Source organism: Phaseolus vulgaris, chromosome 6, assembly GCF_051622355.1.
Source record: "Phaseolus vulgaris cultivar YP4 chromosome 6, ASM5162235v1, whole genome shotgun sequence".
NCBI lineage: Eukaryota > Viridiplantae > Streptophyta > Magnoliopsida > Fabales > Fabaceae > Phaseolus > Phaseolus vulgaris.
The window spans coordinates 27484952-27554612 of record NC_143503.1 but is presented as its reverse complement, the minus strand read 5'-3'; the positions used below and the strand labels follow the sequence as shown (position 1 = coordinate 27554612).

The 69661-nt window shown below is 32.5% G+C and overlaps 12 protein-coding genes across 15 annotated transcripts in view; 8 read left to right on the top strand and 4 right to left on the bottom strand.

The window, feature by feature from the left end:
* Positions 1-3813, bottom strand: part of LOC137831779 (Pseudouridine synthase family protein) — a 15308-nt gene extending 11495 nt beyond the window's left edge. The window contains exons 1-10 of one of the 2 annotated variants that reach the window (XM_068639588.2): positions 3570-3813; positions 3358-3445; positions 3086-3280; positions 2488-2702; positions 2104-2176; positions 1569-1625; positions 1359-1438; positions 1216-1278; positions 999-1086; positions 1-49 (exon numbers count right to left, since the gene is read on the bottom strand). The exon at positions 1-49 is cut by the window's left edge and continues 54 nt beyond it. In XM_068639588.2, the coding sequence (XP_068495689.1) occupies positions 1-49; positions 999-1086; positions 1216-1278; positions 1359-1438; positions 1569-1625; positions 2104-2176; positions 2488-2702; positions 3086-3280; positions 3358-3445; positions 3570-3658 (997 nt within the window). In that variant the 5' untranslated portion in view covers positions 3659-3813. The remainder of the gene's footprint in view (positions 50-998; positions 1087-1215; positions 1279-1358; positions 1439-1568; positions 1626-2103; positions 2177-2487; positions 2703-3085; positions 3281-3357; positions 3446-3569) is intronic. The other variant, XM_090303693.1, reaches the window with a different exon arrangement.
* An 863-nt stretch (positions 3814-4676) lies between these two features.
* On the top strand, positions 4677-9145 carry LOC137831778 (Protein prenylyltransferase superfamily protein). Its single transcript, XM_068639587.2, has 9 exons — positions 4677-5081; positions 5285-5349; positions 6030-6078; positions 6433-6527; positions 6754-6839; positions 6950-7009; positions 7116-7197; positions 8354-8467; positions 8730-9145. The coding sequence occupies exons 1-9, from the start codon at positions 4895-4897 to the stop codon at positions 8898-8900; spliced, it is 909 nt and encodes a 302-aa protein (XP_068495688.1). The 5' UTR covers positions 4677-4894; the 3' UTR covers positions 8901-9145.
* Positions 9146-11590: 2445 nt separating this feature from the next.
* On the bottom strand, positions 11591-13426 carry LOC137831768 (uncharacterized). The gene is made up of 2 exons (XM_068639576.1): positions 12901-13426; positions 11591-12795 (listed from the first exon to the last, which is right to left on the bottom strand). Exon 2 carries the CDS (start codon positions 12747-12749, stop codon positions 11856-11858), a length of 894 nt encoding a protein of 297 aa, XP_068495677.1. The 5' UTR covers positions 12750-12795; positions 12901-13426; the 3' UTR covers positions 11591-11855.
* A 4107-nt stretch (positions 13427-17533) lies between these two features.
* On the top strand, positions 17534-19037 carry LOC137831766 (uncharacterized). Its single transcript, XM_068639574.2, has one exon. It carries the CDS (start codon positions 17908-17910, stop codon positions 18868-18870), a length of 963 nt encoding a protein of 320 aa, XP_068495675.1. The 5' UTR covers positions 17534-17907; the 3' UTR covers positions 18871-19037.
* Positions 19038-19672: 635 nt separating this feature from the next.
* Positions 19673-20979, top strand: DRT102 (DNA-damage-repair/toleration protein DRT102). The gene has a single exon (XM_068639575.1). It carries the CDS (start codon positions 19986-19988, stop codon positions 20892-20894), a length of 909 nt encoding a protein of 302 aa, XP_068495676.1. The 5' UTR covers positions 19673-19985; the 3' UTR covers positions 20895-20979.
* A 7590-nt stretch (positions 20980-28569) lies between these two features.
* On the top strand, positions 28570-32170 carry LOC137831765 (putative serine/threonine-protein kinase WNK9). 2 transcript variants are annotated; one of them, XM_068639573.2, is made up of 7 exons: positions 28570-29038; positions 29124-29161; positions 29320-29547; positions 29663-29883; positions 30091-30248; positions 30333-30762; positions 30861-32170. In XM_068639573.2, the coding sequence occupies exons 1-7, from the start codon at positions 28964-28966 to the stop codon at positions 31919-31921; spliced, it is 2211 nt and encodes a 736-aa protein (XP_068495674.1). In that variant the 5' UTR covers positions 28570-28963; the 3' UTR covers positions 31922-32170. The 2 variants fall into 2 exon arrangements, with proteins under 2 accessions (XP_068495674.1, XP_090159535.1); XM_090303409.1 differs by lacking the exons at positions 29663-29883; positions 30091-30248 and having other exon boundaries at positions 28856-29038.
* A 2638-nt stretch (positions 32171-34808) lies between these two features.
* LOC137831777 (myelin-associated oligodendrocyte basic protein) lies at positions 34809-41762 on the bottom strand. Its single transcript, XM_068639586.2, has 6 exons — positions 40973-41762; positions 39197-39299; positions 38187-38242; positions 37060-37224; positions 35353-35466; positions 34809-35272 (listed from the first exon to the last, which is right to left on the bottom strand). The coding sequence occupies exons 1-6, from the start codon at positions 41585-41587 to the stop codon at positions 35180-35182; spliced, it is 1146 nt and encodes a 381-aa protein (XP_068495687.1). The 5' UTR covers positions 41588-41762; the 3' UTR covers positions 34809-35179.
* A 1172-nt stretch (positions 41763-42934) lies between these two features.
* On the top strand, positions 42935-44777 carry LOC137831776 (small ribosomal subunit protein eS24z). The gene is made up of 5 exons (XM_068639585.2): positions 42935-43025; positions 43460-43501; positions 43657-43827; positions 44343-44429; positions 44512-44777. Exons 1-5 carry the CDS (start codon positions 42954-42956, stop codon positions 44551-44553), a joined length of 414 nt encoding a protein of 137 aa, XP_068495686.1. The 5' UTR covers positions 42935-42953; the 3' UTR covers positions 44554-44777.
* A 478-nt stretch (positions 44778-45255) lies between these two features.
* On the top strand, positions 45256-48759 carry LOC137831774 (putative transcription factor At5g28040). The gene has a single exon (XM_068639583.2). The coding sequence runs from the start codon at positions 47170-47172 to the stop codon at positions 48397-48399; it is 1230 nt and encodes a 409-aa protein (XP_068495684.1). The 5' UTR covers positions 45256-47169; the 3' UTR covers positions 48400-48759.
* A 2673-nt stretch (positions 48760-51432) lies between these two features.
* LOC137831775 (Rubredoxin-like superfamily protein) lies at positions 51433-52359 on the top strand. Its single transcript, XM_068639584.2, has one exon. The coding sequence runs from the start codon at positions 51553-51555 to the stop codon at positions 52102-52104; it is 552 nt and encodes a 183-aa protein (XP_068495685.1). The 5' UTR covers positions 51433-51552; the 3' UTR covers positions 52105-52359.
* Positions 52360-53478: 1119 nt separating this feature from the next.
* On the bottom strand, positions 53479-64297 carry LOC137831773 (5'-3' exoribonuclease 4). The gene is made up of 22 exons (XM_068639581.1): positions 63819-64297; positions 63223-63325; positions 62906-62982; positions 62632-62823; positions 62342-62461; positions 62192-62254; positions 61957-62103; positions 61702-61866; positions 61452-61529; positions 61175-61261; positions 60073-60153; positions 58650-58745; positions 57827-57897; positions 56539-56667; positions 56386-56462; positions 56264-56304; positions 56092-56166; positions 55635-55786; positions 55449-55553; positions 55298-55373; positions 54922-55001; positions 53479-54570 (listed from the first exon to the last, which is right to left on the bottom strand). Exons 1-22 carry the CDS (start codon positions 64002-64004, stop codon positions 53913-53915), a joined length of 2859 nt encoding a protein of 952 aa, XP_068495682.1. The 5' UTR covers positions 64005-64297; the 3' UTR covers positions 53479-53912.
* A 5168-nt stretch (positions 64298-69465) lies between these two features.
* The window catches only part of LOC137831764 (cysteine synthase), a 3907-nt gene continuing 3711 nt past the window's right edge, over positions 69466-69661 (top strand). The window contains exon 1 of one of the 2 annotated variants that reach the window (XM_068639572.2): positions 69466-69630. The gene's annotated coding sequence lies outside the window, so the exon portion shown is untranslated. The other variant, XM_068639571.2, reaches the window with a different exon arrangement.

The window sequence follows — 69661 nt, the reverse complement described above, 5'->3', positions numbered from 1 at the left end:
GTAATGCAGCTCCAATAAGGTGAGTTGGCAAAGAACCGCTTCCAAAACGCTGACAATGAACACATTCATAGACAAACAAGTTACTTGTAAAACAAAAATGAAAAATAAAACAAGCCTTACAATAGACAGTCTATTAGGCATGAACTAAGCCTAATTCACTCTCAAAAAGTTAGCGCAAGGGATAAGGATTTCCAAGTCTCATAAATAATATTTTAACCAAATACTTACCCAATATTGAAAATCTCAACACACGCCTCTAACACTCAGATTAAATAGAAACAAATAAGGACTAACTCATAAAAGCTAGCTCAACAGAAGGATTGCCAAGTCTAATAAGGAATATTATAGCCATATTTCTAGTCCAATTTGGGACATCTTAATGGAGCTAAATCACCATGTTGTGACTTTATGAAAATGCTGCAACACTGACCAAAACCAAAGAGACAAAACAAAATGTAAAAGAAGATTTTACGTTTTAATTCAAGTTTTGGACTTACAACAAATTTTAATAGAAAATTTTCTCTTCAAGAAACAGGGAATATGAAGCTGGGTAACTTTTCCAACATGTTTAAGCTTCTTATATCTTTAAATTATGCATAGTAATAACAATCTTTAAGAGAATGCATGTATGTCATCCCAAAATAAAAACATAAGTTTGTATTACAAATACACAGAGCTGGCATACGTTGGACACAATGAAACTTCAAGAGGTTACCTTTGAAAAGGAATATGCTCCAAGAGCAATTTTTTCCTGACTCTTTTAAATATAGGAAAATGGGAAAAATGATAAATAGCAGTAACTGATTAATGAGGATTTAATTTAATAGATTAACACATGTCACTTCTGAATAGTATACAGGGAAGGCCACATGCTATCAGAGGTCATTCCCCCCAGGCTTGCTCAGGAAGTTTACCTCTAAGGCAGGTATCCAATTGTATGGCCCTCTCAACAAAATTGAGAGAACTAATCAGAGAGGAAAAATTGACTTATAAAGTACCTGTAGACCAAAGTAGTTAATGAAGCCAAGCCTTCCCAAGGCATCTGCAGATGCTTTTATGATATCTTCAGAATCTGAAACAATACCTCTGAGAAAATATGTCAATGCTATGATACAAATATAAAGCTTCAATTACATCAATATAAATAACCCAAACCTCAAGGGATACTTATTTAACATAGGAAAAATGAATTTCATGCATAAGCAACACCCTCACCGTAATGTAATTGTAAATCGATTCCCCATGAGCTGGCCAAGACAAAGTCCTTCCTTAACATAGCTGGACAATAGTACATTTATAGCCATCATTCCACAAAAACCAGATAAGAATGTCAACCATTCAAAATTCAATCATCTTACCAGAAATCACCCAATTTAATACCAAACAGGCGCTTGTTAAGTGACGCAAGTCGACTTGCTCGCTGCTTGTAAACAGTAACCTAGAAACAAAACAAATAATAAACCCGTTTTAGTATTTATCAATAAATGAATACTGATACTAATTCTGGAAAGTAAAGTAAAGGATTGAATGCTTGATGTAAAATAAAAAAGAATGTAACAATTTATCACCCTTTGTGTTGTGACAGCTCGCTTATCCTTTGTACCAGCAAATCCAAATGATTTTGGCTGTAAATTAATTATGAATCAGTTAAAACAGAAAAGTTATACATAAATCAATAGACTGCATTTATTTATTTTTCTACTTTCCAAATGGTCAGTGCATAAACTTGGATAGTTGAGTATAAAATAGTACATATAACTAAAATCATAACATTTTCCATCAATCAAATTTTATGAGCAGAAAAAATCATGGAGATATAAACAATAATAAAACAGAGTTCCTAAATCTCCAGGTTGAAAACACAAAAGGTTGTACAGAGGCATAATACATTTATACACAATCATAAATATATCAAGCAAATAATTCAAAACTAAAATATGGCAAACAGATTCATCTTTCAGTTCTAGAATATATGATAATTAGTTAAAAGGGAATCAATGTCATCACATACAAGAATTGAATGAACCAGCAGCAAAAAAACCTTCACTTTCACACTCAATCAAAAAAGCCTGCATAATGTATCCAACAATGAACCATACAGACCTGGATGCCGAGCATATTTCCAATAACCCCCAGGGCTTCATGGGTATCTTTGTTCTCTTTGTAAATATGGAACCTATAATTTGCATGGGTAGAAACATTCAGTTGACAAACAAATACAACATAAAAACAGAAAAATGGCACAAACAAATAAAACATGCAACAATGAGTGGCTATCACTTTCTGACAATTTATGAATAACATATAATTTAATACAGCCGAGAGTCTTCATTAAGTTGAATGGTTTTGGATATTCAATAAGTAGTCAGTCAAAGTACTATAGCTAATTAACAAAACGCTATTGCAGACTGCACTAGAAATGGAAGACAGCAAGCATGGTTTAATTTAATTTGTATTTTATTAAACAAAATCGCTGAGCAATCTTACCTGAGGAACTTGCCAACATTTTCAGGCCAATTTTCTGAACCTCGGCTGTCAAAGGGTTTATCACCCCTTTCTTTCCGTTTCTTGGAGTTTTTGCCTTTGTTGTTGGGTTCAGCAGAATTCAGTCTCACACGGATACATTTCAAGGAAGCGTCAGGTCCGTCAACCACATCAGTAACAAGGAACTTAAAGTTTTCCTTAAAGAAGTTATGCACTGCCTGATACATTTGAGAAGCATCAAATTTATGATGTTTTGAAATGGCAAAGAAACTACAAAATGATTTTGTTTTGCATGCCACAAAAGCAGAATCAGATCAGTCTCCTCTTTCTAAATTCAATTAAATGTAAAATAAAATTACAGTGGCTGGGCGCAGTGTACTAAAAAAAGGCTAAGTAAATTAATGAAATGCAATTCAAAATCATTCAATTTGATACTTGGTTTGTTAATCCAAAAGTCATATAAATTCATCAAAAATTTCAGCCCGTTGTAATGAGATGAGACACCCGCTTGGAGTAAATATCCAAGTGCTCCCCATTATGGAAATCTTGACATGTCTTCAGAATCCAACAGAGCAAAATAAGCCACAAAACTCATACTAACCTTCCGATGAGACTTATCAGAATCCGGAGAAAGAACAATGGGAGAAACACTAACTTCTCCACCAGCATTAATTTTATTAACAAATTCTTCCAAAAGAATTGCATCAGGCTCCCCAGCAAGAATCTTAAAAGCTTCAATTCGTGAGGCATAACTTACAACAGTGTCAGATGTGTTGGTTCCATTTTCTTGAACACTCTGAAATTAGCATAAAAAAGTCAGATACCAAAATCAAAGAAAAAATTATTTTATCAAAGATTCACGGATATTTGGACCTCGAGCTCCTCTTCAGGGGCATCGAGTGAGGACAATTGAACTACTGCTCCATCTCTGTCCACTTCATTCACAATAAAATCAGAATACCTGAATAAAATTCAATTGAAACAGCATTAACAAGACACTGTTGAATAATGCACTTCAGCACACGTACACTATCAAGAAGGTGCAATGATGAAGGTAGTAATGAATTGTGAAGAAAATGAAGAACCTTTGTTTTAAAATTCCGCGGAAGCCAGGAAGGTCGGAAATGAAGCAGGAGATACCCACTTCGTCTTCTTCAACGGTTTTCATTGCCATGAGGGTTTTACAGAAATGGTGATCAACTACCCCTGATAGAGTTTTAGTTTAGATTAGGGTTTAGAGAAAACAGAGCGGGAAGTTGCACTGCAACCGCTACTACTGCATATCTAACATCCCTTGAAACGCAACGTTTAAGTTTCTTGGACATTTCCAGCTTAAAATTAAAAAATCATATTATAAAGACGGTAATTATATCAAAGAGTGCATAAAATAAAATAAAAATATGTATTTTATAATTAAATAAAAATCAAAAAATTATTAAAAAATATTTATATATAATTAAATAAAATCAAAATAGTATTAATAAATATTCAATAATTTTAATGACGGCAGAAATTGTAACTGCACTAATTGTCCACTGTTGAGACCAACTTTAGTATAATTTATTAGATGAAATTTGTATGATAACAAATACTAGATAAATTAATCTTTATATATATATATAAATTGAGTTATGCAGAATCTTTAAATTACCTCAAATGATGAGATATTTCCATCTCAAAGACTACGGAAAGAGTCTAATGTAACGTTTGCTATTGTCCCATAAACATCTTATATTCAACACTGGTGAAAAAGTTTGAAATCTTTATCTTTGTTTTAACTTCAAATAAAAGTGTTATTATAAATTAAAACAATAGACTAAATAAAGTATTTTCATTGCATATTGAATTATATAATATAGATTATATATTGTCATTAATATAATAAATAAAGTCATATACCATAAAAAAATTATTTAATATATCTAAAATTAATATTAATATAAACATTAAATTTAACCTACTAAAATAAGATTAAAAAATAAGAACTTACCCATGTCGCGGTTCATGCGTTTTTTCAAGTAAATTGTTTTTTTATTATACTAATAAAAAGTAAGAGTCCATGTCTCTATATTTTTTTTAAATAAACAAAAAAATAGTAATTAAATAAAGTAATGAGTAAAACATTGGTTAGATAAAATAAAATAATTTCGTGATTATTATTTTAAAAATGAATTTTTGTAGAAGTGTACATATTTGTTAATTAAATTCTGATAATATCTTGTTTTGATTTGTTTAAGTATTTAATTTTGATATATTTGTGAGGCGGAACCTGGAGTGGAAGTGCGATCCCACTGTAGTTCCTCTGGTCTCACTCCGGGTGTGTGTTTTCGGCGATCGATATTTTCAGCAACAGATCGAAATTCCGTTCATCGATCTGTTGGATCTTCGTTTGTGAATTGTGGGAAAGAAGATGGTTACCAAAACTGAGGAGACTCAATTGAACAGGCTTGAAAATCAGGTCGACAACGGCGGTGGCGGCGCTTGGGACTACCTCTCCCTTGTCAGAAAGCTTAAGGTTCGCCGTTCTGAGAAGGTTCTGAAGCATGGCCTCTCCATCTTGAACGACCCCAAACAACGATCCTCCCTTGGCGCTGATGGTCCCTCCTCCTTTGCCACTGACCTAATTTTTATTGTTATGATTCTATTGCGTGGTTCTGTTATTTCTGATTTTATGCTGTGATTTTTGGAGCTTCGAATTTCACTGTCTTGTAAAACCTTGTTTTTCTGCTATGCTTTAGTTGCAGGTATTTCTTTCATTGAATTTGACTTTTGACTAATGTTTGGGTGTTTTTGTGTGCAGAATGGACCTTGTACGAGCAGGTTGCAGTTGCTGCTATGGATTGTCAATGTCTCGAAGTTGCCAAGGTCTCGATCTAATTTGGTTGTCTTTCTTATATTGGTCGTGCATTGTAAATTTTATTGGGTACTATGCTACATATTGTAAAATCATGGCCTCCTTTTCTTGAAACAAAACTGTTGGAATGAAATTCTTTTGTAGTGTAATGATTACTCAATCAGGAGTCTTTTGCACGGATTGAATCTTACTTATTTGAAATAGTTGAAACTTACTCTCTTGTAACTTGTGTTGTGGAGATTCTGATTATGCACCTGAGACGGGTTCTTGTGAGTTTTACAAGGAATTATAATCTTGCTTGATGTTTTTTTGTTTTGGTGCTGTACAATGGTTGATTTTCATTACGCCTTGTAAGTTTATAGTCCTCTGCATTTGATTGCTGTTCAAATTTTGGGTAGTTTTTGTTTTAAGTTCCCATTTGGCCCTTTTTTCTCTGTTGATGGTGGATGGAGGAAATAATCATTTTCTGATCTTGCTATGCTATTATTCTTTCACTATGAATTGTATCATTCTTTTTAAAGTTTTTGGCAAGATGTGTGATGTTGTTTGCTTTTGTAAGTTCTGAGCCTGGAAATGAATATGCTGCTGAACTTCTATGTTGTTCATTATGTTGTACGCTTTATATGATAAGGGAAACCATCTAATTTGAGATTTTATGTCTTGAAGTTGATAATATTTTCTCCTTTATCAGGACTGTACAAAGGTTCTTCGGAAGAGATTCCCAGATAGTAAAAGAGTTGGTACGTGATATTACCTATACCTTTTAACCATGTTTTGATTTTGAGTTAGTTATAGCACTATCTACACAACTGTTGACATAAGACTGGCTCTTTATATCCTACCACTTGAACTCAGAGCTCATTTGTACAGTTCTCCCTAGATGCATATGTCACAGTTGTGTAGGCAGCATTACTCTGGCTAAATGTTGGTGACATATGCCTTATAATTGGCCACTGTTCCTACATTTGGTCACTGCTAGGCTAAGAAACTATTTATTTTGACATTGCAATGATTGAGCTGGCTAATTTATTTTTGTGTTGCATATATTATTCCCTCTTAATAAAGAATTGATTTAAGCGTCGAAATTGTTACAGGTAGGCTGGAGGCAATGTTGTTTGAAGCAAAAGGATCCTGGGAATTGGCAGAAAAGGCTTACGCAAGTCTTTTAGAGGACAATCCTCTTGACCAGGTAAACTCACATAACCTTATGGAGATACCAAAAAAGGGAACTGTTGGTTGTTCAGTTATTCTATGTGATGAAACAAAAATCATATAATTGTGGCTTCTTCTTTTGTGTTTTGTTTTTTCCACTTGATTTTAATCTTTCGGCTTTGCATTAAATAGTCTATGCCACCTAAGTAAAGAAGGTCAAAAGCTAAAGTGTTTATCTTTTTGGTTGTTTTGATTTTGTGCAGGCCATCCATAAGAGGAGGGTGGCAATGGCAAAGGCACAAGGCAACATTTCTGTGGCTATTGACTGGCTTAATAAATATCTAGAAACGTGAGACTAATGTTAAGAGTTTTATTTTCTTCCTTAACTTAAAATAAATAGTTTCTGATTTATATAAGAAAATATTGCATGTATCTGAATTATTCTTCTTGTTTTAACAGATTCATGGCAGATCATGATGCATGGAGAGAATTGGCTGAAATATACGTCTCTCTGCAAATGTTAGATTTTATTCTGCCATTTATTTTCCCCGCTGCAAGGGTTACATTTATATTTCTAATTATTTATCTGCCTTTTGTTTCCTTTGGCTTTCTGTCTTCCTATTAGGTATAAACAAGCAGCATTTTGTTACGAGGAGTTGATATTATCTCAACCTACTGTTCCTCTCTACCACTTAGCCTATGCTGATGTGAGTAACTTATGAAATGTTTATTTTGGTCAAATAAATTCTTCTCCTCTCATTTCTTTTCTCCAGTAGTAACAAACAAGGCACAGAAAACACTGCATGCTAGAGGTGTAGTAACTAAGGGTGGGCAAAAAATCTGGTTGGACCAAACCGCTCTATTTTTTGCATTGTTTTGCTCCATTAAAAATCCATTTATCTAAAATCTGGTTTTTATTTTAATCCACATTTTATAGCATTCCAGATCAGATTTCCATTTTAGTTATACAGATTCTAAAAAATGGAAAATCCAAATTCCCAATTCAAATTTTATTTGTTTGAATTAATCACGTTCTGATTTACTCTTCGTCTCTCGGCACGGATTACTTTTTACTCAAATTCTATAACAAAGCAATGCACGTCATTTATTTTCTTTTTGCACGTATATACCTGCTTTTCCTTTGAACATCACAGTGCCATTTCTATTTATTTTTTATTTTTAGTACAGTACATGTTTTTATATAAGTTTAATATTCATATATATATATATATATATATATATATATATATATATATATATATATATATATATATATATATATATATATAAAAGGCAATTACAACCATTTTCAAAAGTCAAAATTTCAAGTCAACTAAAGAAAGTAATTCAACTGAAAATTTTTGTTAAAATTAATCAAATTGAAATGAACATTTAAAGGTTCTAATTTTTTAAAAATAAATCCAAAATTAATTAAAGTATTATAGGTAGATATACTTTGAATGTTAAGAATTTATGTAATATGTTATCTTTAAATTTTGGTATTATTAAATTATAATTTTATTATATTTATTTAATGTTTTTATAATATTAAACTTTTTTACATATAACTATATTAATATTATGTTAATTTTTTTTTTAAATATGAATTTGAAATTAAAATCTAATTTAATTTTTTTTATATAAAAATATGGATTTGGATTTTAAATCCATTCCAAATATTTGGATTTGGATTTATAAAAATCCAAATTGGTTTTATAAAAAGATATGGGTTTGGATTTAAAATCTGATCCAAATATTTGGATTTGGATTGGATTTGATTTCCATGACCACCCTTAGTAGTAACATAGCAAGAGTCTTACATTTATTGCATATGGACGTTTTCTTGATTTGTGACATTGTCAGGTACTTTATACACTTGGTGGATTAGAAAACCTCCAAACTGCCAAGAAATACTATGCATCTACTATTGACTTGACTGGAGGAAAAAATACCAGAGCACTCTTTGGTATATGCTTGGTAAGATCTTCCATATGAGTATTAATTTTGTTTGGAACTGCAAGTTATTGTGTTTGAACTGAGTATAGTTAATTTGGAAGTTGGTTGAACCTAGGTTTGTTGGTTGCAATGAAAGTCATCATTTATTTTTGCTTTGGAAGATTTCAGTTTTCCTTCATTGATTCTTGATTTTCTCCTTAATAACTCAGGATCTCTGGATTATTCTTTCTGAAACGATTAATTTATGTATGCCTGAAATTTTAGTTTTGCTCCTGTTCTACAGTGCACTTCTGCTATTACACAGCTTACAAAAGGGAAAAGCAAGGAGGAGAAAGAAGGGTCACAGTTACAATCTCTAGCGGCCAAAGTATTGGAGAAAGATTACAAACAGAGAGCTCCGGACAAGCTTCCTCAACTTACAACTGCCTTGAAGAGTCTAACATTGTCATCATGATGCAGCTTCTCTATTTAATCACTTATTGAAATTTTCTAAGATTGTTGCCAGCTTGAATTAACGCATTTAGATTTTCTCAGTCATTTTCTTCTCAATATTAAAATGAAAAATTTTCTGCATTTTAACATTTTTAACATTGGTAATGAATATTTATTGGAAGACATGTAAAGTTTCAGATGGCCTGGATCCAAAGGAATTGTCATAGCTTTCATAATGTATAAGATGGGGCCATAATTTGTTTTTGACATCCGTTTCCCACTTGTTATTTTCGGCGGCTGTACAAATCAAGTTAAAACATTAATCCCCCTCCTTGATTAATCATTTTCGTGAATGTTCCATTCATAACATAAATAGTAACATGATGATTTGATGATGTGGCACATTTTACTGTGCAGGGTAGCAGAATTTGCACCACTCTGCCATAGCAGAAAGTGGCAACTCAATCCTATTTTTGGTATAAAATATTTGTTCCTTCGAGGCTTGGTAGCTTGTATTAACGTATTTTGAAGATTTATTTTCGTAATTTTTTTATTTAGATCTTGAAAATAAGTATTCTTAAACATGGTTTGCTATTTATACATGTTTAAGATATCTGAGTAAATAACTCGAGTAAGTGTTTCTATGATGCTTAAGCAAAAAGAAAAGAAAAAAGAAATTGGTAATGGTCTCTTTTAAGTGATCTATGAATCATTTGCAATGGTCTCTTTTATCAACTGAGAAATGAAAAAAGAAAAAAAAGATTTCATATATGCTGATTTTGAAAGAAAAGAACGATTAATTGAATTTAACCAGTTTTTTATATGATATCATCCCTCCATTTGTTAAAACACAAATTGGTATGTATGGAGCTAGTTATGTTTTACTGTTTTACGGGGAATGATTCTCTAAAATTGAATTGAAAGAAAAAACTTAATTATAATATTATAGGCAAGTTTAGTTTTTTTTATCGATAGATATCGAATAAAATAGTTTGAAAAGTCTACGAAATAGTTTTCATTGAGTTAAAAGTTTGAACAATATTAGTTTTGGTTCATCCTGTGTAGTTTATAGCATAAGTATACTGAGGTCAATTGAATTTATTTTATAAAATAATATTTATAATTAAGAGAAATAAAAATAATATTATTTTATTATTATATATATGTGTGTGTGTGTGTGTGTGTGTGAATTTATATATTGAATTAATATATCTAAAATTAAAATTAATTTTATTATTATGACTTAGATCTTAAAAATATGTATTTTATTTGCTATTTTTTATATGAAAATAGTTTATTTAATTTTAAAACAGACTAAAGTTATCTATTTGCCCGATATAGATAAAGTCTAGAGATCATAACCCACTAAAAATAGGTTGGACAGAACCATCTGTTTGATACCTAGAGATATTTATATCCATCTATACATTCTATGATTGAGTTAGGTCTTAACATTTTAGAATTACTTTTTTCTTTTATTAGAACTAAACTTTATTTTAGTAGTCTAAATCTATCTAATAATATAACTAATTTTTAGAATTTAATCAATATAAAGTAAATTTGTTGAGTTTAAATAACCATGTTAAAATAAAATCATAAAATATAATTTTCATAGCACTAAGTGTGCGTGATAATTAAACTCTTTTATTTTATGAATTATTAATGAAACCTTTTAATTATAATTATAAAAGATAAAAGAAACATCCATAAAATGTTTGCCTTTGGATTTATTGAAACTTTACGCACACTTCAAACTTCAATCGCGCATTACATCCATAATAATAATATATATGCTTATATAAAGTGTCTTCTTTTAGTTTGAAAGTTATTAGAAGGTTGAAGGTTTAAAAATAAAATTTCAGAAATTTTTATGTAATTTAAGTAAAGAGAACAAAATCTATATATTTTTCGTCATGAACAATACTCATGCACAGATAAAAACAGAAACAAGATGACATTATCACATTTCCCTCAAATCCACATGACTTTCTACTTGTTTCATATCTAATGAACAAGAATGCAAAAATGATCTATCCCTTCAAATTAGAGTTTATTTGCAAATGAATGGGATTCAAACAGAAGCTAAAATAGAACTCATTCGGATTCAAAGAGTAGCTAAAGAATAATGCAGTAGACTAAATGGCCATAAAATATATTTATTTAACACTTGAGGTCTTAATGAGCTGGCAAGATAGGTTCGGCAGTGGAAATATTTAAAATATGCAAATAATGATTCACTAGCCAGCACATACACATATTTGGCCACACTAGTGTATCAAATTTGCTAATTATTATCAGACATCAAAGTGTGCAATCCTACTAAGGCAAAAATATATTCATATTAATGCCCCATCACACCGCATAAAACAAACTATAAAATCATCCAGCCTGATAACAGCTTCACCATCTCAGTTCCATAGAGAACATAAACAAGTTTCAAATGGTTGCTAAAAAGAGTTTTGACATTCATTGTAATTTGGTGATCTTCCACTCAGGCACTACCTTCCTCTTCAACCTCAGCTCCGCTGAGTTTTATCAGTTATTTAATGTTATGGCAGCCTTCTTAGTACTTGGGAGTTAGCAATTTGAAGCAAAAGCCTTACGTACTTAGTAGAATGAATCATCAATGCTAATTAAAATACTGAAGTAAAAACATATGAGAACAGGGAAAAGTAGGTAATACTTACTGATTTAGAGAGAATAGAGATGTAATTGAATAAGCATACTGTAAAGTTTGTATTTTAGTAATATGAACCATAAAGTTGCCAATTGAAGACAAATTGTACAGCCAAAAAAGAGTCTCTGATCTGTTAAAATAGCTCAGCTCAGCTCAACAGGATATGAATTTAACAAGGGAATGAGAGAAACAAAACAAAAGTACTCATTTTTACTCAACTATGATTCAATCACATGGTTGATAAACCAAATCTCACTGAGAGGTCTGTTAGTACTCAATCTGTGATGGATTTCATCATATCTACTGGCTCTTCCAAGCGTACAAATTAAGCGAGAAACCAAGACCCTGAAATTTGGTCTCAGGAAATCTCTCAGAGAAAGACCAAGGCAAATCAGAAGACGGTTGGCTAGCCCACAACTTGTCCAAGGCGGACAGGCTTGTCCTGAACATAAAGACAGCATTTCCAAGGGATGTGCCAAAGAGCCAATTATGAACATCCCAGAAAACTTCCACTGCAAGGCCATCTACCAGAATAGTATGATTCCCCCTGAACTTCCATCTCAACCGCTTCACTTGCATCACAGTTTTGCTGTCTATGCGAATTACAAGGCTCGGATCACTAACAGTTGCAGTGTCACACTCAATCACAATATCATGAATTTGGCCATTGTCACAAAATACAGCTTTGGTACCATACAACTTCTTACCAAAAACATGCTCTTTCTTGGCAATCAAAAATCCATTGTGGGGTAATGGGCTGGCATTGGTCTTCTTAAAAGCTTCTTTCTTCAAATCCCCAAGAAGAAGAATCATTTGTCCATCCACCACAGCTCCAACATAAAATCCCCCCAAAGGTTCCGGACTGGAACCAAATTTAGCCGAAGAAAGATCCCAATACACATCAACTTTACAAGAATGAACTTCTAGACTCTTACATCCTCTCCTCTTGGAAAATCCCCACGGTTTGATATCCACCTTACAGAGACTCTGGCTTGAGGAATCGTCGATCGCTACACCAAGACCTTGCCCCATCAAATTCTTACTCCATGTGACAGTAATCAGGCAGGAACTACCGCCAACCCTGCATTGATAAACACAAGTAACCACGTTCTGGGTACTTTTATTAGCGCTTGAAGACGAAGAATCCGCAACTTGAACCCCATTCTCACCAAAACAGGATGGAAAATCCTTCATTTTTTTTTTTTGCTTCAATTCAATTCAACTACGAAGCCTTTTCCCTCTGGGGTTTTTCAACAAACAGATGGAACCCAGATTTGAAATGGACAAAAATACCCACTCAGCAACACGGTGAAAAATCTAAAAAAAAGTTGTAACAGACCCTTACCTTAACATGATCAGAAAAACCCATAAAGGAATGGCTTTTTGAATATGGGGTTAGAACCCATGAATCCCACTTGAGAGAAGAGAGTGTGTTACTTCAAGACAAATAAAGAGAATGTGGGGAGTAAACAGCTCAAACCGCATACAGAAGCAGACAAAAAAGCATACTTCTTTCACTTTCAATGTCCATGCGTTACTACGATTAAAATTTCTTCAGGGAAAAAAAAACACAACCCAAAACGAAGAATGAAAAAAAAAGCACAACAGAATATAACATAAAATGAAAAGAACCTTAAGATGGCGACTCTAAGAAGCAAAATAACGGTTGTGAAGAGAATGAAGAAAACCGAAAGTGGGTATTGCAGTGACCGGCGAATGAAGGTGAAAACAGAAAAAAGGTTGTATTTTTATACTGTGGTGTGTATTTTTCTTTTTTTCCTTTTGCGGTGAAACCAAGCTTTTACCTGACACGAACAAGAGAGGAAAATAACGTGAAACTTGAAATCAGACACTGTTCATGTCTTCTAAACAATCTATTCCCTTGTCCTTCTATCTCGCATATATGTATGTTATCTCTATATATAACAGTTTTTTACAGTTTAATTTTCATTCCACATAAACCTTCAAATAAATATTATTAATCATTAAAAATATCCTATATTTTTCTATTTCTATATATATATAACAATCTATATAATAACATTTGGGGTGTTTTCAGATTCCATTATAGTAAAATAACATTTTTGAAAAAAATTTAAAGAATTTTTTATAAAATGAATAAATTTAGTACATTTGTGGACATTATTTTGATTATTTTTTCTTTCTCACGCAATAAATTTTAATTATGTTACTATTTATGCAAAAGTAGTATTATAGAAGTAAAAGTTGATGGTGAGGAACGGTTCGTAGGACGTGGACCCTACAAGGTGGTGGAAATGCAAGCACCATCTCACCCACGCATTAGAATAAGGATTACGTGCTTAACGTGTTTTGTCTTAGGCATCAACGTATCAATTATTTTTAAGTTTTTTTAATACATTTATTAACACTTTTCAATATTACATTATTCTTTCCATTATTTTTTTATCCTAGCAAGCCATAACCCCAATAAATAAATATAGAATTAAAGTATATATTTTAAAAAATTTATATGAAGGACTACACTGAATCTTTTAATTTAGTTTCATGTCCCATCCTAAATATATAAATATGATTGTTTGTGTTTGTTATTCTTCCTTTTCAGGGATTAATGGTTAGTGATCGAAAACTATTTGTGATACAAATTATTAAAAATAATAATTTATTATTTAATAAAAATGTAAAATGCATTTATACTTTCACTTTGAATTAAATTAAAAAAAAAATTGTTAAGGAATTTTAGATGGATAACTTTTAGTTAGTTTTTCTCTTACACTCGCGTTTTTTCTTCATTATAATTATAACGTAAAACCATGCTTAAAATACCTAAGCATAATTCTGCTTAGACTAATGCCGTGTTGGTCAATTCAAATCCAAGTTTGAATTTAAAATATATATATATATATATATTTAATTGTTGATTTTAATATATTGTTTATTACTTAATTTGTTTGTAAAAAAATTATAATGTAATTGCGACATTATAATCATAAATCCTTTTAATTATAATTTAAATTGATTTAAGTCAAAATAATTGTTATTTTACGAAATTGATATTGACATTTAATAAAAAAATAATATATGAATTAATAGGAAATAAATTTTGAATGATATTGAGATTAAAGATGAGAAAATAATTAATGTATTATCATGCATTATGGTTTTCTTAATTATTATAATAATGATCTTAAAAGTCATATAAAATATAACTTATAATATAATACTTTTACATTATCCATGCATTATCATTAAAATATAAATATAAAGATATTTTGTATTAGTAAAACAGTAATAGTATGTTAATATTACATCTATATTTTTTGCATAAAAATAGTAGTAAAAAATAACATAAATTTAATTATATTAGATAAATTTATTTAATAATTTCAAATACATTTAATTATATTATTAATAATAAAATATAATTAAAATATTAAAATTAATATGTGGCTGTAGTTTAGTGGTAAGAATTCCACGTTGTGGCCGTGGAGACCTGGGCTCGAATCCCGCAGCCACACACTATTTTTAAGTTCCGCAATTTTTAAGTTTAATAAGCGGTTGAAATTTATATTATCACAATTACTCTATTAAGAATTTATTTTTTTAATTTTCTAATGTTTTGCAACTTCTCATTTTTTAATAGGGATGATCTCCTCTCTTCTATTAAGAGTGATGGTTGTTGGAGATCCCACATCGACTAGAGATAAGGACATTTCATAATATATAAATGGGTGCAGACCTCAATCTTATGAGCCGATTTTATGGGGTTGAGTTAGGCTTAAAGTCCACTTCTTAATATGGTATCAGAGTCATTTCAAACCTATCCTAGCGAGTGTTTGTGTTGGGCCTATCGTGTCACCCGCTATCGGGTCGCTATCGGACCACCCAAAATATATAGTCCCACACACGAGCTTCTATCACTCTCGGCGTGCGTGAGGGGGTGTGTTGGAGATCCTACATCGACTAGAGATAAGGACATTTCATAATATATAAATGGGTGCAGACCTCAATCTTATGAGCTGGTTTTATGGGGTTGAGTTAGGCTTAAAGTCCACTTCGTAATAATGGTAGTTATTTGATTAAGCTTGTTGTGATAATTTTTTATATTTGGATGATATGACTTATGAAAAATTATGCTCGTTTTCAGGATAAAATTGAGGTTTTTATGGCTATTTCGGTTATTAAATATTTAACTCGTCTAGTGGATAATTTGTCTAAAACTTCAATGGAGAATGATATGTTGGATTTCAACGTGATCAAGTTTTTTGGTATTAATACTCGTACCGGTAAAGTTTTTCATCATCTTCTTGTTATATGGGAGTTTCATTCACCAAACTGAGATAAAATTAACAGTGACGGGGTTGCTAAGGGATATCTTGGTCTTCCTACTTGTGGATGAGATATTTTTCGTGGGAGTATGGGAGAATTTATTGGAGCTTGCTGAGTTTTGTGGAGTTATACATCCTATGGAGGAAGTTCAAAAGATGGGGCTTACTAATGTTTGGCTGAAATGTGATTCTGTTTTGGTTTATGTTGCGTTTACTGCTAGGACCAATGTTCCTTGAATGTGTCGTAATCGATGAAATACATTTATGTGGTAAAATCAGGTTTAGGGTTACTCATATTTTTCCATGAAGGGAATACATGTGGTGATATAAGTGGGTTAATTTAGGATTTATTCATAGAGAATTTTTTAATTGGTATAATAGGCTATCATCTAGTCTGTCCTTAGAATTCTTTATGAATAAGTATAGTTTACCTATGTATCGTTTTTTGTTAACATATGGGTTTTGATCTAATCCCCATATTTTTTTTTAATAATACATTTTTTTCAGGTGATGACAAATAATTGTTGTTACTTGAGGTGTCAGTATAACTGAGATGTCAAGTTGCATAATGATACCTAACATCAAACTTTTATTTAAAAATATAATAGAAATAATAAAATAAAATTACAATATCAACAAAACATATACAATTATATAAAATAACAAATGTATATAATAATAAATATTATTTTCATAAATTTTAAATATATTTAATAAATTTATTTGAATTTAGCACAAAATTATTTTTTATTACAAAATAGCAGCAATTATAAATATTATATATTAAAAAAAAAAAACTCAAACTTAAAAAAAAAATATCATAACTCATTATTAAAATATTCTTTAATAACAAGGATACAAAATTGTAAATTTAAGTTTTACACTTTTAAAATAATTTTTAAATTATCTCCTAACTATCACACTATTCACAAATTTTAATAAATCATCTTCACAAATTCACTCTATCATCCTTCAATCCAACATATTCTCTATAATTTTCTCTAATCTATTTTTTTTTTCTCTCCACAAATTTTCACCACAATCCAAATAATCAGGTTGTGCAAATTGAGGTTGTGCAAATTGAGGGAGGAGATGAAATCAGAGAATTGTGAGCAGTCATATCTTCATCTAAAAGATGAGATTGTCTTGCCACTGATAATTGTGTACTCTCATTTAACCGTTGTTTGATGGACCCCAATCATCCGCATTTTCTTAATTTCCCAGCACCACCAATCCAAATCTGCTCTCAACATATCAGACAACATTCAGAATTTGCATAATCACGCACAACATTAGACTACAACAAGTCCAAAACCACTTAATGCAATTTTTTAGTTTGTTTCACTCCAAACTTGGTAGACTTAGTTGTCACAGTTAACTTTAAGCAGTTGGAAACATATTGGGAGAAAACAAGGAAATGGTAGACATACTATAACATTACTTAAACTGTCCATAGTGATTAAACTGTGTGAGAATACAATGCTTAAAATAATGAGTAGCTTGTGCTTAAACAGTGCATGATTGAAAGAAAGCGTGTTGTGAGAGGAAGAAAGAGAAGTGGTTAAGGTGTGGCTTTTGTTGAGGGCCCATCCTCAACCTCAATTCTCTTTTGGGATGATTGACACAAGATACGAATTCAGAAAAGGAGAAAAGGGGAAGTTGTGATGTAAGAAAATCAGAAAGTGTTTTGTACTAGTAGTTAGTGAGTTTGATGAGTTGGAAAATGTGAGTGCAGCACAGCTCAGTTGCACATGATAAAGAATCCACTATACCTATGCCTTGCCTTGTCAAAGGCGCAAATCAAGGAAAAAAACATGACCCAATCAAAACTCCCTGCAACTGCTCTTCATCATTCTAACCCAAGAAACATTGTGTTCTCATCATTAAAACTGTGCTATGCACTACACTTTTTCCAACACCTCACCTCAAAAACACACACCCCTTCAAATTCAACTTCCATTAATACATCCTCTCCATCTTTCTCTCATTCATTCACACACACACATGGTTATGGTTATGGTTGGAGTGTAAAGAAATAGAACAACATGATCGCAGGTTGTTTCAGCCAACCCAACACCCCTTCTTCATCAAGCAGCAGTTACTGTTCCCAAGTGCCTCAGAATGTGGTAACATGCATATACCAAACTCAACTATGCAACTCCCCCACTTATCTCACTCTCAGTTGGTCCAAAGCCCTTTTCTCTCACTCCTTAACAGTTTCCGCTGCAGATATCTTTTCCATCACAATTTCTCTCAACTCCTCAACCCTCTCCTTCTTCGGAACACGCCGCGGTTCAAAATCCATTCGCCACCGCAAAATCAAGCTCCACTGGAACTTCACGCGCGCAGAGTTCGCACATAACTCCGCCGAACCCGAATCGCGGTTCTACCTCGCAATCTCCCACAATGGCAAGCTCCAATTCTTCCTCGGCGACCTTCTCCGCGATCTAATGCGGCGGCAGAAGAAGCTCGAGGCTAAGGGCAGCAGCAACAGCCTCGTCGAGCCGGTTCTGCTGTCGAGGAGAGAACATGTTTTCGGAAGCAGATGCTACGTGTCACGTGCGGTGTTCATGGGGTCCAAGCACGTGATAGAGATCGAGTGCGGCGGCGGCGGCGGCGTGATGCGTGTGAAAGTGGACGGCGAGACGCGGTTGGTGGTGAAACGGTTGGCGTGGAAGTTCCGAGGGTACGAGAAAATATTCATCGACGGAATCGAAGTGGAGTTTTACTGGGACGTGTTGAGTTGGGTGGTTAACGGCGAGGAAGAGAACAACAAGAAAAACGGTCACGGTGTTTTTGTGTTTCAAGTGGGAGACGGAACGGTGTGGCCAGAAATGGTTGGGGCAGAAAAAAAATTAATAAAGAAAAGCGTTTCGGGTTCAAGCGTGTTGCAGTGGGCAGAGGAGAGTAGTGAGTGTGGGAGGACTTCGTCTTCTTCATCCACCAAGTCTTGTGGCAGCAATGCCACTGGCTTCTCTCTCTTGCTCTATGCTTGGACTGTAAATTAATTCTCATTCTTTCAATTTCTTCTTTCTCCCTCTTCATTCTTTCAAGGGATTTCAACTATTTTGTTCATATATATCTATAATGATGCAAAACACATGTAAGGGCTTGGCTTTGTGACTTATGAGACACTTCATTAATATTCAAAACTCGTACAACAAATTGTGACTCATGTATGGCTCCCACAACATCTTCTCCATATATACTTACTTTATTTAATACTCATGATAGGGCTTTCACACACCACACATACAAAGGTAACCATTGCTTTCTTATACAGATGATCATGAGCTTCGGGAGATTCTCTGCAACATCACCTGTTCTGTTATCTTTCCGCCCACCATTTTCTATTATTAAAGCAATCTCACTTTTTTAATCTTTCAAACCATGTGTAATCAATTGCTCCAATTTTTATTTCTTCCCACCTCAAAATCTTTCGCATTTCAATTCAAAAAGTGTACTTCAAATTGTATGAAGATTGAAAAATGTTATTAGTTTAGTTTATCTCTTAATTTTTTTTTTGTAATAAATCTCGTGTTACATGTGCCATCACATGAAAAATTGAAGAAAGTTTCAACTAGTCAATAGAGATTTGCGTTTGCGGGAGAAAGCGTATGAAAGGACATTCCGACATTAACTTTGTTCTATAAAATATTGAATTTGTTTATCTCCTAGTTTCTTCTTATTTGATTAGGTTTTACTTTAATAATATATTTATCATTTTCTTTTATTATACTCTTAATATTTAGAATAAATTTTAAATAATTTTTATGTATTTGTTAGGTTAGACACGAAGAGAATGTTTTTTCTACTATGGATCATCTATTCTGGAAACCACAACACCACATTACCATCCAAAACTTTCAAGGATAATTTCGGTATTTGAAACAATACAGGGGTGCAGGAAGAAATACCCTAAAACAAATCGTGTGCTTCACAATTTTATTTTGGGCCCAAGGGCATTTACAAAAAAAACATAAGTAGGGGGCCTGGGAAAAGATAGATATTATTGAAATTGATTAATTAGAGGAAGCAGATTCATTGTACCTGGGTCTCAGGTGAGTGTGTACAAGTGAAGTGAGTGAACTCAACTGAAAATCCTTCAATCCAATAATCAGCCATGGCAGCAGAACCCACGCGCCCCGTCAAAATCATCGCCGCCGCCGACGACTTTGGAGCTCCTCTCAAAGACGCCCTCGTCGCACACCTCCGCTCCCTCACAATAGAAGTCGAAGATCTCGGAACCACTTCCTACTACTCCGCCGGAGCCGAGGTCGGTCGCCGAGTCTCCCAATCCTCCGCCGTCCGCGGCCTCGTCGCGTGCGGCACAGGCGCCGGGGTCTCCATCTTCGCCAACAAATTCCCCGGCGTCTACGCGGCCACCTGCCTCATTCCATCGGACGCCGTCAACGCCCGCTCCATCAACAACTCCAACGTACTCGCCGTCTCCGGCAAGTACACCTCGCCGGAAGCCGCAATCGAGATTCTGGACGCCTGGCTAAACACGCCGTTTAAGTCCGCGTGTCCCGCCAACGATGGCGAGCCCTGGCCGCGGGAGATCCATACTTTTCTGGAGCAGTCGCTCGTGGAGATGCCGGAGATCGGAAAAGAGGGAGCGTTCGACACGTGCGCGGTGTGCTGTCTGGTGAAGAATCGGGAACTGAATCCGATCGAGTTGATTCCGGGCGGTTCGATGAAGATCGTGAGGGAGACTCCGACGTCAGCGTTCGTAAGGTTCAAGGCCGGGAGCGTGGAGCCCGCGCACCACCACACGTTCGGGCACGACTTGGTGGTGTTGGAAGGGAAGAAGAGCGTTTGGAATCTGACTAAGGAAGAGAGATACGATCTGACGGTTGGGGATTACTTGTTCACTCCCCCAGGCGATGTTCATAGGGTTAAGTACTATGAGGATACTGAATTTTTCATCAAGTGGGATGGCCATTGGGACATGTTTTTCGATGAGGATCTCCACACTGCCCAGAATGCCATCGATAAGGACTTAGCTTTAACCAACTCTACACTTTCTTAATCTCATCTCTGTACCCTTGTTAATTACCTTCTCTCTGTACTCTGTTTTATCAATTTCATCAATCACACTCTGCAATTTTACAATACGAACAATAACAAATTGAACCAAGAAAATTTGGGTTCGGACTCGCGAGTGAACCAAGAAAGTGAAGGACAATCTAATGCAATTCAGTATTGTAAATTTGCAAGCAACAAATATATTGGGAATCAATACAGGCCAAGAATGTGCAGATTCTAAGTTCTAACCAGAACACAAGCATGATCATTCACACAGTTTTCTTGGCCTAAAACAGTAAAATATGATATTACCAGGACTGATCTGATCGTTTAAATTTATAAACATTAAACTGAATAATTGTGCTTTTGTAAGAACTGTACTGTTACTTCAACCTAATATAATTTATTTATCGAAACTATTGGAGTTTTAATTGCATAAATAAACATTGATCCTGTATAAACTAAATGCTAGTTATACTTCAATAACAGTAAAAGCGTAAAAAGATCACTGATATGCTAATTAGTGAGCTGGATCATCATCTGGATAATGGAGAATGATCGTCGATCTTGTTGTGAAATACGGAGTGAACATATGGAAAATGGAGAATGATTGCGGATCGTGTTGTGAAATACTGAGTGAACAAAATTGTTTCACTGCCGAAGTTAGTTAAAGTTACAGAAATTTTTAAAACTGTTAATATGAGTAACAAAGGAGAGAATTAAGTAACAAATGATATATTTATAACCTCAATTTTTTAGATAACTATATTACAACTCTTAATGATATTATTTTAATATGTTTTTTATATTATTTAATTATAAATGTATTTTTTATTATATATATTTATTAACTATACAACTTTAAGAGAGTGATTTATCATAAGTGTATATTTATAGGTCTTTAGCTTTATAGGTGGTTAAAACGAGTTAATTATCAAGGTTGGATTAAATGAGTTAATTATCAAGGCTTTCCATTATCAATTGCAACCAAATCTGTAACAGATATCTAATTATTCAGAGGTAACTTAGTCTACGTTTGAATATTGCGGAGTTGGGTACTACAAGGTGGAAGTTAGTTTTTCTTTTTAGATTACACAATGTTCTTATACGATGTGGTAAGTATAAGTGTATTGAATAGAGTGCGAGAGTTTGTATTTATAAACCTTTTAGAATCTGATTTGTTGATCTTGTGATAATCATTTATGACTCATGAATAGTCTTTTGTAATAAAAGTTTATTGATTAGTCATTTGATGATAATTAGAGTATCGTTATGAGATATATAAAGTTATTTTTAGTTATAAATTGTGAAGCTTGGATGCGTCCAAAATCGAGCTGTTTGTGCTTCCGACACGTCGGCAATGTGGATACGCGGTGGGTGCGTGCACGACACGGTGTCGGACGCAACTGTATGGGCCAGATACGACCTTCTTTCAGAACACGTCGGAGGATACACGATCCACTCCTTGGACACGCTGGAGGGACGCGGTTCACTCTGTAAACCTTTATTTCACATAAAATCTTAACTAAAATCTCAAATAAAACTCTCATTTCACAGAAAATCTTAACTAAAATCTCAAATAAAAATCTTATTTCAGAAAATATTAACTAGAATCTCAAATAAAACTCTCATTTCACATAAAATCTTAACTAAAATCTCAAATAAAATCATAAAATCTTAAACAAATCATTTAATAAAAAAAATATAAAAATCTTAAAAAAATCCAGAAATAAAAAAGGAAATTAAGAATAAATAATATATTTTTCCCTTAAAAAAATATAATTTGAAAAACAAATTCTATAAAATAAATTTATACATAGCCGTGTCTCGTGTCCTATAATTTTCAATTTAGCCGTATTTTCGTGTCCGTGTCGTATCCGTACCCGTATTCGTGTCTGGGCTTCATAAGCTATAAACACACAACTTAGAAACTTTTTTATGTGCAAAAAATAATTTCAAATTACATAAATTGGAAGTGAATTTTTTAAAGTGAAGATTTCATATTTAGAAAGGTGGAAAAGAAAAATATGGGGGTGCAAAACAAAATAGCCTCCTTGTAAACTTAGAAGCCCAACATCTAAGCCTTGGCCCGTATATTGATTAATTGATACACACGGATTTGCATTTCTCATTTTTATTGCTCCAATATGACAGACTCCTCGAGACGCATTGGAGAGTTTATAAATGTAAGCTTTAAAAAGTATACACTAAGACCTTTTTTTACAAGTTTCTCCCAATAAAAAGTTAAAATTAGTTCATTTGCTTGAAATAATTTTCAAATAATTTAAATTGTGCACAAATCAATTTTAATTTCTAAAACAACCCATTTCATTGTTTTATTAATTTTCTCTCATAAAGTTCTTTTAAAAAAATTGTCCTAGAATGTCTCTTTTCTCATCTATTTAAAGGCTCAAGTTATCCTATCCACACAAGTTTTTAAGTTCATCAACTTACCTGCATACGTAACTATTATCCAGTTACAAGATTGACTTTTAAAAAAAATGTTTCTTTTTATCAGCCACTATGATTTTATTTTGCAAATCCGATATTGTTTATGCGAAACCCTAAACCCTAAAAAAATTGTTTTAGAAACTAAGAAAGTTGTAAAACCTAGAAGGTTGCTACTTGCACACGTAATGGAGGAGCTGATTAAAAATACACTTAAGTTAAAATTTGGTATATGGTAATTAGAATATTGATTGTTGTTATCTGTGTCCCTTTATCTATTTTTTACGTATATTTGTAAAATATAAAGTGTAAAATACTCAACACGATTTAGCAAGTTAATAATATTGTAATTAATGAAAGATTTTGTACATATGGTGGAGTTATACATACGTATATCTCTTTCTTTGAAAGATCTTAGAATCTGAAACCATTATCGGATTAAACTTTAATCGTTTGTAGTTATAGATAATGTTTGGTCGCAAAAGTATTGCTCTAAGAGCAGGTCGCAGAATCTTTCTTTATTTTTCTTTTGCTTGTAGAGCTTTTGAAGAACTAAAAAAGCTTTTGTTGGTACACACAAGTACTGAGTACATGTACAACTTCTAACAAATTTAAATTGATGCGCTTTTCTTTAATTAGGAATAATATGCATTTATTTAGAAATCCATGAAAGAGATTGGTGGAGATGTTTGAATTGAAGAGGATTTTCTTGGGAAGCATGATGCACCACTGATTAAAAGAGGGTTCTTGAGTTGAATACTAAAAAAGGGCAAAGTTTTCTACGTGGAATAAAGAAAGGCACTATCCTAAAGATGATATCTAGAAGTGGAGGGCAAAAAAAGTTGCATCCTTATCTTTAGGCCAATAATAATGATTAAAAAGGTAGCAACTAGCCCAACACAAACTTTTCCACAAAAATTCACCAAATGTGATGCGATGCGTATTGAGCGTTCCACAATCTAAAGCACCCAATAAATGAAATGTTCCCAAAATATTAAAAGCAAGCTTAGGTGCTTTTGGGAGCCCTATTTGGCTTTTTGCATTTGGGAGAGCCAATCAGGGAATCACTATGCATGCATGGTTTTGGAGTGGATAAAACCTAACGTACCCCCAAACCCTAGAGGTGAGGTGGGCATCAAGTAATCAACGTTTTAAATGCACTTCCCCTCCCTTTAATGCTTTTGGCCAAAAAGAAGTTTCTAAACACATCTAGACAAAACCTTAAACCTTATATCCTATATTTCGTATCAACTAGATATAAACTCAATTTACAATATATATAAAGTTAATTCTCAATTTATAAAACAATTTTATGAGAATAAATTAAATTTAAATTCAGTTCTTTATGTTGTATTAGAATTTTATATCATACCATTCACGAATATTAATATTCACGTACAAATATATTCAATAGAGATTAATGTGATATTAGAGTCTCTCATACTACTAACTGACATATAACATATTGATAGTGTGTTTTGTTTTATCTCTTTGACGATATGTTTTGTTTTTTGTGTCAACCATTTGATAATTTTTGTTGTTGATTGAGTTGGTGGGTCTATTAGTAGGACCATAACACAAGTAGGGATATAATGTTATGGATAATGAGAAGTAGGAATGGACACACTCGTGTAAGATGTAAGATTAGAGAATTACTTTAATTTTATGTATATGTGTTATGTTATATTTAGTTCTGGGTAAAAGTTAAATATCCCTTAAATATTCTACTTATTATTATTTTTTATGATATAAAGGTTAATATGGTATTAGTGCTTTTAGTATCAGTTATGAAAATATAGATAAGATTATTAGGTAAAACTCAGACTCAACTTATCAATTAAGATAAGATTAGTTAAAACTCACATACAACTTATCAACTAAAATGATAGGAGTTAAGAATCTAAAATTAAACTTAGTTGATAAGATATAAAAGAGATAAGTTTGGCGGAAGTGATTTTATGAGCGAGTATGAGAGTTTTGGATAAAGATGCAGATGCATTTCACAAATGGTTTCATCGTGATTCTAATATCTCATATTGGACACTTTGGCTTACTTGTAAAGCACATCTTTTAGGTACACTTTCCGTATTTAATTTCCTTTTCATAATTCATTTTCTTCTACGTACTTTATTCCAAACAGGGTCTTATAATCTTGCACCAATTCCATTACCAAAGTTAAAAGAAAAATCATTTCCCTTAAACAAGTGTTACGTAATAATAATAATAATAATTTTATACTATTATATGAAATCAGCTACATGATTTTCTCGTATATATTCTACACATTCTTGTGAAGTGATATTTCATACAATAAACCATATTTGACTGTACTTTGAAAAGTATATTAAGACAACTCAAATTAGAATTGATTTTGTTGATCACTTTTTATAAACATTTATTGGAAAAAATATTTTTCAAGAAGTTTAAATTAATTTATTGTCGATCATTTATAAAAATTTTAAAAGTATTTTTAATTTGTACTTTTGACTAAAATAAGTATTTCTTTTTTAATTTCCTTCTCTCGTGACGTTTTTATAGATAAATTTATTCAAACAGTGTGAATGGATGGTCCATAAGGACAAAACTGGGGTTTGGATTCCAATTTTCAACGATAGCTAGCTATAAATGAACAACGTGAAAATTGATTCTTTTACGACAAAACTTACTTATCAGTTTGAGTCAAATTATGAATTTTAATTTTTGAGAACGAGAGAATAAAAAAAAGAAAACGTAATTTAAAATGAAAAAAATCTCTTTACTTTTTCATAAATACTTTTTAAGGAACTTTTATAAACTAGAGATGATAATAACTAATTATTTCACTAAAATTCTTACATTTGTCATTTAACTGAAAGTTAGATTCTATATATTAACTTAACCAAACCTAAAAGTTTAATACTAAGCCCATAAAAACTAAATATCCATACTTATTATTATTATTATACTACACAATGTCTTGAACATGAAACATCCAAGATGATATGTACAATATAGTTAAATATATTTTGGTCATTTAAGATAAATTTTTTAATTAAGTATGTTTTATGATAATTAAACTATATTTAATGTTAAATTAATAAGAATGATTAACTATGAGTAATTGAGGTTTTAAAATACAAATAAAATTGATTTTCCGATGCGTGAACAATCACTATCCGTAAGGATCAGAACTAGTAAGTTACTCTTAAAAGAGTAAATACCCAAATATAACCCAGAAATATAATTATCTTCACAACTAAATTAACTTTGATGTTGCACTTTCAAAACTGAATTTGATATTTCTTTAATAATGTTCTCCATATTTCTGTAATAACAGGACAAAACAATGTGAGTTTACAAATTATTTTTCTGTTTCTTTCGCAATATCTGCTTACGGTTTTACAAATAGGTTGGTCACAATCAATTAAACTAAAATACACACATTTATGATAACATTTATTACCTCCTGCTTTATAAAAATCTCATTTAAAACGAATAGGAGGAAGTATTTCCAGATCATACAAACAAAAAATTATTATTATTATTATTGTGTTGGGTGGTTGATGAGTAGTTTAATAATTGACAGAGTAGAAATGGAGAAAGTTGATGAAAAGGGCATAGGATAGGATCACATTTGTGTGTGCAATGTGCTGTGCCTTCAAATCAGTGCACCCTAACCTCCAAACACAACACAACTCCATTTTACACTTCTCACTTCTTCTTTCACCCAAACAAAACACAATACCTTCTCTTTTCTGATGTTTCTGTTTGATTTATACCAAATTCCCACATTCTCACACAATACCTTTTCATTCCTTACCTGTTAATGCCACTCTTTGCCTTCTCATCAACTAATCTCATCACACAACTTCTTCTTCAATGTAACATAACAATAATATCATTTATTATCACTGATAATAACAACTTAATAGTAATTATACACAATTTTTTTATGGTTTGTTTATAATACTCAAAATATAAGATACTACAACTTAGTTTTAATATATATAGTATTTTTTTAGGGAAAAACCAGGTCTATTTAATATGTTGATGACGACAAATAATATTTTGACACTTATTGAAAAAAATACTTCTACTTCGTAATCTATTTTAATAATATAATAATATATTATTAAAATATTATTATTTTGATTTTTTTTTTTTATGAGTATCAAGATATCACATCCCCGTGATGACATTTGTATAGACTTTTCCAAAAGTACTATTAATTGTACTCTGTTAGTCTTCTGTGAGAAATATATAAATACTTATTTTATTTTTCTTACTCATAGTTTTTTATTTTATTTAATAACATTTAATTTTTCTTTTCTTTTTTTTTTCATAAATTTTTCTTTGACTCAATGTGTTTATTTCCTCTTCAGCAAAAACATTAATTATTGTTTAAATGAGTTATTTAATTTACTATGAGTGAATAAATGGCTCTGGGCCGAAAGGGTGAAAATATTATCATCAATTATTATTACTTTTGTTTTGACTTTTAATACTTATAAAGAAATGTCACACTGTCAGGCACATTCTTATTTTTGGCCGTTCGATTACTTCAAATTTTGTGTGCCAAGTCTCATTTTGTAAATTGATTTTAGAGTTTAAGTTAAACCTACAATTTATTTTTAATATAATATTAAACTAAATTTTATAAGATTGAATTAAATTTTAAATTTATTTTCTAAAAAAGAAAAAACATAAATAAATTTCATTCCACCTTTCAAAAACATAACACATTGAAAACGTACACACTCTATTCAGTAAAAAAATTTAAATCTTAAATCTCTTCTGTTTTTTGGTTTTGTGTGATTAATAGAGACATGGCAAAATAGCTATAATTAACATAAATATTTCCTTTTAATTATAATCGAATAAGTAAATAAGTATATTTCAATTTATCAGCTGTTTAAAGAATATATAATTTTTCAAAATGTTATTTTGATTTTTTCTTTCTTCATATTTTAGGGAATAAATTAAATAAAATAAACTCCGTAACTGGTATATTTTGTGAGAGGAAGTCATAATTATGTATAGTCAGGAAATAAAAAAATAAAAAAGTGGAATTATACCTTAAATGATAATTAAAATCTTAAATATACAATTACGTTTAATATTTGATAAAGTAAACTTTTTGATTGGGAAAATTATGTTGGGTCAAATAACGTTAAATGTTATAGACGTGGATTTTATAGAAAAAAAAGAAAAGAAAAAGATTTTTATTTTATAAATATAAATAATGTCCCGTCGGGGTGGGTGGCTCCATAATCTAAACCGTCAAACGTATGGCAATCTAAAGTTGCTCTTCTGTCATGTCTCAATCCTCAATAATAATAATAATAATAAGTTTATTATTATTATTATTAATACAAGAAAATAAATTGGTACGTTTAGAGTTATTTTTCGTGATGGAGTAGTTTATTTTTATTATTGTTGTATGAATTGTTATGTAGTATTGTTGTTATTAATTATTAAAATAATAAAGAAAAATAATTTAAAAGTCAATAAATACGTTAGTATTATTATAGATTGGTTGAGAGATAAATGGAGGAAAATTTTGTTTTGAGGCTCTGGAGTAGAAGAAGGGAAGAAATGTAACGATAAGAGAGAAAGAAAAATAGAGAAAATCATAAAGAATAAGAAATGAATGAACTTCAAACAGATTCTTCTGCCTCTTCGGAGTTCGTCGAAGTTGATCCAACTGGCAGATACGGCAGAGTAACTATACTCTTTTTCTTCTATTCTCTCCTTTTTCTCTTATTATCCCTTCACTTTTTCATCATTTTTTTGTTTTTTGTTTCAGTACAATGAAATCCTTGGCAAAGGAGCTTCCAAGACAGTGTATGAATATTTCAGACTTCCCATTTCTTATCTTTCTCAAATTTTCAATTTTTTTTGGTTGTTGTTTGGTTTGGGCCACTTCTGAGGATCTTTCTGTGGCTTTGTTGAACTGGGCATTTGATATTTTGTTCATTTACTTCGATTTTCGATTGATTCAGATATAGAGCATTTGATGAGTATCAAGGGATTGAAGTTGCTTGGAACCAAGTCAAATTGTATGATTTTCTGCAGAGCCCTGAAGATCTTGAAAGGCTTTACTGTGAAATTCATCTTCTCAAGACGCTGAAGCACAGAAACATAATGAAGTTTTACACGTCTTGGGTCGACACTGCTAATAGGAATATCAACTTTGTGACTGAAATGTTCACTTCTGGCACCCTTAGGCAGTGAGTTCCCTCCATTTTCAGCCTTTTACCCTTCCTCTACATTACATGTATTTGATTCTTTTTTGTGCTTTTGAGAACTTGTACTATTCTTTTATTCTTTTATTTATCACAATAGGTATAGACAAAAGCACAAAAGAGTTAACATTAGGGCAGTGAAGCACTGGTGTAGACAGATCCTGAGAGGGCTTCACTATCTTCATAGCCATGATCCACCTGTGATCCATAGAGATCTAAAATGTGATAATATTTTTATCAATGGGAACCAAGGGGAAGTTAAAATTGGGGATCTTGGGTTGGCAGCAATTCTCCGCAAGTCTCATGCTGCTCATTGTGTAGGTATGTCTATTTCATATCATATAAGAAGCTAACAAGAAAAACCTGGCCAATTCTAACTCCAATTAGTTCAGTTCATGGATGCCAACTTTTGAAAAATGGCAGTAACATAAAACCCACGGTTGGCTGGTGTTGTTAAGATAATTAGGGAATGATTTAGGATCAGCAATTCTAATTAGAGTTTTATCTGTCACGTCTGTATTTCCACAGGAACACCCGAGTTCATGGCACCAGAAGTTTATGAAGAGTCCTATAACGAATTAGTTGACATATATTCCTTTGGAATGTGTGTGTTAGAAATGGTCACATTTGAATATCCTTATAGTGAATGTAGTCATCCAGCACAAATCTACAAGAAAGTTATTTCTGTAAGATTGTTTTCTCTCTCTTTTCTGTTAAGTAAGCAATTTTTTCAGGAGTGGCAAGATATGAATCGCATTTTACATTTCCAGGGGAAGAAACCGGAAGCCTTGTATAAAGTAAAGGACCCAGAAGTGCGACAATTTGTTGAGAAATGCGTGGCAACGGTGTCTCTAAGGCTCTCTGCAAGGGAGCTTCTAGATGATCCTTTTCTTCAGATTGATGATTACGAGTATGATTTGGGGTCTGTGGAGAGTGGAGCATTCGATGGCTTGGGTCCTCTTATCCATCAACCATTTCTTAATCTTCACCGGAGCTATAGTAACATGAGTACTGAATACTCAAATTGCTTTGAATATGAAGGAGACTGGATTTCTCATCCAGCTGAGATTGAACCAAATGGAATTGAGCTTTTCAAGTGCCATGATGATGAAGCCTGCGAAGATGTTGGCATAAGCATCAAAGGAAAGAAGAAGGATGATGGTGGAATTTTTTTGAGACTAAGAATTGCAGACAAAGAAGGTTGGAATGTTGCCTTTATTGTTTTGGTACTTTATGCCATAACTTGTATATTTTAGGATGGAATTTGAGATTGATAATTTGATTTATTTATATGGCAGGACATATTCGAAATATTTATTTCCCATTTGACATAGAGATGGACACAGCATTAAGTGTAGCAACTGAAATGGTAGCAGAACTCGACATTACTGATCAAGATGTTACCAGCATAGCTGATATGATAGATGGGGAAATTGCTTCCTTGGTACCTGAATGGAAGCCAGGACCAGGAATTGAAGAAACTAACCATTTTGTAAATAATTTTTTTTGTCACAATTGTGTGTCCAATGATACTTCCGGTGGCAATGTTATGGATTTTCATTCACATAATCAAGTTGGAAAGAACTCGCAGCTTCCTCAATGCTGTAGGCATGGATGTACTTCAATGCATGGACGATTCGAGGAGGTAACCTACCCATCTGAGTATGACAATCACGTTAGAGGAGACACACCTATCGAATCAAACCAACCGGACTGTCAGCAGTATCAGGAGCTATGGAATCATCAAGAAAGTTGTGAACTGAGTTCAGTAGAGTCTGATCAAAGCCTTTCCAATGAGCAATATCAACAATTAGATAAATCAGTATTAGCAGAAGACAAAGGAAATGGTGTTTTGGAAAACAAGTTTGCACATGATCCAGGAAACCCCCCTAGAAGTTTATCTGGGAATTATTTGTCTACTATCAGTTTATGTCTTGGCTCCGGGAGTGAATATGAGAACGAGGCTCAACAAGAATTGAGATGGCTCAAAGCAAAACACCAAATGGAGTCAAGAGATCTTAGGGATAAAATGTTTGGTGTAGTAGCTAAATCTTCACATTCTAGTAACAAAGAGCACAAAACAGAACAAGGCATTATTCTACCATTGACAGAAACAGTAAATGGAGTGAAAAATGGGATTCACTTGAAACCCTTGTGTAATTTCTGGGATTATGATTCCAGTTGCCATTCTGAAGTCCAAAAGAGCCACTCCAATTTGGACATCCGAATGCCCCAAAATTATGAGGTGACATTTTCTCACAAAGAAGGTATGGTTGCTGCAAAGAGTTTCTTCACAGGGTCGCTTCGAGACACTCCATACAGAACAGTTTCCCTTCCCGTTGATGCTGTGGATATATAATTTTATGACAATCCTTGAATTCTTTTGTGCATTATGTACATACAATCCTAGAGGCTATATGATTGCAACACCATTTTCTTTTCTTGGAATTTCAGTTTCCCCACAAAGATACAAAAACATTTTCTTACAAACTTGTCAATATGCATTACAGTGTCCTATATTTGCATATGACAGATTTTGTTGTCGTTGATTTGCTGAGGAGATACTGAGTATAATACCAATTGGTCAAAGTCGATGCAATTTTGTGAAGTCTTCGAATAGAAACAAATACTACAATTGCTTACATTTTGTTTTTCTAAATAGAACCACAATAATTGGGTGTGCAAACAGGGTCAAATTCCACCTTAAACTTAATGCGCGTGGAAATTCAACCCAAATTGGTGACTGTTCATTTGTTAGTCAATTACCCTTTATTACGTTCATTCCTAAACATTGAGCAAATTCAAAACCTCATGGTTGTTTCTAGATTTCAAGCAGATAAACTGAATAATGAGTATTAGTTGTTGCTCTGCGTTATATACACACATTTGTCTAAAATTAGAATTTGAATGACGTGATTGAGTTTTCATGTGTATGGAATTGAAGGGACTAAAGGTACATTGACAAAGGACATTGTAATAAATTATTTATTACTTTTTTCTCGAGATTGGTTTGTCCATATTATTTGGAGTGTGAGTTCCCACTGGTGTTGGCCAATGGAATGGTTTCTGAAACTTTTTTTTTCTTTGCCATTTGCTTTATTTCTTCTCAATCATGAATGATGATGCACTTGTTTGAAAAGTAAAACAATTTATTGAACTCAAGAAATCGTTTTTCAGGAGGTTTGCTATTTGGATCATTTTCTTCCTTTTTCTTAAAAAATGTTACTGTGATAGAAAGAGACTCATACAAAGAATTACTGCTCAGATTTAGATCATAAATAAAACCTAATTATAGCAAAATATTTGTAACTAAATCATCCTATTAAAGAAGTTAGTCTAGTTAAAAACATTGAGTTTCTTAATAATTGTAATATATAGCAAAATCTATTTATAATATTTCCAACGAGAGTTGCTCGTGAGTTGCTTATTAATAAACGAGATTTTCGTAAATACGAGTTCTTCAAAAATTAACAGTTGTTTTTATAAATAACGGTATTTAATTTTATGATATTTACATTTGCAATTAAAAAAATGTTAATAAAAAACTCTTGTAAAATAACTCTCGTTTGAAATGCTCTAAAACTATTTTTTTTTGTCTTGTCATGGGGTTTTCAAATTTACTAACTAGAGACTAATCATGTTTTATAGTATGATTGCCATTAATTCAACCAATTTTTAGATTCGATAGAGATTAAAAACACATTCTTTGCTACATAAATTGTTCCCATCACATGTAAACATTTATACAATTAGATATTAGGGTTTGATTATTTAATGATATTTAGATTTTTAGAGTGGTGGGTGCTTTTTCTTGATGGGTTTGGAGGTTGTTGTAACTTGAAGTGATTCGTTTTTTTATATATATTTATTATTGTTGATAAAAAAAAAACTAAGGAATATTTTTACCAAGTAACTTCTTCGTTGATTTTGAATTTTTTTATTGAAATTTCCAAAATTACCTTGATCATTACTAATTTACATAATTAAATAATATTTCTTACTAATTCAATTCTAAATAAAATCAATTAATAGTTATATCACTATATTGACTGTCATATTAGTTTAAGAGTTAAAATGTTAATAATAAATGTTTTGTTTTTTTAGGTAAGATTAGGAACAATAATATCCTTTATGACTTTTATACGGGAAACAAATTTTTCTAAATCTAAAAATAATCTATTCAAGTTAGCATTTATTTATATATTTACATGTGAGTATTTATACACACATTTTAAATTTAGGTAAAAAATAAGAATATAATTGAAAAAATAATTAAAACAATAGATAAATTAAAATTAAAAATCCCACCACTTTAAAAGGAATAGAGTTAATAATTTACTATTCTGAATTAAAAATATGTTTATCTGAAATTTCTTTACTAAAAATTTTTGAGAATAAAAATTCATAACTATTTAACTAAGAGTATTAAAAGTTTATAATATTAATTTGTAAAATAGTAAAATTTCAAGGCGGTTTTATTTTTCTTTCTTTATTCTTTCTATATTTTCTTTGTCCCTGCAACTTTTGACTCCCGATGTGGGAAAACTCAAATAATTCAATGGAACGCATTCAAATATCACAAAGCAGAAAATGATAGGCCCTTGACTGATTGATAATACTAGTCAAAATCATATGAAGGTCATAGCAAAAAAATATAAAATAAAATAATATACAAAAATCATCAAAGAGTGAGAAAGAAAGATTACTGAGATATAACTATAAGGTTTCTTTTAAATGACATTGGTGTTATTCATTAGTATGTTTTATTTAAGATTTTATGTATCATACTATTTATATTATTGAATTTAAGTTGTTTCTCATTCAATAATTGACATCTATAATTATTATTAATTTTCAATAATTACTTTAAAAGATGTGAAAAAATATATTTAATTTATCCATGATATCATCACAGTCATTAGATTTTATGAGATGTTGGCATGGAGTCAATAAATGTCTCCAGATTCATTATTGAGCAGTATGTCGGTCATGACTGAAATGCATTATAAAAGTGAGCCAACTTTGTAGCTCGCAAATGGAGCTTATGTGAGCAAGTCAGATAGAGATCAAAAACTAATAATTCATCCAACCAGATAATGGATTTAGTCTACACCAATACCAAAATGAACAGATAATGGATTCAGTCTACACCAATACCAAAATGAACAGATAATGGATTCAGTCTACACCAATACCAAAATGAACATAGAAGTTTTATTCTATTCTATGATCACAACTTGCCAAACTTTTTAACGAATGTATTTTTATATTGTCTTGCACGTAACAATTGTGGAAAAGTTCACAAAATTTTAAAGCAGAGCAATTTCTAAACAGAAAAGGCACCTATTTTAAATTGCAGTGATCAAATTATTCTCTATAATATTGTTGTACATATTGTTTGGGTATATCCTACTTGTAATTTTTACAACTAATTCCATCAATATTTAATATTAAAACCTTTGTAAGTGACGTTGGCTGGAGCTGAAAATTGCCTTGCAGATTGAGTAGCAGGAGAATATCTCAACCCTGGAGATGATCCCTAACCATGCAATCACAACACAGTTTCAGTTCATAGATCTAGAGGGCTTGAAGCAGAAGGCAAGCATATCATCACAATCTACAATGGCCGCAAAAGTGGGTAATCTTCAAGTAACTCCCTTTCTGAGAGAGTATCGTTCTCATTCTGGGGTGTCCATAACACCTCAACTGCCTGTAAGTAATTCAAGCACATAGTGACGTCATTCAACCAACAACGTCTAGAAAGGACTATCAGAGCAACATTGATCTTACCAATAATTTGCTCGATGGAATGGATCCAAGTTTCTGTAAAGCGTCCTTCAAGTTTCCACTTCCATTGATGCTAGGAAGTTTATGCTCTCCTTCAGCAGCTGCCAAGATTGTTATCTGACAACATGAATTAGAAGAAAAATTAATTTAAGAACTGTCCTCGTGGAAAAACCTTCAGTCTTCACCCTTCTCAGATTGGATCAAATTTGATCTAGTTTTTTACTCAACCCAATTAAATGAGTTGGGTTGAACTAGGTTTAGCTCTTTTTACTTAAATCCAACCCAAGCCATTTTAGAGAAAAAAAATATCACTTAACAAAGAGAATACCTCAAAATAAATATTTTCAATATTTTTAAATTTACTTTTTAGAAGACAAGACAAATACATAAACAATATTACATGATAAAACACAAAAATGTTTTAACTACGGTAAATCTTAGGCAATATGTATTTTTATAACATTTATTATGTAGTTGGGTTAGATTAGATTTATCATTTTAAAATTCAGGAATTCATTGCCTAATCCAATTCTAATTAGGTACATTAAAAAATCTCAATGATCCAACCCGACTCACAAATGTAATTGGTTGGATTGGACGAGTTCTGGGTTGAGTAGTACCCTCTTACCCTTAGGAATAAAGGTCTTGAACAAACCAGTTGGAAATAACAAAAACTCGTAATTCACACAAAATTATAAAATCTACATGATTTTTTTTGTCTCTTCTATTTACCTTTAACAGATTCTCAGGGCTTAAATTTAACATTTTCAAAGCCAAACAAAAAATGACAACAGATTAACAAAGTTTACTCTAGTTACATGCGTATTGAATTTAGGACATTGATGATATATGCCTGCAGAGTAACAGATGAAGGTAATCTGTTACATTTACAAAGAAGCACCAAACATCGGAGTTATAAATGAAGCAGGAACCGCTCTGGGTGACACAAACTGAATCGATAAAATCAAACAACATCAAGAAAAAGAAAAGGCAAAGAAAGAAAAAAATATAAAAATCCAAATTTATTCGGGTATACATCACTTACAATTAGAACGTGTTAAAACAATTTAATTCTTTAAGACAAAGGTCAACAGATTCAATTGTGCTAATGTCTACCAACCACCGCATTAGAAATACAGGTTTTGAAAGAGTAACAAGGATGAGAAGATTCTCAATTGGTTCAGACTGATTTTATAATTTTCTGTCTTACATCAGGGCCCCATAGGCCAAATACTCTCAACATCTTTTCGACTGTTTTCTTCTAGATATGGATGTCAATAGTGACACCACACTAAACCAAGATGCTAAAACAGGTAAGACGTGCCTAAAATGTACCAGTAGTCAACTCAAAGGTGAAGCCCCCCCAACTTTATACCTAACACAAGGTAATATGTAATGATATGATTTCATTATCTATCCTTACTTATTAAGTTACTTGTAAGTGTATCGTGAATATATGGAGCAGTAAAATTCATGCAGGAATTGAAAAACGTGGTCTTTAATCAAATTAGTGCCTGAAATCTTAGTACGAAACTTGAGATATTTAAATTGCAATTTGTTCGTTTCCTATTATTGCACTGTTTGTTAGGGATAGAGTACCCTCAGTACTCTAGTAATATTTGTTTTCTGTTGACAACAAAAAATGCATGTGGGGAATACAGCTTATTAAAAACAAAAAATAAGGAAGTTACGTGAAAACAAAAGTCATACCACGATGTATTCATTGCTGAACCCATTCGCTCTCTGGCTTCTTGTGCTTTGTCTCTTTATATTATTAACATTGACCAGTGTCTCTTCATCAAACTTTTCCCGCTCTTCAATCGAAAGTTGATTAAAACGTTTCTCCCCATCTTCAATACCCCGCTTTACGTCCACCTACACAAGTGTCAATGTTAGATAACCCAGTAAAAATCAGTAGTTTCTGCTGAGTACACATGAAGGTGCTGCCAATTTGATGTGGATTCTCCACAATAATGTCGGTGATACTTTTGACATAATTTGGTTGAAAGAATGTGAGGGTTTTGTATAAGACTGGGTGCAATTCATGAGATTGAGGGTTGCTGGCCACATCACAAGGTGAATTACAGATGAACAACTTACCGAACCCACCCTATTTTGATTTCTTGTTGGGATGTATAAGATGAGTTGACGAAATATAAAAGCAGAATGAGAGTCCAATTAGTACAGCAGCAGCAACAGTGGAAAGGCAGTACAGTTGCTATGTTTGGTGGTACTGTTGATGTTATTCAAGAAATTATAGGGATGGAGGAGGAGCAATATCAAAAGGTGTCAATTCGCCAGACGCTGGGCCATGGCTCAATTTTGTGCTTCAAGGGAAACTAATGTGAGAAATAAGAAGAATTTTGAATTAACTTGACTGAGTCTTTAACCCAGCTATATGTTTCAATTGATAGTCGTGGAGATTACATAAGTAATAAATGACAAAGACAGTTGTCATTATCATTGCTCTCTTGATGAGACAAAAAGAGAAAGACATTTTTTTGTACTTCAATGTGACCCTGGAGTAATTATGCTAACAGCTGATTGTGGCGTTTACATAGTCCTCTACCCCGAGGTTGAGGTGAATGTTTTGGGGGGGTATTGTTAGATAACCCCCTAGTTAGTTACAATTATTGAAGGTTTTACATGTATAATAAAAAGAGATCTTGTCATTTTTAGAGAAAATTGTTACTGGAAAGGGCAGACCCTCAAGGTACTGCGGTGTTCAATCTTGTAATTGCTGTTTATCCCTATTTCTTCCCAAGACTAAATAAGTGTTTTTGACTTAAACATGCAATTCTAGAAGACTCATAAGATACAAGACTAAAATCACTTACAGATGAGTATGCTGAGATACAGTAATCAGGGTGCCGAAGCAAAGCTAGGGTTGTCTCTGTATCAGAAAGTCAAGTAACAAAGTAAGTTATAAAAGAAAGTAGAATACAAAGCCAAGTTGTTTTATGCTACATTATTATAACAGTCAAGTAACAAAGTAAATTATAAAAGAAAGTAGAATACAAAGCCAAGTTGTTTTATGCTACATTATTATAACAGTCATAAGTAATTTGATATTTCAAGTAAATATTCCATTTCAAGAATTTCTGTGTTTCCTCAACAGTAGTTTTGATGTATATATCACTTATTCAATGTATCCACGCTGTTGACAAAAGTGTATATATTTGTTAAATGAAAAAGAAGACATGGACATATGATGTTGAAACAGTGTGTCTAAATGACACTGCACAATTGATTTATAGAGAAATATTGCATAAAATAACTCGTGATTAGAGAATATTCAGTTTCCTCAAAATCAAATATAAAATCAATATACATTAAGTGTATAATATTTATTCCTGATTTTGAACAATATTAAATTAAATCTATAAGCTTTATCCTAAAGTTTGAGAGGAAGTGTAATGAAAACCTTAATATTTACACATTAATTGAAGAATACAATACATGCAATGCTTGAAACTAAGTGTTATGTTGTATATACCCTGGGGCTTAAAAGTAATATGCAATGTATCTGACATTATTCTCCAGGATTTCCCTTTTTATTAAATATATTCTATCGGTATCGTGGATAGAATATCATCCAATAAACTACTTTTACCAGGATTATGCGGAAGTCTATAACTTGAAGCCCTCAGAAACCAGAACACAAATATCACAATGCACTATCGTTAACCAAAATAAATCCTCAATCCTTCAATGTTTGTTGCACAAAATAGCAAATTTGAAAATAATAAACATGTTCACATGTTTGGCTAACCTTAGAAGAAAAAAGATGTGATGAAAAATAGACAATAAACAAGTGACTGAAAAATCTCATATTTAGCAACTTCACCTGTCAACACATAATGCAGCCCTTCTGAAGTTGATGTATCAGCAACTTCTGCAATCCTATTCAGATCCTTTTGAAGTGTGCGACCCATCCCCAACAATCCGACCTAAAAGAACAACACCCCCATTGAACATTTGGCATTCACCAGAGATTTAACCAATAAAAAAAATGAGAAAGAGTGTGTGCTGGACAATGCTAGCTGACAAACAAGACTTTAAACCCCATTAAAATGGCACAAACCTTGGCACCCGAACCTTTGGATCATAAATCTAAATGAACAGTATATGCATTAGTGAGAGAAAACATGGTAACAAATCATAACTTTTAGATAAGTAACAGTAGTAGTAACAACTTATTGGAAGAGCATGTAGCAAAAATGGTTCATGGCTTTATGCTAATGCCAGCAATCAACCAGGAAGAAACTAAAAAGGGAGGCACGGATATTTATCTGAAAAACATGACCATGATTGAAGCTTGAGCATGGTATTTTACTCAGTGGCAGCAAGTAATATGTAATAAATAATAAATAATAAAATACAAAGTGAAATAATATCCACATCAAAGTCTTCATACTTGATAAGTGTTACCCTTATTTTGATTATTAGCGATCAAAAGAACAATTCATTCAATCCACAAGGAAGGGTACATTCAGGGAGGTCATTCCGTCCGGGTAGACCATCAACAACTAGAAAAACAATTGCATAATTTGAAACTTTCTCGATAGATTGTCTAATTCATGATATTTTTACCCCTTTGATGTTTCCTTTTAATAGTGCAATGTCGGGACATTTTACTATTCTTCTCAATATCTGAAAAAAGACACGTGAATTAGTTTCTTTACTCATTGATCAACTGTAATCTGCAACACCTTCTTGAGTGCCACAACTTCTGATACAGATTCACAGCTTACTTCAATGTATCCATTTCACTCATCCAAAACTTCCCAATGCTATGTTAGGCATTAGACTTCACCTATCCCTCTCAGCAACTTGAAGGATGCAGTGCATTACAATATAAACAGATTTCATTGTACAGTTTAGAGGGTCAATTTGTTTCCCTTGGAACACTGCCCTCTTTCATTCCTTTCATATTTGCCATAAAATGTAACATATCAGCTATGTGACCCTCTGTACTCCCTTGGCCTTACTAATACTTTCCAATCATTATCTCCAACAACCGTCCGAGTAACCTAATTATTGTTTCCTTTTGAATTATTCTTAACATGCATCTAATTTTATTCAACCACTATCAGTCTTACGAGGCTTTCCTTGTCTCTTGAACCTTCCTCCCATCCTGTAGGTGAGAGATTAATCTCTCGCAGCACTGCTAAGCGCCAAAGCAGGAAACCCTCCCTATGGACCAAGCCCCTCTACCCAAACCAACAGTGAGTGCAAATACTAACACCATACTTAGGAGCTTAATGTTTCATCTCAGCATAACAAATGTATCTCTGAGCTGTTCAATCTCATCCCGAACAACCCAACCTAAAAGAAAACCACTTCCATCCAAATTCACAAAAACCTTCAGAACCAAGACTAAATAAACTAGCACAGTAACATCGGCAGTTAACAAGTCGCCAACAAATACGCCCTCTAAACCCAATCAAAACAACAACAACAACAACAAAAAAGTGTGAAACCTTTGGTTCAAAAAGTAAGCCCAGCTGTTCAAATTTCAGGCTCAAAACCACAGCACGGATGCAAAAAACATGACGCAAAGCTGAAACCAGGAAGCAAGAAAGATAAAGACTAAAGTAAACTAAAAGTTAAGTCTGCAAACCTGAAGCTTTAACACGGTGGTTTTGTCAGCAGCAGTGAGCACACTACCCTCGGAGCGATCCGAAAGAAAACCAGAAACCAAAACAAAGGCCAAAAACCCCACCAAGATAAAAAAGAAACTCGAACCCGCTCCCACTCCCACCCCCACGGCGGGGCCCACATAAACCCCACCAAACGGAGAAGGCGCGTAATACGGCGCCGAATAGGAGAACCCTGACCCTGAAGTCCTCGGCACTGAATAACTCCTCGACGAAGAACTCGAGGAAGAGGAAGAAAACGACCTTCCTCCCATTCTTCCTCCAGATGCCGCGAATGCGGAATTTGGATCGTACATTAATAGCAGCCCCGCCAAGAGCGCGGCTATTGCCGGTTTCTTCAGCGCCTTCAACGTGTTGGACAGTGTGGTGGCGAGAACCTCCCACGCCGATTGCGAACTATACACCTTCTGAGGGTTGCGCGACGAGAGACATTTGACGGTGAGGGTGGAAACGCGGCGTTTTGAGTGGGGTATTGGAGCGAGGTTATGGAGGTTTGTGCGAGGTGGAAGAGAAGGCAAATGGGTGGATTTGAAGTGGGAGGGATTGGGCTGGAGTAAGAGGGTTAATGGCATGGTCATGGAATTGAATTGAAACACGATACGATTATTTTTGCAGTGAAGAGGGGAAGAAGGTGAAGAAGATATGTGTGTTGCGTTGGAACCAGAAGAAATGAAGAATTGGGATTTGTGTGGCCATGTAGGCACCAAAATCTCTGTCCTTTTCACCCTAATTCTGCCATTTATCACTCCACCTGGCTCAATCCTTATTGCATAATTTTGATATAAGAATTATTCTGTTATGGAATTATGTTTATAATAATGAGTCTGTTAATTGGTTTTAATCACTATAATGACTTGAATATGTGGTTGACCAAGTTATAATAGTGTTTTAACTATTATTTAAGAATAGTTTAAATAATTTGTGTTTTATTAAAATTATTAATTATTATTTTTAATTTAAAGGTAAACCTTCAAACCAAAAAAATTTATTAGAAGAAAATCATCATCAATTTCGTCAATTGTATTGGTTATGCAATTCAAGTTATGAATGATGATGATGATTCTTTGTTCCGTTTGGATTTTTTTATGATACATATTTGAATTTTTTTTTTATGTTATGCTTGGTGAATTTTTCTAAAAGAAAATATGATTTTTTTTATTAATTTGGATAAAAACATGGTATGAGTTTGTTTCTTTTTTTTCAATTTTTTTAATAGAATAAGCAGGTTTCCAGTTTTTATATGTTTGGAAAATCTGCTTATTTAAAAAAAAAAACAGTTTTCTGTTTTTTTTTAAATGAGCAAATCTTATATATTTTGTAAAAAGATTTTAAAAAATTGTTTCTTATATATTTATTTTAAGTTTAGCCAAAATGACTGATTATGAGTGCATTAGTTGATCATTAACCTAACGGGTAAAAAAAATGAAGTATTGTAATAATAAAATAATATTTTATCTGTAATTATTACTCTATCTTTTTTTTTCAATATTTTAGACGAAAAAACAAAATATAACAAAATATATAAATGTTAAGAGTTTTTTTACCTTATGCACAAAGAAATAAGTAGGTTTAACTAGATTTGGTTGAAAAAAAATAAAAAATCATAAAACTATTATCTTAATGTGTTTGGTTAAAGTTTGACCATTTATAAGAAATTTTAAAAAAATTATTTACACTTTACAATAAGGTGCAGGAAGCAAAAGCCTACAAATTTTAAAAAGCTATTGAAGATTTTAAATTTCAATAACTAAAGCCCAATAACTAAAAAAAACCCGTGTTACTAATCCGCTCTAAAAGCCCAGCCCGTTGACGATCTAAACCCTAGAGTTATAAAAGGGTTAGGGTTTCGTTCTGTGTCTCTTCAGTGTTGCGTGTTGTGGAGCTGCTGTGTCCCTGTAACCGCATCTGTGAGAAGTTCTTTGGTGGCACACTTCACTTAACGGCATGGCGGACAAGGCTGTTACAATCAGAACCCGCAAGTTCATGACAAACAGGCTCCTCTCCAGGAAGCAGTTTGTGAGTGTTCCGTGCCCTTCTTTTTTCCGATACGAATCTGCAAATGGAAATCATTGTTTGAAATGCATTTTCAAGTCTTGTTTGTTTCTTTTTCTGTTTTTTGTTGTTGTTTGCATATCAGTAAGGATTGCAATCATTCGCCCTTTGAATCTGACTGATTGGATGTGTTTTTGTGATAATAGTGTATTATTTAATTGAATCACGTGTTTAGAGGAAAGGCTTTTGTTTAATTGCCTATTGTATGAGCTTTCTTGATCTGAAAAACTGCAAGGAGTAGTGTGATTTCCACATTTGTATGACTGTAGAGTAGATGGTCCTGTTTTCTTATTCGTCTAGTGTTTGTTGAGTTTGGAGGTTATTTCCTTAATTGAAGCGGCTGTGATTCGTAGCGTCGGCACCTCTAATCCTTCTATATGCACATATTTGTGTTGCAGGTTGTTGATGTACTTCATCCAGGGAGGGCAAATGTTTCCAAGGTACCTTTGATCGATTTTTTAAATTATTTTTTAATTAATTTATGTAGGAGTTCAGGAACCGTAAATTTTTAATGCTAGCAATTGTATATTTTAGTTGTTATTGACTGACAATTACAATTGTTGAATAAATTTGTTGTGTCGGTTGTGGAATGTAGGCTGAACTCAAGGAGAAACTTGCTAGAATGTACGAAGTCAAAGACCCTAACACTGTATTCGTCTTCAAATTCCGAACACATTTTGGTGGTGGAAAATCTACTGGTTTTGGTTTGATTTATGATTCAGTCGACAATGCCAAGAAGTACGAGCCCAAGTACAGGCTTATCAGGGTGAGTCAACAAATGATGCAATAATCTCACCTGAATTTTATTATAAGATGGAATATGTTGTGTTTTATGATCTTATTTTGTTGTAGTACTACTCCACTCATTGCAATATGGTTGTTACTGCTTTTTTATACATTTTTGCTATCTCTTGTTTCAGTCACTTTTCCTCTTCCCGTTGAAGGCATTTTACTGCAAATGCAGTTTTGACACTCTAAATTCATTATTGGGAGCATAAACTAGTTTTAGAATTAATTATTTAAACTAGTTTTTTGGGAGCATAAAGATTGGTGATAATTTTCCATAGAAATCATTGGATATACTTTGGTTGGTTCTGGTGGCTGTATTCATTCTTTAACGATAAATTGATTTCGTTAGGTTCATTTTGCAACTTAAGTGTTATCTACATTTAAAATCTTGGCATCTGTCATTTTGTTTTCTCTGCCCAATGAATTTTTTTAGAATGCTTGTCCGGCAGCAGTTGCTTCTTGTGCTAACAAACTAAAATATATCTTTTACAGAATGGTCTTGACACTAAGATAGAAAAGTCAAGGAAACAACTGAAGGAGAGGAAAAACAGAGCAAAGAAGATTCGAGGAGTAAAGAAGGTAATTTTGTATGAAATTATAAAATGTTGCATTATTATTTGCTTGATTAAATGATACAATATGGCATTTTTTGTTTGTGCAGACAAAGGCTTCTGATGCTGCCAAGGCTGGAAAGAAGAAATAGGAATTGAGACAACTTATTTCGATTCTAAGGTTATATTGGTTTCGGTGCTTTGTAATAGTTATTTTATCTTATGCTAGAATTATAGAATGAGAGATGTTTTGGTACAAGTGTTGATCCTTGTTTTATGTTTTGCTTATAACTTCAGATGTTGAGTACTATCATTGAACAATTTTGAGAGCTCATGTTTAACTTTCCTTTGCTTTCAAATATTTGGTAAATTTAAATGAGGTAGTGTTTTATTTCTTAGTTCTAGGTTTACCTTTTAATAACTGAAGAGTAGAAAGAAAACAAAACCACCCAAGTGTAGAAAGAAAAGTACAAAACCACGCAACATCATGTTTTGGCTATAATATGTTTAGGTACAGACACCTTGTTTAATTTCATGTTGTTGAGCATAGGCTGCTGACTAATTTCCATTCCATATGCGCATTTATAGAAAAAAAATCCCTATGCCGTTCTTTTTCTGCATACGGGGGTTGAAGCTAGATATAGATTTCTCCGCCTGCCAGAGTTTTGGTTAAACGTTCCCAGGTTCTATTAATTTGTTGGGTTTCATCCCCATTTATCAAAGTAAATTTGTCCAGAGTTAATACAGTTTTATAGATGAGTTTGAAGGTTTCATGCTGATTTGGTCGTAGCTTCCGAGTTAAATGACAAAAACGTATGGAAATTTTATTTTTTATAATTGTTTTTTTTCGTCAGTTTGTAATTTTATGTTTGGTTTGATTAATGTCTTTTCGTATCCGTTGATTGTATTATATTTAATATACTACAATCGAAGAATGATATTCGTACGAACCGCATATGTTAATGGAACTATTGTCGAATGTATTAGTAAGCATATAACATGTATTTGAAATAGGAAAACAATATTAAACAAAAGAAAATAGTCTTTATGGAGATGAATGTTATACTGTGTTGAAGTGGTGAAAAGGATATTGTCATACGCATGACAGTTTTATCATCATATCTCTCTTTGGAAAGTATAAAGTAGGTTCCACTCAATATCTCTATCAAGAGGACGCACAGAATTTGTAAAATAATTTTGTTAGGATAAAATTTAATATTCAGCAGCTCTCTTTATCAAACAAAATTAATGGAAAGAATCTGTGTATATAAACCGAAGTTTGATAATTCAATTGGGTTTAAAACTAATTTAAATTTATTTTTGTAATTTATGAAGGCCAAAATTGCTGAGTGTGTTACACGTTTTTCTTTTTATTTCTTTGAAGTCTTCCTTGGTGTAATAGGGAATACAATTATGGATCAAAGGCATGTTTGGTTGGTATAATATTTACGAGTTTTGCCAACAAATGCCTTAATTGTTTTTACAACACATGCTATATAGATCTATTAAAAGTATATAATCTACTGTTGAATATTTTAAAATGACAATGAAAGTTTGATTTTTGAACTGTTAATTCAAAATTATTCGACTATCTGTATTTGTTCAAAATAAAATATAAAACTTAAATGATGTTTACGATTCTATAATGTGCCCTCAAGATGCATGGTACAAATTTGTTTCCATCTAATGAAAATGAAGGCATGAAAACAAAACAGCAGTAGGTAAAACAAATGACACACGTCAAAGTAATTATTTCTCTTCGGTTAGTAATTCTCAATTGAAAACAAACGTGAAATGAATGAAATCAGTGAGTATGGAGATTTTAACCACCAGCTGGTTTATACGATGCCGCATCATGATAAATTTTTATGAACATAAAAGTAATTTTTTTAAATAAATTTAAATAAATTTTGCTTTTAATTAAACATAAAAAATAAATAAACAGTATTGCAAGTTATATTAGGCAAAAAAAAGTTGCTTAGGAATTTTTTCTCTCTGCTGTGCGCACATTCATCTTTAAAAAAAGGATTAAAACAAAGATAACATAAATAGCATTTTTATCATTAAAAGTTTTAATTAGAATATAGATTGTATACGTGGTTAAGTCTAACAGATTTTTATTTTCTAAAAGTCTAACAGTCTAGCAGATTTTTTTTTCTAAAAGTCTGACGAAATGTTAAAAATACTATTTTATTGAATATACATATCTTCTGTTAAAAATACTGTTAAAACATATCTTCTGTTTTTTTTTTTAACATTTGCAATGAATATTTTGTTCTTCTTAATAAGTTATTTGATGAAATTAATTTTTGACTTCCACGAAGTTTTTAATTATGAAATATGAATGAAATTAATCAGCAGGTGCGAAACTATGTAAATATTAAGTTGTTAAATAAAAAAGAAGAATTGGAGTATTTGGTTGAAGGGAAATGAATAATAGAAAAAGAAATGAATTTGGTTGCGTTTGTGGGAAAAGAAGAAAGTAGATTCCTTGTAAAATGGAAATAGGGAATAGAAAAATGATGTAGGGGGTTGGTTGGTCACTTGGTCCACTAGGCTACCTAAACTAAACTAAAAACCAAAACCACCCTTCGGATTCCCTTTTACCATCACCCAACCAAACCAAACCATGGGTGAGAGTGAGTGAGTGAAACCATAAACCAAAACCCGTGACTCAGCCCACTCTTCCTTGGCCTAACCACGAACCAAACCTCTCTCTCTCTCTCTCTCTCTCTCTCTCTCTCTCTCTCTCTCTCTACTTTCTATCAATGGCATCTCAGCACCACGATGCCGTTTTCCGCGAAGAAGACATGGACGACGACGACGACGAGTCTCAGGAGGACGAAGAGTTCGAAGAAGACGACGACGTTTTGGCCGCCGACGATGAAGAAAACGAGCGCTCACCATCCACCGCTCTCGCCGTCACCGTCGCCGTACCCGGTTCCGCCATCTCAAACGGCGGAGCCGCTCCACTCTCGACGTCCACCGCCACCACCATCGTTATCGGCGACTCTTCCGATCCGAAGAGGCGGCGCTTGGAGACAATCGAGGAGAAGAAGCCGCTGGACGACTCGCGGCGGCTGTTCCAGCGGCTGTGGACCGACGAGGACGAGATCGAGCTACTGCAAGGGTTCCTGGACTACACCTCTCAGCGAGGATCCTCTCACCACAACGACACCGCTCTGTTCTACGACCAAATAAAGTCGAAGCTCCAACTCGATTTCAACAAGAACCAGCTGGTGGAGAAGATCCGAAGGCTGAAGAAGAAGTACCGAAACGTCGTCAACAAGATTGGCTCCGGCAAGGAATTCTCCTTCAAGAGCGCGCACGATCAAGCCACCTTCGAAATCTCTCGCAAGATCTGGACCAGCGTGGCTCCAATCGGCGAAAATTCCTTGGACGACGACGAAATCAACCCTTGCGCCAACCCTAACCCTAGCCCCCACCCTAACCTTAATTTTAGCCCTGTAATTCACAAGAACGAAACGATTTCCAGGAATTCGGCGGAGAAAAAAACACCGAAACGCTCCAGACCTCGATCGGCGGTGAAAGTGGAGTCAATCGATGGATCGGCGTCGAACAGAGATCATAATTGTACTAGCAATGCTACAGCTACGGGTACTCCTACTGCTACCGCTACTAACACTACTGCTGCTGCTGCTACTGCTACTACTATTAACAATTGTAACAGTGGTTATAGCAAAAACATACCGAGTTTGATTGAGGAGACCGTGAGGAGTTGTTTGTCACCGGTGTTGAGGGAGTTGATGGGAGCGATGGGAGGGGGAGCGTTTGGGGGAAGAGGTTCGTTGAATTTAAACCCTTTGGCTTCGATGAATTTAAGTTATGGTGGTGGAGAATTGGTGGATGAGAAATGGAGGAAGCAACAGATATTGGAGTTGGAGGTGTACTCGAAGCGGTTGGAGCTGGTGCAGGATCAGATCAAGGCCACCATGGAGGAGTTGCGGTCCAGTGGAGGAGGTGGAGGAGGAGGCTGAGCAAGCACGCCTTTTACTTTGTTCTTCGTTTCCTTTTTGTAGTGAGTGATTGGAGTTCTCCTCTTCATCTTCACTTCATCACACCAAGATTTGCCTCGTAATTTGCTTCATACTCATAGCTTAGCACTTAGCTAGTAAGTAGTGAGTAAGTGTTAACTAGTGTTTTATTTTTCGCTGATTCGGTAGAGCATTTGTCAATTAAAATAAAATGTCTTAAATTTTAGTCGTTTTTATGTTCCTTCATTTTCAATCCTCTCAATACATGTACAGAACAGATTCAAATAATTGGTGCGGAGTGATGGCTTTGAACCATTCTATGTTGTAAAAGATGCAAATCTAGTGCCTTCTTATTATGGTTTCCACGCTCTCATTTCATCTTCCTTTCGTATTCCATGGATTGTCAAATATGGCATTTTAATATCTGAAAGAGATTCTACCATGTTCTGTGCCAATTCTTGAATAACAACAAAACAATGTGTGTCGCAAACCATTTCTCCAATTCAACCGTAGTGGAATTGTCTATTCATATATGATTGGAGCTGGAAGCTCTTTGAATCTTGGATGCAGAACCCGTCTCATATGGGGTCTGTTTGTATCTCTGATCACCAACAACGATCGTTTCTGGCTGTAGTTATTGAATGTTCAGTTATTTTTGGGCCAAATCATCAAATCAATCCCTCCAACTGCTATAATCTGTCAATTTGGAGTTTGAAATCCATAATTATTGATCATTTTAATAATTAGGGTATTTCTACATGTAATAGCAGATCATAAGTTTAAAATATGCTCATGCATTATAAAATTTAAGTTGCTGAATTATATAAAAAAATTATCTTAAAATATGAGAATAAAATATTAAGGGTCCGTTTGGATGGAAGAAATTGGATTTGTGAGGATTAGAGAGAATGAGAGATTATTGGATTGAAAGATGATAAAGTGGATTTGTGAGGATTAGAGAGAATGAGAGATTATTGGATTGAAAGATGATAAAGTGATGTAATAGGTGGAAAGAAATTTATAATTTTTTTAAAATATGTAAAATATAAATTTATAAATTTATCTTTATTATTAAAATATATTTAAATAATAAATTATGATATATATATATATATATATATTCTTTTAGGTTTCAAGTACTATCAAATATTATTTTTTTAGGTTTCAACTACACAACTCTAACCACCAAGATCTAACCTGAAAAATAAATAAAAAATATAAATATAAATTTTTAAAAATTAAAAAAACTAATAAAAGAAGAAACACATTAAAATAATCGAATTTTCTATGCAATTCAAATGCAAGGAGAATCGATTCTCAATAATACCAAAGAGAACAAAATCGATTGTGGATATTTTACATAGACATAAAAATCGATCGATCGATTGTCTTAAGTTATACTTTGAGATTTCAAAGTTTTAACATGTCAATGAGATTTCAAAATTAAAATTAACAAGATATTTATGTAAAATAGTTATATTTACTTGGATCACCTCTCATCTTTACATATTTGAAAGGACCCGACTCTTCCTTCCATCTGCACTTCTCCAAAAATCTTAATGAAAATTGAAAAAACATCCACTTATACATTACTAGAAACAAATACTGTTTAAAGGAAAAATTGTAAAATACTGTACCATAATGAAATCTATAAACAGTAAATTAAAGCAATGGAAATCACCTTAATATCAAATTCATCTTTCATACAACTGTTAACCCTTGAATTTGGTGAACATTAATTTAGTTGTCAATTAATGATTTGACCAGCGTTAGGGATTAAAGTAATTAATAGGTCAATTTCAGAGTTCAAACTGCGCTTTCTTTGAATGATACGAGGAATTAAAGTAGATTCTGATTTTACAAGTAAAATTTATTTATTTGTTGAGATTCTTTTAGGACAAACATAATAAATGTTTTCAAGACAACGGTTAAAATATTATTATTATTATTACATGAGTAAGTGTTCTTCACATAATTTCATCGCAATGCGATCTTCGTTGTAACTTTCAATAATTTTATTATTATTATTATTATTAATGCTCTGGGTGTAGTAGTTGGCATGCCATTATTTAAATGGTTTGGAAATGGTAAGCATCCGTTAGTTCTGACTGGATGATTCCGTTGAGTTTGATTAACTTTCCAACTTTTCTGTGAGAAAAATAGGTGAAAAAGCAAAAGAAGAAGGTTGTTTGCTGAAATTCACGCAATGATTAATTCATCCCTTGGCCACTATTTCTTTTCGGCAAAGATTTTTCATCGCACAGACTCACTTCACCAAACAATAATAACAAGTAATGATGCCAATCATGTGGCCAAAGGGAAAAATACTAAAAAAACTGGGAAAGAATTATCAATTTTGAATGTAAAAGAAGTTTACGCAAACTCCTTGACAATTGATGACGGCTAAGTCAACAGGATTAATTCATAATTAAAGATTATTTAATATAATTTTAAACATGAATCAACCTCCTAATTTGACTCATTAAGGTAATATAAATAGTAGGTACGTCATTATCTACAGTACTCTGACATCCGAGTGCTAAAACGTTGGAGTGCCTTCTACCGATATCATCCCTGCCTGTGAAACCAAACAACCGAGTGAAGAAAGACGAAACAGAAAGCTTGAAACATCGATGACCGACCGAAGATAGAAACAGGAGAAATCGTTCTAGGTCGTAAACCCGTTCGAGAACAAAAATATTGATGCTTTAATAAAAAAGTTTAATTTCGAGAAAAAAATCATGGCAATTATATAATCGTTGGCTTGTTGATCAGTCTTAACAGGATTAATAAAACAATATATTTCTTTAAATTTAAAAATTTAAAATATGATTTTAGTCTCTCGTAATAGTTAGGTTGAATGAGGGGGTGGAGGAAGAAATTGGGGAGTGCAGGAAGAAAGAGGCGACCGAAATTAAAGTGATGAGAAGAAGCTGAGAAGAAGCCCAGAGAGAGTTTTTTTTTTTTATCAGCAAGAAGCCCAGAGAGAGTAATATTATTGGAAGGAAGAAGAGGAAAATTAGAAGATAATTAAAAAAAATAGAAAAGAATGCATACCTTATCCAAGAGGAAGGGCATATACTATGGTTATTCTCGTCTTCTCCTCCACAGAAGAACCAACCGTCGCTCACGGCTGGCTCTACCTTTCAACTAACAATGGCTTGTGTAACTCCACCACCACCTTTCTCTCTCCATTTCTCAACCTTCTCCCTCAAATCCAAACACAAACCTCATTCTCTTCCTTCTCTCTTCGCCAAATCCTTCTCCAAACCCCGAAAACTCACCGTTAACTCCATCGACGTCTCAAAGGAAGACACCGCGCCCACGCCGACGCCCACGCCGGCGCCGGAACCAGTAGCAGAGAACTTGGACTCGCGGCGGCTGGAGGAGAAATTCGCGGTTCTGAACACTGGCATCTTCGAGTGCCGGTCGTGCGGGTATAAATACGACGAGGCGGTGGGCGATCCTTCGTATCCGCTTCCCCCGGGGTTCCAGTTCGAGAAGCTTCCAGACGATTGGCGGTGTCCGACGTGCGGGGCCGCACAGAGTTTCTTTGAGAGCAAGAGCGTTCAGATCGCAGGGTTTGCGCAGAACCAACAATATGGACTCGGGGGAAATTCCCTGACCTCGGGTCAGAAGACCATCCTTATATACGGCACTTTGTTGTTGTTCTTCGCGCTCTTTTTGAGTGGTTACTTCCTACAATAGTTTCTCTTCAACCGCCTAAGGTAACTTTTTTTTTTCTATGAAGAAGGGTTATGTTGGATTGGATTGGATTATGTATTTATAGATGAAGGGTTATGTGAATGTATGTATGTATGTAGTCACTACTCACTACTAAGAATGTGCTCTTCCTCTTTCTTTGCTATTGTTTTGGGTGCAAGCTAGCCCAAGCTTTTCTCGCTTTGGATGAGTTATACAATTCCTATTGTATCAATTGAACACCACTTTCTTATCAGATCATCTTAAAAGGTGTAAAGTGTTATTACTTCCTTCTTAGATGCTATTGAGGCATACAACACATACATCATCACAAGGAGTATGTGTAGTTTTTATGGGTACTTGCAGGGTTTTTCTTTTATGATATATCAAGCATCGTAAACGTTTTTTCAGTTAATTACTTTTTCAGGCATCATTGTATCAATTTTCTGTTAATCGTTCAATTTGATAATTCTAGACAACTATAAATATTTGTCCTTGATGATTCTTATTCATATAACTTTATCTTCTTATATAAAGACACTGGAAAGGACTACAATGTTTTGTGCTTCCGAGTCCACATCGCGATCAGAGAATGGTTGCTACTAGAACACAACAGAACTAAAGATAAATTTGAAATAATTTTATTAATAAAAATCTAAAAATTGAGTCCAAGAACTAATTTATCGGGATACTTAAAATCACTGTATTTAGTTAGTGATAATAGATTTGTCTTAAATTTTGTGTTTTATTTTTTCAATATATCCCGTGTTATTTATGACACTCTTTACTTTTTCAATTCCTTTAATCTTTCTCATTTTTAACATTTTTTTTATTTACAGGCACGTGAATAGTGAAAATAAAGTTTTCAAAATGTTTTTTAAATAATACGAAGTTTCATATTAAAAAAAGCACATTTGTGTATTCTACTTATCATGTACGGAACTAAGGAAAACCCTTCATAATCGAAGATAGTTATGTGTAAAAAATTAATACATAAGATATCCTAAATTGATTTTTATAGAAAAGATCAAGCCTAGTCTCTAATTTAATTTTAACATTATAACCAGAGTGTTATACATGTAAATTTTTAATACTTCAACAAAAACGAAATAAACTTGGTCGGCCAAATTCCTTCTTCAGAAATCGTTGAGCTGGTGTTAAAGTCAATCCAATTAGACTATCGTCTATTGACTTCACTGAAAAAATAGATAACACTCAGAATAATATAAAGTTATTTTATACTCTAATCCAATCATAAATCATCATAACTCCTGAATCTACCAACTTTTACCACAATTACACTCTAAATCACAATTTTTTTTAATTGATTGACAAATTTTACAGTATAGCATTTTTAACTCATAATATTTTAAAATCTGATTTTTAAACTACAAATTTACGATTGTCTATTAAAGTGGGGTGTTGTACATGATAATACAAGTGCCACTGAGCGCAGCGGGATTTATACATGCTACCCTACTCATAGCAATTACAAGTTTTTACAATATTTGAGTATTTGTTTAGAGTTTGAAAAGCAAGAATATTGTGAATATACTATAGCTTGCCCACCTTTCCAAGTGCCCGTGTCTAGGGAAGCCAGGTCGCAATTCTTTGCAGGCTGTAGCACCTTCACAGCAGCAGATTTACTTGAGTGTTATCCAAACCAAAGCTTTGATAAGAAGCATTTGTCTGCCTATTGCATTTGCATTTTGATGGTAAATGATTTCCGTAGGGATGAGCACCAATTTGAGGAACAGCCCAAGGAATGGAAGAGGGCACTTGGGTGACAAGGCAAATAAACTCCACAACAATCACTATTGATTACCGTACTCTGGCATATCTTGGGGTTGCCGACTTCTAACTTGGTACACCTTCTTCATCTGCTTATTATCATAAGCTCCTCCAATTGCAACTTCTTGATGCCTAGCATATATTCCGTTCGTATCTGGTGCTCTAGTAATCCATTTTGGAGGCGGTATAGGAGGACCCAAAAATTGCTGTTGTAGATTAGTTGTTGGCCCTGAATTGGGTGGCCTCGATAACATCACCACAGGTGTCTTTGGTGGAGGCACTGCATGTGGCCTTGGTCTTGGGCCTTCCTCCATTGTCAAAGTATAGAACCCAGTTCTCCCGTTGTAGTACTGCTGTTCATGATGCTGTGACCTATCCTGTATCCTAAAATTCTGTTTGTCATTATGTCCACCATTGGATGAGACTGGATATCTAGGTCTAGTTATCATGCCCTGGTGATTGTAATGATGTCCGTAATAGCCACTTGTGTCCTCAGCATAATGTTTCCCAGGTCCAGAGGGTCCAGCTGATCTCAGCCCCCTGTTCATTGCATGATGGCCTGGAAGCTGCTCAGGGAATCCATATGGTGCGTTATTTGGTTTAATATTAAGGGAGTTCTTCACAAGACGATGTGCTGCTTCTCCCAGTTGAGGCCCAGCCATTGCTCCATGTAGCTGTGGTCTGTCGCATGCATCACACAAGAAAGGTAAGAGCTCTAACAAATTTCTATTTTAACACTCGCATAAAGACCATATTTCAGGCATGGAAAACTTCACGTGCTTAATTTAAATGGCATCGAGAACTTGTCAACTCAATATGGAATTTTCTAATTCTCCATAAGACAATTGCTTAAAGTAAATATTGATAATTTCCTAAAAAAATTGCCCACATACGGCAGCGAGTAATACCAGTACCACAACCACATTGAACTTTAAATGTCACTAGCAGCGGGGTTTATTTATCCAGACATAAATAATATGTAAAATTATACTACACCAATTTAATTACAAGTCAGGAGGAATAGATTCTAACCTTTCTCTGCCATGACGCCGACCACTATTTTCTTCGTGCCATAACACAGGAAAAGGTTTAATATCAATGGCTTTTAATATCTGCAAACATAACCAATGTAAAAGTAAATGAGACGTAATAACATTTAAGGTGTGTTCGGATAAAAGCTTAATTAAGCATTTGTTTAATGATAAAAAGGCTAATCCATAAGCCAGAGCAAAAAGCTTATTGAAATAAGTTAAAAAGGAGTTATGGCAGTCAAGCTACAGTAATAGTCTAAAAATAAAATCCACATTAATTCATTCAACAAGCCCCAACCCCACACAAACCTAAATAAATGAATCATGAAACTCCGTCCTTGAAAATGTCGAATGCTAAGAAAAATCATAATACCAACCTTTTTGGGCATTAGTACGCCATCGGGAGGTCTTGGAATATGTCTATGTTTACGAGGATTAAGATAAGTAACATTTCTGAAATTTGAAACACTCAACATGAGTTCGTCCATTGGTTTTAAGTATCAGAAAAGTGTAAAGGACAAAACTTACAAAACTTGATTAAACTCAATGTCTTGCAATCCCTTGACGGGAGAGGATACAATGGTTCTGAGCTCATTTCTTTCATACCACCAGAGGTGTCCATTCATACCATCACTGCTAACAAAGATTCCAAGACAATTACCAAACATATTTATGATTTTGACTGGTGACTATTACCAAACCATATTCACTAACCTAGCACTTGGGTCAATAGGTAAAGGAGTTCTATCATGCAGAGACAATTGACAAGAATATTGGTAATATGACAAGATATGTGGAGCCAACTTATGCGCTCTGCTGACATAAAGCAGATCAAGCATCTCACTATTTCGGAACTTTTCCTCCCCCTGCACATAAAAAGTCTGAATGAAATCAAGCACCCAGAAGCAAAACTTCCTCAGGTAAAAAATATAAAGTTAAAAGTGCTCCAGCTGAAACCAACAGATCTCAGAAGATGCACAACAAAGTGTCAGGGATAATTGTGCAAAGGAACAGTACTAAGAAAGGGTTAACTTATCACTTAACAATCAACTTCTTAGACTATTCATTCTTTGATGCAATTTCAAGTCCAAAATTTTTGGACCATTAATCTTTTACAGTTAGTCACAAACGTAATAGACTAGAAAAGTAAAAATAAAAAACAATTCCTGACCGTTAATGTGTCTTCAAGCTTGCTTGTGGCAGAAAGCAATTTTTTTTCTTCAATGAATGGCAACTTGGCAACACCCTGAAAAAATGCAAAAGTAAACTTAACCCGCACTTTATTATAAAGCATTAATATTAATAAAAAATTAATTCAGAGACGACAACATAAACTATATTACCTGCCATGCAAATCGTTTGCCATTCATATCAATCTCAAAATCTGTCAAAAAAGCAAAACAAGTAATTCTAGAAACTCTTTGAGATAGAGCAGAATAAGTCACTAACAATCAGGTGAGCTCACCAGCAGGGTAGAACTGAAGAATTGGTGATGAAGGATCAGTCATCAACTCCCTGTACTTTTTAGGCAGTGCACTTGAACTGTAAAAAGAACTTAACAAGCATCAGCACAGGATGCATGATATGATAGATCTAATGACAGGAAAGATGAAGAAACCTTGATGCAGGTAGGGTCCCCATTAGTTGATCAAATGGTTTAAATGGTTCTCCCAAGAAAAAAGTTATTTCCAGATCAGCTAGATCTTTAAGATCAGAAGCAAAAGGAGCATAATGGTATGGGTAGTACCTGAATGAACAAACAATAAGGACAAAAATTGAACAATATTAATGGGATGATAATTTCAACCAAACTGAAGGGGTTTCAAGTTTTTTTGAATCATCTTAAAGCCACTCAAACATAAAAAAGCAAGTATCCCAGCTCTAAAGTCCTTCAGTCCATATTATATATTAATAATTCTTTACAAAATCATGATTAGAAGTTCTTGCTAGCAAATATCTTGGGAGTGATAACACAATTTAATGAAACTCAATAGCTCTGAGTAACAATACAAGGTTCCGACAAAATATAAAGATGTAGGAAAACTTGCTAAAAGAACATATCTGAAGGAAAGCATTCTTCAAGCCACACCAAAGTATATTAGTACAATACAATTAAGAAAGAAAATAATCAACCAATAAAACTTTCGGATCATCTACCCACAGTGCCGAGAAGGAACACAAGATAGTGTAATTCACAATGAGGAATCGTTGTCACACAACAAAACGATGACCAAGCCTCCATTCTACTAAAACTGCGTATGAAAGGACAGTGGTACAAACATTGCTTTGGGTGCACTACAATTAAATGTTTACCTAAACAAACAAAATTTTACTAATAAAAAGTTTAAAACAATGATATTTAATTACTTAGGAAATAGTATGTTCATGTATTGCATGATAAAATGCATTTAGAAGTCATGGTTAGCAGTGTATAGGAAGTTGCACTTAAGTAATAGTACCATAGGAAATTTTCTCCACTGAGTCTATCAAGAGACTATATAAGGGTGATATGCAGAACCTATATAGTACACATTCTACTAAATACAGACACTCCATCATTTAAGGGATCAGGCCAAGGGTGGGTATATTTTCTCAGTATGAGTTTAAAAGTAAGTTTTTCACCAAACTGATTACAGTATAATATCACGCACTAAATTCTTAGAATTTGGGATAAGGCCTAACTAAAACCCAATAAAACTCTGCATGTAAGGTGAGGATTATCCAAGCTTAATAAGCTTTTAGTTAAGTCATATATCATGTCGACGTGGGGTTAAGCACCACCCTTGGAGCTGAAACTAAGGCAGATCCCATAGAGGCCACAATTAAGCCAGATTATCAATCTACTAACAGAAAATAGCAGGAATAGGTTCAAATATAAGATATTAACTAGTAAAAGAACAACTAACCATTGCCATGAGCAGACACCCTGGTAGTAATACCGACAAACCCAACAAAGGCCTTCTACATATTTCAAGACCTACAAGGAAGACCAAGACTATCAGCTATCTTCTATGAAAACCATAAATTATAAGGGTTGGGTAAAAATGGCCATCAACAAGGAGAAAAAAACAAATTAAATCCAACACACCACCCAAGCAATTCATGGGGACAAATATTCAAGGGTGTGAGACCCTTGTCCCCTCATGAACATAACATATTGAGGAACTGCAGTAGCAAACAACCTCTTTTTGTGAAACACAGACTGATAATAACATCAAGATTTCAAGACACATAAATGGCATGTGCCTAACATCTCATTTAAAAATAAAATTGTAACAGTATGAGCCTAGCGTATCATTTAAAAAGAAAAGGAGTAGTTTTGGTGTTCTTTGGTTTGACAAAATTGTTTTCTACTTTTTATTTCTGTTTTCACTTCTACTTACAAAAATGCCACCTTCTTTTCACTTTGTTTCCTTTATAAAAAGTTTATATATGAAAATGCGAAAAAAGAAATCCAAAAAACAGGAAATCATGTGAAAATATGGCAACATGTTTGTAATTAACCATGAAAATAGAAAACAATTTGAAAAAGTAAGCAGGTCGTTATAAGCTCATTTAAGGAGTTTCTGAAAGTGAAATATGTTATTGTCAATAGTATGTTACTTAAAAGTTTTCGCACTGAAAAACTTTCTTAGGCATTGAATTTTTAAAATTTTCCATTATAAACCATGACTGTGTATAGTAAGGAAGGTCACAACAAATAATGCCAAGAATACTGACAGCACATACTGTATCTTTCTTGATTTTGTCAATCTCCTCCAGATCCAATGCACCAAATTTTTCTGCATAATACCTTTCCTTGTATCCAGGCTCTCCTAAATTAACCTGAAAAAATAACAAACACTATGTAGTTAATTAAAATTCACATAATATTGGATTTCATGTGGTCCGACATAGGCCAAGTTTCCCATTTAGGGATCACTCTTGATATGAATTGTATCAGACCAAAATCAAATACACAACTCCTAAGATCCAAGATCTTTTAGCAACTTACAACAAACAAAAGAAACATTTAATTTAAAAAAGAAAAATTCTAGTTGTGAAAGTGATCGTTCTCATCAGTAGTTCCCCCACTAAAAGAGAACGCATTGAAGTTGTTTCAGGCACTACCTACAGCGTGTAAGTATAAACCCTACGACATGGCTACTAAAATTTATCAGAATTCCCCTCAACTGGTTAGTTATAAATGCAACAACGCAAACTGCAAGTAATTTCAAACACTGCAGCCTTACTTCCCAAAGTTGTCAAAGTAGTAGACCCTATAGGATAGAACAAAAGAGGTACCTGTTATATATAAAATTATTAATTATATAGAAGAATATATGTGTACATACAAAACTAACACGAGAAAAACAAGACCAAAATAACATTCATAACTACTATTTTAGAATCTTAGAGTTACTACAAGCTTTACAAGGCTTCCTAACAAGAATTTTATAAGCACCATGCCACACACAGACCAGCTGGGCAGAAAAAAAATTCTGCACAACCACAAACCACCAGACAACAGAAATGGAGGAAGCTAGCAATTGCAGAAGCAATCCGCCCAGACTTCATTCACACATAAGCAGACGAACCAAAAATTCAATCACAAAATGACATACATCCCAGCAAACGTTTAATCACACAAAAGTTGCTATTGGAAAGCCACCTTAATATTGACCACTTTGGGGGGAAGCTTTAATTGAAGCTTTGAGGGGTGTTTAGTCTCACAGAGTAGTTGCATTGCCCTAGAGAAATGAAAATAGAGCCTATAAAACTTGGTCAATCCTTATCTCATAAGTTTGTGAGATTGAGTCAGACCTTAATTTAAATTCTTAAAAAGGTGTGATTTTACAGCAAGCCCAGCATATTGAGTTCTGAGCTGGAATTATGGTAACTTGGAAAGCCTTCCACAAAGACAGAACCATACAACTCAGTAAGTTAGCAGTCAGAAGACAAGTCTGATTATAATAATTCTATGTAAAAACTAATCACCCATCACAACCCACAGACATGCTACCCTCAATGTATGTTTGGAAGCCACTAGAATTACTGTGGTTTCGGGTCCAGAAAAGTCAGTGAGGTTCCCAAACATAAGTTTAAAAAGTCAGTAAAAAATACTAAATTCAAGCCAAATGCTTAAAATTCAAGAAATAAATAGTTACTGAACCTTGTCTGAAACTGATGCCCGTGGTTCTTCAGGCATTTCTCCTCTTGCCCTAGCTTTCATCAGTTCATTAATTTCTGTAGCCTTAAAAAAATCAAATCAAAAGTAGTGTATATCAGGAAGTAAACTTCAAAACCACATTAAAGAGAATATATATATATATATATATATATATATATATATATATATATACCAATTGTCATCATCATATCAGAAATTAATCAAACACATTTGTGAATCACATCTCCCGGATGTAAAGTCTAATGTCACAACACAACCCACGTCAGAAATCATTTCAAAACAGTAGAATGAGAGAAAAGGAAACAAACAAATACAATAGTAACATGTTGGCATTGACTTGTGAACTTGCAGGTGGGTAACAAGTAACCACCCAGGTTGAGAGTCACGTGCTAAAGGGGAAACACAATACCTAGAACAATGGAACAAGGCTTAAGGAGTTGTCCTTTAGAACTTTATTGGATAAAGGTACCTGAAAATTCTGTACATCCTGACAAATATCTGCTCATCCATGAACTCTACTTAACAGTCATTTCCTATGTTCAACGGAAAATTAGAGAACAACTATGTTCCCACCAAAGTATGATACAGCAAGATCAAATGCTGCTTCAGATACAGTTTAAACCCCTTTTATAATTATTTAATTTGGGTAGAAGCCAAAGTTCCTCCATATATACTCAATATGACTTTAAATGATATAAAACAGCGTCATTTAGAAATGTGTTAAGTCATCTTCCCAAATAACTTAACTTCAAGTCAATTCAAATAGGAAACAAAAATCATGGATGAGGAAATAAAATTATGATCTCTCAGTTAGAAATTTTAAATAGTAAAAATAGGCCAACAAAATAAATGCAAAATGGAATGGTGTGAAATGAAGATTTTTCCACATCAACATTCACAGAAGAACTTTCTTACAATGCATCAAGCAAGCTATCCCATCTTAAAGTACATAATCATGAAAATAAGCAGATATGGCTATTATTGAACTTGACTAGTTCAAAACTCCCAAGTGTTCAGAAGTTTAAGAATCCATAATAATTATCCATTCCAAAGAGGGATAGTCAATACATAGAAATAACAATACCTGTTGAATGCGAACTCGTTTCTGAAATATTTGATCTTCGTGAACAGCAACAGACTGAATAAAATGTTCTACTCTCTCTAAGAAAACCTGGAATATTCAATGATATTCATATTACAACACTAATTTAAGAACCAAAAAACTCCAGATAGATGACTTAATAGATAAGACAATCAGTTGAAGGAAGATCAATGCTAAAAATGATCACGTCACATACCAGAACAACACATAAAAAAATGACAGACACAACTTAACTGAATTTCAGAAAAAAAAAACTTACCTCACCCGCTTCAGTAAGATAACCACCCATGGCAGTGAATTCCTTTCTGTAAATATGCATCAATAAGTTCACAGCTCCCTGAAACAGTAAAAAGATTATTAAAGAGAAGAGGTATATATGCAGGTAAAGTGCATAAGTTAAGCATGTTTAACCAAAAAAATATTTACAAAAAACTAGAAGCATATAGCACTGGCATACTTTTTGTTTCAAGCTACACCTCAATATAACATTGTGCCTTCCAAATGCTTACCTCACGTATCTCTAATGTTGGCATATGAGGAAGAAAGTCATTGCCAACAAAGAAGCATAGAAATACAAAATCATCCACTATGCGTTCAAAGTCAATCTCAAAAGGAGGGTTGGGGATCTCCATGTCATATTGCAAATAATCACGCAGCACCCAGATGTTAAGAAACTGTACATGCAAGGTTTTAGTTTCAAACGAAAAATCAGCAGAAAAGAAGAATGAATATTCAGCCTAACATGCTGGATTACAATATTGAACCTGATATTTCTTCTTGTGAACTGGGGTATCATCAACTGGATTCCAGTCCTCAGCTTTCTCACCTGGCTTACCACGACATTCAGCTGCAAAATGGCCAACTTGCCCACACTGAAAACACTTGTCTTGTTGTCCAGGGAAAGTGATTACCTGTTCACTCATGTAATTAATCATCAAGGCAATCTATCGGGATCAATGATCTAAAATCACCTAGACAGTTTGTATACTGCAAACTAACCTCCCTCAATATTGAGAAATGAACCTCATGTGTGGCTAAGGCCAACATAATCAAATCAGCATCCTGAATTAATGATCATATCAATGACATCACCATTTAAAAACTAAGGATTGGATAAAATGAAATTTTCTAAATCAGACAAAAACTCACCAATCCATACAAACAGTGACGAGTATTTGGATTAAATCCAGGAAGGTTACGCTGTGATCGTATGTATTCCATTATTTTATGTTCTCCCTCACCAGGAACATTTGAATCAGAAAGTATAACCTTAAAAAAAATACCCAATTTAGCTCCATAAATAAATATATAGAGACAATATTCTGAAAACAAGATATATACAATATGAGAAAAGAAAATAAACAGGATTAATCCTCAAGGAAGGAATGTGCAATGTTGAAAAGATCAAGGGTGCAAAGAATAAATAGCATAAGGTCAACCTTTGTATTTTGCCAGCCAGGGTTGTAATTTAATCTAGTCTGTATATAATACTGAAGAGCCACTGACAACACTGCCATAAATGGAGTGCCAGGGGTAATGACATTTGAGTCATAAGTCTCAGGCTTGTCTTTAGAAGACAAGAGTTCCATCTCACCCTCAAATTCTTCCCTGAGTCTTTCCTTTTCAGCTGCCTACAACATCACAATGTAACTCAATTTTTGTTATAGAAATAGCAGGAGATCATTGTAAATAGGAGTATGTCCGTGTTCTTACAGCCTCAGCTGCATCTTTTGCTGCTCGGAAACGCCGGGTTCGTTGCTGATTCATTTTGGCTCTTGGTGCAACACCGTCTGAAGGTGCAAGGAAAGTACATATGGAAAAAATGATTGGAACGAGGAAGAGAATCAAAGTCAAATCAGACATACAATAACATAACATTACAAACAAAAAAATTACAGCCTCTCAAAGAACTAATGCATTGATATTGGATTTGGATTCTTATCCAATATGATAAGCAAATCAAATGCATGTCTTGGTGTTCCATAATACTACATTGATGAGAAATGCAATGGTGAGAAAAAACTACATACCAATTGCGAGAAAAAGAAGCTTCCTTGGGCGAACCAATGAAAATAGATGGTCAATGTAGTCAAACATTATTTTGAATACATCCTCATAGGTAGCAGGTGCGGGCTGCATTTTAAAGATTAATCAACAACGAGCACTTCACAGAATAGAAATGTGAATTCACAAAAAGCACTTTCGTTTAGACACAATAAAGAAACTACAGATCCCAATCGTCATAGTCTAGTCAACTTTCTATAAGGTTTCACCCTGCTCATATGACCATGCATGATGCCTCCAGGAGCTCAGTTTACAGAGCCTCTAAATGCAACAAATTCTAAAACAAGTTTTCAACAATCAATTGACGAACATATGACCTCAACATCAATCCATACGAAGACTTGAAATTTGAAGTTGAAGCATAAATCTCAGAAGTTCACTACCGTAATTCTCCGCTCCTTTGGTCATTTCTATTAGGTTATCTACTATTTTTTTTAACCAATGAAGAAGACATTAATGCAATTAACAGAATAACAGGTCAATCGGTTGCAATATTTCGGAGTCGCGAAAACCGAATAATGGATTGAACGAAACTAGGAGGAGAAGCGAAGCATGCAGGTACCTTGCCGTCAGGGTGAAAACAGGGGTGAATGATGCCGTTCATGTCCAAGTACAAGTTGTCGAACTCCATGCCATTGGGATTAGGTTTAGAAACATCAACAGCGCCGCCGGCATCCTCCTCCACGACGTCGACGATCGAAAGCGGGTACCGATCCGCGAGCCACCGGTAAAACGCTGGCACTCCCATATTTCCGGCTCGGTTCGGCCCGGTTCGGGAACGACGAGAGAGAGGGAAAAAAATATGATAAAAATCAACAAGAGATGGAGATCTGTGTTGCCGTTTAATGTACGGGCGGCTGCGGTGGCCGCCTTATTTTATGAGACCAAAACGCCCCCGTTTAAGAGCGCCCTCTCGAACCGGTACCAGGCACGATTTCGGTTTTTTATGCTTCGGTTTGAGCATTAAACCGATCCAAAAATAAATCCTCAACATCTCTTATTTTTATGTTGAAAAGTATCTTATCTAAATTTTAGTTTTCTACTAAAAAAAACTAACATTCCGTACTTGTAATAGAAAAACATTTATATCTGTAATATAAATATTTTAAAATATAGCAATATCACCAATATAATCCACTTTACACAGTTAAATTAAGTTATTCTATCGTCACTAAACCTAGAGCACACAGGAATGCCAAACGGATAAGAATCTACTAAATTTAATAAAAATAAGCATTAATTCTAAGGTATATATATTTATTCATTGTACATTTATTATATAGACGCTTCCGCTATCCAATTTTTTTAGTTTTATTATTTATAGATATTTATATTTAATATTAAAATTAAATAAATAATATAATTATTTTCACATTTATATTAATAATATAAATTTATAATTTATTTTTATAAATATAAATCTACATGATAAATATATAGATATAATATTAACAAATTAAACTATAATATATATAAATATAAATCTCAATTTTATAAAGTTAAATTAAACTTAAATTTTATTTATTTAATAAATATCTAATAAACATGTTATTTTAAATATATTTTAATATTATTTTGCAAAATATAACTCAAAATTATTTACATTGAGATTAAACAGATATAATTAAAATTAATTCAATTCAATTTAGAATTACTGAATTTATGATATTGTATATGTATCCATATTTTTTATTTTTACTATTTATATATAATTATATTTAATATTAAAAATTAATAAATAAGGTTAATTATGTTTTTATCAAAATAAAAATATTATTTTTATTTTTATATACATATTTTAATTATATTTTTATATCATTTAATTATAAATTTATCATTTATTATATTTCTTATTTTGTTAAAACTCTTACATCAGGAGTCGTGTATAATACTCTCGGTTGTCAAAGTATAATTTTTCTTTGATTATCATAGATTTTAATGTCATATATGTGTTTTCTAGTAAATTCATACACAAATTTGCACACTATGGGACAATCATTTATATACTCTCAGTTGTCAAAGTATAATTTTTCTTTGATTATCATAAATTTTAATGTCATAGATGTGTTTTTTAGTAAATTCATACACAAATTTGCACACTATGAGACAATCATTTCAAAATGAACAATAATAGGTTGACATCTTTAGATAAGATTCAATTCATTTGACAATTGAATATATTATTATTTATTTAAAATTTTATTTATATTTATTAGAGATCTCACATACTATATAAATGGGTACAAACCTTATATTAGAAATTGATTTTGTAGAATTGAATTAGGTTTAAAGTTTACTTTTTGTTAATAATTTTTTTTTATTAAAAAACAATATTTTATTATTAAAAAAAGTTGTAGAACGAAAATGAGAAAAAAAAACTAATATCAAATCAATTTTTTTCTTTTTAAGATAGATCCAAAATAGACCGCTTTGTTTATGAAACTTGGAAGGAAGAATACCTATGCTATGTTAAAATACTAATGTTCTTCAAATGATATTTATTCATTATCATAATAATAAATCAAACTTGCAAATAATAATGATAAGTCATTTAAATGTGAGTATTATATTTGAATAATAAACACGAAGACTATGAGTATTATTTTTTAGTTTAATTAATAAACCAATGCACACAAAATAAATAAGAAAAATCAAATTGATTAAAATCTTTACCAAAATAAGATATGTACTTACAATATCTACTGAAATCAAATTTTAATCATGTTACATAAATTTTGAAATTTTTTTATGACATATTTTTAATCAAAGTATCTAACTCATTCCTTACGTGTTAAATAATTATTAATGTTGGTATGTTTATTGAAGTTGTTAAAACCCAAACCAATAAAAACATAGTTAAATATCAATGAAAAACACAAAAAATATTCGAAACTGAACTATTTTTAGATTTTTTTTTTAATATTTTCCTAAACCCATTAATTTAGTTTGGATTTTAGATTCAAAATAAAAAATGAACCAAACCAAAGTAATATTTTGTATTGTATTTTATATGTTTATAGTTGATAATAAATACAACTAATAAATATAAATTAATATAATTAAATTAATAACATTTCCAAATTATCTAAAAATACCACATCTAAAACTATAAAATATCTTTATCAAATCAAGAAAAAGTCATTAATTAACAAAAGTAAAAAGAAATCAAACTAACATTGAAAAGTAGTATTATAAATAATTTTATTAAATATTTTATTTGAGATAAATTCTTATTTTCTTCAAGCTTTTATTGCAATGGTTTACTTCTTGATATTTTTTTTATAACGTAGCAAAATTACAAAAAAAAAAATTATAAATAAAACTTAAATAAATAATATTAATATACTTAACAAAATTACTTTAAAACAAAATTAAAAATAAATTTAAATAAATATTAATAACGCAAAAAAAATAATAATTAAAAACTACGGAAGTCATGTTTTCCATAATATATATATATATATATATATATATTATTTTTTATTTTTTTTTAAGGCACAACTTTATCGTACTTTTAAACTTTATTTTTATTTATTTTAAAATCGTGTTTATTCACATTGATAGTAATGTACCTGTATGGATGATGTGGTTAGGTAATATTTATTCACTAGTACATAATTCGTTATTGTGCTAGTGGACTTCAGATCCTTCGAAACTCTTTCTCTCTTGCGTGTGTGCTTTGCCGGTCGGTGGGTACCTGCGTTGATGGATAGTATCCGTGCTCCTTCCCCTACTTTATTGACACTCAAGTCAGTGTTCGTCTTTTGGTCTGTTCTATTAAGATATGAAAAAATGTACATTTTTCCCCCTTCAGAAGTCTTATTATAGGTTGACTTGGACCTCCACTTGTGTGGGCTAGATAATCAATTTATCAAGACGTGTGTAGTTGTCCTCAAGTCGTGTGTAGTGACTTCTTGATATCATGAGAGTGTATTTCGAATTGTGTCTTTGACTAATTGAACGTCAATTATTATTTTTTTGCCACATATTTATTATGTTGTATTACTGATTATAGGAGAATATAACTTTTTCAATATAACAATTTTTGACATTTTATTATGTTTCATAATCTTGATAAAAACGTCAAACGTAAGGATTTAACAGAATAATTTTAAAATATTAAAAATAATATATTTTTTATTTTAGTTTCCATAATGTTATATGTTTATTGGATTATTATTCATTAAAGTTGTCATAGTTATTTAAGATATACATTGATAAATCAACGAATAAAAAATACTAATATTTTACCTATTAGTTTTTTAATGATAAATTTTTTATTGGCTTTACGTTATTAGTTTCAATCACAAACTAAACCAAATAAGTCTAACATAATGATTATGATTTAAAACATCAAATTGCATAAATGTTAAGACAAAACTTGAATACAAAGGATTAAAATATAAAACCCTATTTTAAAATAATATTTATAATATAATATTAAATAACTCCTCTGTTTCAATTTATCATTATCTGGCCTAAATAAAATAAAAAATACATATATATATATATATATAAAAGTATAAATGTTATATTATAATGGTGGAAACACGTGTGTTATCATGATTATACTCGTATTTATTAAAATAAATTATAAATTTTTTAAAAACTATGTGGTGTTTTGATCAAATTATAATAACGATAAAGTTTATTATAATATTTTAAAAAATAAATACATACATATTAAAAATTAATAATGAATTTTTTTTATAATTTATCTTAATAAATAGGATAATCCAGAAATAAAATAAAAATGTGGATATCATTAATAATTGTTAATTGATAAAGGTTTAAGTAACGTGTTATGCGTGCGTTGGTCCACAACGTGGTAATGTGCTGTCACAATATCTTTCTTCAAGGCTTTTGTCTTTAAATAATTAGTAGTATGATTAGTTTATTGAGATCTTATCATGATTATAGGATAAATTTGATAATTGAGATTGAATTTTTATTAAAAAGATTTATTTGATTGAATGCTCAGAACATATATATATATATATATATAGTATTTTATTAATTAATTTTTATTATTAATGGAATGTGGTGTCTTCTTATTTTTTAACTTATCTACTAATTCCTTTTTTTTTTGCCTCTTTAATCTCTTTTAACTTTATTCTTTATTAAGTAAAATAGTAATTCCTTCATCATCTAAATAATGACAAATATTTAGATAAAAATAAAAAATATTTTAAACATTTAATTATAAATTTTAAAATATTTAAATTTATAAGTCACTTAAAGTTTAATTAAAGAAACGAAATATAGTTAAGTAAAATAATTAATACATTCATTATATTAAGAAACATTTGTTTATATAAGCAGCAGCTATTTTTGTCATTCAAATTTTAAGACCTTCATACTTTTTTTAATAAAAAAAAAGATTTCAAATCTGAGTGCTATTTGAATTTCAATGGGAGAATTCCTTTGAGCATGTCGTGCAAGCTATGTCCATTAATTTGGCCACACATAAAAAAAATAACAATTGCATTAATATCAGTTTTTTAATGAAAACCATTTATCATTTTTGTTATTATTAATTAAGAAAAAATGTTTCTATAGAAATAATATAGATATTAAAGAACCCTAAATATATTTCTAATTTACATAAAATAAGAAGTTTTGGTTTTTGGTATGTAATTTTTTTTCTTTATTTTTATAAAATTTAAAATAATTAGTTTTTAAACGTGTGAATTTTAGTTTTAGTTTATATGACTATTATTTTATTCCTTTAAAATTTTAAATTTATAATATTTATTTCAAAATATTATCTTAAATGTAAGGTGTTATAGTGTAACATTAACACGAATAACTTAGAATAATCATTAATTAATTAATTAATATTATATAATAGGTAAATCTATTTTTTACTTTTTACAAAAATTACAAAAAAAATCAAATTATTTGACAATAACTTAAAAACATATTTAAGATGGGCAAAAACATTATCCAAAAAAGGCCGTTGGAGTAACAATGCATTAATTTGCTCTGGTTTTGAAACTATTTATCATAACATAGTTTTTGAGACAGATTCTTAGTTGTAAGAATAAAGGCATCGAACTATTTATTTTTATTTTCTTAATAGATTTAAGGTATCGTTTTTTTATTGCGCATAATAATGAATAATAAATCGCTTTTCGGTTACAATAAATGAAAATGCAATTAAAAAAAATCGTAATGTTTATATAATTTACTTAAAAAAAACTCAGGTCGACATTTAAGGAAGCGGAATCTGTGCTTGTACTTTGGTATGATGTTCGAAATCAGTGTTGGAAATTTGAAAGAAGGAACAAAAAAGACAAAGACTTTAAAGAAGATGACAAAAAAATAACAAAACAGGACTTGTGGGTGTGTGTGTAAGAGAGAAATTAAAATCTGTAAGTATCTGTTTGGTTATTCAGGAAAGAG

What these genes read in the sequence shown, in the direction of transcription:
- LOC137831776 (XM_068639585.2), top strand. Translation starts at nt 42,954, where the DNA reads ATGGCGGACAAGGCTGTTACAATCAGAACCCGCAAGTTCATGACAAAC. An exon ending in CCAAGTACAGGCTTATCAGG is followed by an intron (nt 43,828 to 44,342) that starts GTGAGTCAACAA and finishes TATCTTTTACAG; the next exon opens with AATGGTCTTGACACTAAGAT. An exon ending in AGATTCGAGGAGTAAAGAAG is followed by an intron (nt 44,430 to 44,511) that starts GTAATTTTGTAT and finishes TTGTTTGTGCAG; the next exon opens with ACAAAGGCTTCTGATGCTGC.
- LOC137831778 (XM_068639587.2), top strand. Translation starts at nt 4,895, where the DNA reads ATGGTTACCAAAACTGAGGAGACTCAATTGAACAGGCTTGAAAATCAG. An exon ending in CCCAGATAGTAAAAGAGTTG is followed by an intron (nt 6,079 to 6,432) that starts GTACGTGATATT and finishes AAATTGTTACAG; the next exon opens with GTAGGCTGGAGGCAATGTTG. An exon ending in AGGACAATCCTCTTGACCAG is followed by an intron (nt 6,528 to 6,753) that starts GTAAACTCACAT and finishes GATTTTGTGCAG; the next exon opens with GCCATCCATAAGAGGAGGGT.
- LOC137831766 (XM_068639574.2), top strand. Translation starts at nt 17,908, where the DNA reads ATGATCGCAGGTTGTTTCAGCCAACCCAACACCCCTTCTTCATCAAGC.
- LOC137831768 (XM_068639576.1), bottom strand. Translation starts at nt 12,749, where the DNA reads ATGAAGGATTTTCCATCCTGTTTTGGTGAGAATGGGGTTCAAGTTGCG.
- LOC137831777 (XM_068639586.2), bottom strand. Translation starts at nt 41,587, where the DNA reads ATGACCATGCCATTAACCCTCTTACTCCAGCCCAATCCCTCCCACTTC. An exon ending in CCACCGTGTTAAAGCTTCAG is followed by an intron (nt 39,300 to 40,972) that starts GTTTGCAGACTT and finishes TTGTTCTTTTAG; the next exon opens with GTCGGATTGTTGGGGATGGG. An exon ending in TCAGCAATGAATACATCGTG is followed by an intron (nt 35,467 to 37,059) that starts GTATGACTTTTG and finishes TCATGTTGTCAG; the next exon opens with ATAACAATCTTGGCAGCTGC.
- LOC137831773 (XM_068639581.1), bottom strand. Translation starts at nt 64,004, where the DNA reads ATGGGAGTGCCAGCGTTTTACCGGTGGCTCGCGGATCGGTACCCGCTT. An exon ending in TTCACAAGAAGAAATATCAG is followed by an intron (nt 61,867 to 61,956) that starts GTTCAATATTGT and finishes TTGCATGTACAG; the next exon opens with TTTCTTAACATCTGGGTGCT. An exon ending in CAACATTAGAGATACGTGAG is followed by an intron (nt 61,530 to 61,701) that starts GTAAGCATTTGG and finishes TTACTGTTTCAG; the next exon opens with GGAGCTGTGAACTTATTGAT.
- LOC137831774 (XM_068639583.2), top strand. Translation starts at nt 47,170, where the DNA reads ATGGCATCTCAGCACCACGATGCCGTTTTCCGCGAAGAAGACATGGAC.
- LOC137831765 (XM_068639573.2), top strand. Translation starts at nt 28,964, where the DNA reads ATGAATGAACTTCAAACAGATTCTTCTGCCTCTTCGGAGTTCGTCGAA. An exon ending in TCATGCTGCTCATTGTGTAG is followed by an intron (nt 29,884 to 30,090) that starts GTATGTCTATTT and finishes GTATTTCCACAG; the next exon opens with GAACACCCGAGTTCATGGCA. An exon ending in AAGAATTGCAGACAAAGAAG is followed by an intron (nt 30,763 to 30,860) that starts GTTGGAATGTTG and finishes TTTATATGGCAG; the next exon opens with GACATATTCGAAATATTTAT.
- DRT102 (XM_068639575.1), top strand. Translation starts at nt 19,986, where the DNA reads ATGGCAGCAGAACCCACGCGCCCCGTCAAAATCATCGCCGCCGCCGAC.
- LOC137831775 (XM_068639584.2), top strand. Translation starts at nt 51,553, where the DNA reads ATGGCTTGTGTAACTCCACCACCACCTTTCTCTCTCCATTTCTCAACC.